Source organism: Oncorhynchus nerka, linkage group LG22, assembly GCF_034236695.1.
Source record: "Oncorhynchus nerka isolate Pitt River linkage group LG22, Oner_Uvic_2.0, whole genome shotgun sequence".
NCBI classification, from domain to species: Eukaryota; Metazoa; Chordata; class Actinopteri; order Salmoniformes; family Salmonidae; genus Oncorhynchus; species Oncorhynchus nerka.
This window is the reverse complement of record NC_088417.1, coordinates 93088242-93139672: the sequence shown is the minus strand read 5'-3', so window position 1 is coordinate 93139672 and position 51431 is coordinate 93088242. Positions and strand designations below refer to the sequence as shown.

The 51431-nt window shown below is 44.2% G+C and overlaps 1 protein-coding gene across 1 annotated transcript; it reads right to left on the bottom strand.

Moving 5' to 3' along the window:
- Positions 1-27926: 27926 nt before the first annotated feature.
- LOC115106008 (UV excision repair protein RAD23 homolog B-like) lies at positions 27927-50035 on the bottom strand. Its single transcript, XM_029628573.2, is given in 11 exon segments — positions 27927-28822; positions 29117-29193; positions 29196-29295; positions 30565-30692; positions 32688-32808; positions 34718-34845; positions 35098-35153; positions 35718-35896; positions 45843-45922; positions 49023-49104; positions 49817-50035. Coding segments are annotated over 11 exon segments (1131 nt in total). The 5' UTR covers positions 49883-50035; the 3' UTR covers positions 27927-28708.
- Between the last annotated feature and the right edge of the window lie 1396 nt (positions 50036-51431).

Sequence of the window (51431 nt, the reverse complement as noted above, 5' to 3'; positions counted from 1 at the left end):
TGATTTTGTATTTCTGTGTTTGGCCTGGTACGGCAGCTGTCGATCGTTGTCTCTGATTGAGAACCATACTTAGGCTGCCTGATTTCCCACTATGGGTTGTGGGTAGTTATTTTCTGTTAAGTGTTTTTGTTGCACCTTACAGAACTGTTTCGGTTTTGTCGTGTTTTCTCCTTTGTTATTTTTGTGTTCGGTTTAATAAATATAACATGAACACTTACCACGCTACGCATTGGTCCGATCCATCCTATTCCTCATCAGAAGAGGAAGACAATCGTTACAGAACTACACACCAAAAAAGGACCAAGTAGCATGTTAAACTGGAGCAGAGGGTTCTGGACTCCTGGACTTGGGAGGAGATACTGGAAGGCAAGGGACCCTGGGCACAAGCTGGGGAATATCGCCGCCCCAAGGAAGATCTGGAGGCAGCGAAAGCTGAGCGGCGGCGATATGAGGTAAGGCAGCGCAACAGGCACGAGAGGCAGGGGGGTGGCACACGGGGGGGGGGGGGGCACATGGGGAGATTGGCAGAGTCAGGCGATAGACCTGAGCCAACTCCCCGTGCTTCCAGAAAAAGCGTAGTACTGGGCAGGCACCGTGTTATGCGGTCAAGCGTACGGTGTCGCCAGTACGCGCTCATAGCCCAGTGCACTATAGGCCAGCCCCCCGCAAGTGCCATGGGAGAGTGGGCATCCAGCCAGGGCATATTGTGCCGGCCCAGCGTGTTTGGTCTCCGGTACGCCGTTTCAGGCCCAAGGTATCCTGCGCCGGCGCTGCGTACTGTGTCTCCGGGGCGCTGGGAGTGTGCAGTTCGCCCTATGCCTGCGCTCCGCCCGTGCCGGGCGAATGTGGGCATTGAGCCTAAGGGAGAGATGCAAGTGGTATGCACCAGATCTTCAATGCTCACCCACAGCCCGGTTCAACCTGTGCCTGCACTCTGGAGGGTCCGGGCTAAAGTGGTCATCCAGCCTGGAGGAGTGGTGCCAAGGCTGCGCACCAGAGCTCCAGTGCTCCCCCACAGCACGGTCCATCCAGTGCCTCCTCCACGCACCAGGCGTCCTGTAGGTCTCCCCAGCCTGGTGGGTCCTGTGGCAGCCGCACACACCAGGCTGTCTCTCCATCTCCTCCCTCCAGGTTCTCCCATCTGTCCGGAGCTTCCAGAGCCGCCCGTCTGTCCGGAGCTGCCAGAGCCGCCCGTCTGTCCGGAGCTGCCAGAGCCGCAGATCTGTCCAGAGCTGCCAGAGCCTCCCTTCACTCCGGCGCTGCCAGAGCCGCCCGTCAGTCAGGAGCTGCCAGAGTCGCCCTTTACTCCAGCGCTGCCAGAGTCGCCCTTCAGTCCGGCGCTGCCGGAGTCTCCCGTCTATTTGGGGCCCGCTGCAAGGGTCCCCAGACGGAGGTCGGCGGCGAGGGTTGCCGCTCCAAAGGTGCCACTTAAGTGGGCCAAGACTATGGTGGAGTGGGGTCCACGTCCCGCGCCAGGGCCACCACCGCGGACAGATGCCCACCCAGACCCTCCCCTATGGGTTTAGATTTTGCAGCCGGAGTCCGCACCTTTGGTGGGGGGTACTGTCACGTCCTGACCTTAGTTCCTTTTTTATGTCTCTGTTTTAGTTTGGTCAGGGCGTGAGTTGGGGTGGGCATTCTATGTTGTGTATTCTTGGTTTTGTATTTCTGTGTTTGGCCTGGTAAGGTTCCCAATCAGAGGCAGCTGTCGATCGTTGTCTCTGATTGAGAACCATACTTAGGCAGCCTGTTTTCCCACTATGGGTTGTGGGTAGTTATTTTCCGTTTTGTGTTTTTGTTGCACCTCACACAACTGTTTCGGTTTTGTCGTGTTTTCTCCTTTGTTATTTTTGTGTTCGGTCCGATCCATCCTATTCCTCATCTGAAGAGGAAGACAATCGTTACAGAACTACACACCAAAAAAGGACCAAGTAGCATGTTAAACTGGAGCAGAGGGTTCTGGACTCCTGGACTTGGGAGGAGATACTGGAAGGCAAGGGACCCTGGGCACAAGCTGGGGAATATCGCCGCCCCAAGGAAGATCTGGAGGCAGCGAAAGCTGAGCGACGGCGATATGAGTTAAGGCAGCGCAACAGGCACGAGAGGCAGGGGGGTGGCACACGGGGGGGGGGGGGGGACAGGGGGGACAGGGGGAGATTGGCAGAGTCAGGCGATAGACCTGAGCCAACTCCCCGTGCTTACCAGAAAAAGCGTAGTACTGGGCAGGCACCGTGTTATGCGGTCAAGCGTACGGTGTCGCCAGTACGCGCTCATAGCCCAGTGCACTATAGGCCAGCCCCCCGCAAGTGCCATGGGAGAGTGGGCATCCAGCCAGGGCATATTGTGCCGGCCCAGCGTGTTTGGTCTCCGGTACGCCGTTTCAGGCCCAAGGTATCCTGCGCCGGCGCTGCGTGCTGTGTCTCCGGGGCGCTGGGAGTGTGCAGTTCACCCTATGCCTGCGCTCCGCCCGTGCTGGGTGAATGTGGGCATTGAGCCTAAGGGAGAGGTGCAAGTGGTATGCACCAGATCTTCAATGCTCACCCACAGCCCGGTTCAACCTGTGCCTGCACTCTGGAGGGTCCGGGCAAAAGTGGTCATCCAGCCTGGAGGAGTGGTGCCCAGGCTGCGCACCAGAGCTCCAGTACTCCCCCACAGCACGGTCCATCCGGTGCCTCCTCCACACACCAGGCGTCCTGTAGGTCTCCCCAGCCTGTGGCAGCCCCACACACCAGGCTGTCTCTCCGTCTCCTCCCTCCAGGTTCTCCCATCTGTCCGGAGCTTCCAGAGCCGCCCGTCTGTCCGGAGCTGCCAAAGCCGCAGATCTGTCCGGAGCTGCCAGAGTCGCCCTTCACTCCGGCGCTGCCAGAGCCACCCGTCAGTCAGGAGCTGCCAGAGTCGCCCTTTACTCCGGCCCTGCCAGAGTCGCCCTTCAGTCCGGAGCTGCCGGACAGACGGGCGGTTTAGATTTTGCAGCCGGAGTCCGCACCTTTGGTGGGGGGTACTGTCACGTCCTGACCTTAGTTCCTTTTTTATGTCTCTGTTTTAGTTTGGTCAGGGCGTGAGTTGGGGTGGGCATTCTATGTTGTGTATTCTTGGTTTTGTATTTCTGTGTTTGGCCTGGTACGGTTCCCAATCAGAGGCAGCTGTCGATCGTTGTCTCTGATTGAGAACCATACTTAGGCAGCCTGTTTTCCCACTGTGGGTTGTGGGTAGTTATTTTCTGTTTTGTGTTTTTGTTGCACCTTACAGAACTGTTTTGTTTTTGTCGTGTTTTCTCCTTTGTTATTTTTGTGTTCGGTTTAATAAATATAACATGAACACTTACCACGATGTGCATTGGTCCGATCCATCCTATTCCTCATCAGAAGAGGAAGACAATCGTTACATTTTATTTGAATTTCCAAAACACAGGGCCCTAGCAATGACTACGGAATAAGTCATACAGAGCACTGGGGTTGTGTAAAGTATCCCGACATTGAGGAGAAAGTGTTGAAAAAGAGAGTTCATTAATATACCGTTTTTAGAGTAAAAATATCTCTGTACACCAGAGGACGACTCATAATAATGGCTGGAATGGAGTGAATGGAATGGTACCAAACATATGAAAACCATGTTTTTGATACCATTCCATTTACTCCATTCCAGCCATTATTGTGAGCCGTTCTCTCCTCAGCAGCCTCCCCTGCTGTACACATTACAGTGGTAACATAAACCTAGTCAGAAGGGGACTGTCACGCTTGGCAGCTGCGTAAAACCTGTGAATTGAGACAAATGGAAGGCGGGATGGGTCCTCACTCGAACATAACATAAACCTAGGCCTCCACAGACGTTGGCTACAGCTTACTACTTACAGTACTTACAGTCATAGCTAACTATGCGTCCTAGAAACGTTGTTAGCCTATGATAAATGAAGAGCAACAAAATGCCACACACAATTCAGTTACTTTCTTTGGCAGTAAGTACCATAAATAATTTAGTTCCACAGTTGGTAACTACTTGTTCTTAATAAAAATCACTTCATTAATGATACAACATAACATTTAACCAGAATATTTAGTTGCTTACAGTATATTCTAGTAAAGTTATAGAAAACACAGAACCTGACTTGTTCCATTGTGAAGCCAAAACAAAAAATATTAAAGGCCGTAAAGTGAAAAGGACAACAACAACAACAAAAAAGACAATCTGAACCACTGGACTTTAATGGCTAAGGAGAGATACAATGGAGTAGGCAGGGGGAGGCATGGGGAAGCAGGGGGAGGCAGGGGGAAGCAAGGGGAGGCAGGGGAGGCATGGGGAGGCAGGGGGAGGCAGGAGGAGGCAGGGGGAGGCATGGGGAAGCAGGGGGAGGCAGGGGGAGGCATGGGGAAGCAGGGGGAGGCAGGGGGAGGCATGGGGAAGCAGGGGGAGGCAGGGGAGGCATGGGGAGGCAGGAGGAGGCAGGGGGAGGCATGGGGAAGCAAGGGGAGGCAGGGGGAGGCATGGGGAGGCATGGGGAGGCATGGGGAAGCAAGGGGAGGCAGGGGGAGGCATGGGGAGGCATGGGGAGGCAGGAGGAGGCAGGGGGAGGCATGGGGAGGCAGGAGGAGGCATGGGGAGGCATGGGGAAGCAAGGGGAGGCATGGGGAGGCAGGAGGAGGCAGGGGAGGCACGGGGAGGCATGTGGAGGCAGGGGGAGGCATGGGGAGGCAGGAGGAGGCAGGAGGAGGCATGGTGAGGCAGGGGAGGCATGGTGAGGCAGGGGAGGCATGGTGAGGCAGGGGGAGGCATGGGGAGGCAGGGGGAGGCAGGGGAGGCATGGGGAGGCAGGGGGAGGCATGGGGAGGCATGGGGAGGCAGGGGAAGCAGGGGAGGCAGGGAGGCATGGGGAGGCAGGGGGAGGTCATGGGGAGGCAGGGGAGGTCAGGGGAGGCAGGGGGGAGGTCAGGGGGAGGCATGGGAGGCATGGGGAGGCAGGGGGAAGCAAGGGGAGGCATGGGGAGGCATGGGGAGGCATGGGGAGGCAGGGGGAAGCAAGGGGAGGCATGGGGAAGCAGGGGGAGGCAGGGGGGAGGCATGGGGAGGCATGGGGAGGCAGGAGGAGGCATGGTGAGGCAGGAGGAGGCATGGTGAGGCAGGAGGAGGCATGGTGAGGCAGGGGGGAGGCATGGTGAGGCAGGGGGAGGCATGGTGAGGCAGGAGGAGGCATGGTGAGGCAGGAGGAGGCATGGTGAGGCAGGGGAGGCATGGGGAGGCAGGGGGGAGGTCAGGGAGGCAGGGGAGGTCAGGGGAGGCAGGGGGAGGTCAGGGGGAGGCATGGGGAGGCATGGGGAAGCAGGGGGAAGCGGGGGAAGAAGGGGGAAGCAGGGGGAAGTGGGGGGAGGGCATAGGGAGGCAGGGGAGGGCAGGGGAGGCATGGGGAGGCAGGGGGAAGCAGGGGGAAGCGGGTGGAGGGCATAGGGAGGCAGGGGAGGGCAGGGGGAAGCAGGGGGAAGCGGGGGAAGAAGGGGGAAGCAGGGGGAAGCAGGGGGAGGCATGGGGAGGCAGGGGGAAGCAGGTGGAGGCAGGGAGAAGCAGGGAGGAAGCAGGAGATAGCAGGGAGAAGCGGGGGAGTAGGGGAAAGCAGGGGGAGCAGGGGGAAGAGGCTACGTGTGTCTGACCACGCTGAAAATAGCCACTGACATTTGAATTAGCTTGAAACAAGACGAAGTTCGGTGCTGCAGATATTTTGCTCAGTGAGAAAACAGCCAGAGGGCCGGGGAACTGGACTCAATGATTTGATTTCAACAGTGGTGAAAAAAGTACCCAATTGTCATACTTGAGTAAAAGTAAAGATACCTTAATATAAAATTACTCAAGTAAAAGTCAAAGTCAAAATATTACTTGAGAAGGGCCTCCCGGGTGGCGCAGTGGTAGCTGTGCCACCTGAGACTCTGGATTGGAGCCCAGGCTTTGCCGTAGCCGGCCGCGACCACGAGGTCCATGGGACGACACACAATTGGCCTAGCGTCGTCTGGGTTAGGGAGGGTTTGGCCGGTAGGGATATCCTTGTCTCATCGCGCACTAGCGACTCCTGTGGTGGGCCGGGCGCAGTGCACGCTGATCAGGTCGCTAGGTGCACGGTGTTTCCTCCGACACATTGGTGCGGCTGGCTTCCAGGTTGGATGCGTGCTGTGTTAAGAAGCAGTGCGGCTTGGTTGGAATGTGTTTCGGAGGACGCATGGCTCTCGACCTTTGTCTCTCCTGAGCCCGTACAGGAGTTGTAGCGATGAGACAAGATAGTAACTACTAACTATTGGATACCATGAAAAGTGGTAAAAAAATATATTACTTGAGTAAAAGTCTAAAGGTAGTGGTTTGAAATATACTTAAGTATCAACAGTAAAAGTACAAATATTTTCTAATTCCTTATATTAAGCAAACCAGACGGCACCATTTTAGTTTTTTTAAATTTATCGATAGACAGGGGGACACTCCAACACTCAGACATAATTTACAAACCAAGCATTTGTGTTTAGTGAGTCCGCCAGATCAGAGGCAGTAGGGATGACCAGATCAGAGGCAGTAGGGATGACCAGATCAGAGGCAGTAGGGATGGCCAGATCAGAGGCAGTAGGGATGACCAGATCAGAGGCAGTAGGGATGGCCAGATCAGAGGCAGTAGGGATGGCCAGATCAGAGGCAGTAGGGATGACCAGATCAGAGGCAGTAGGGATGGCCAGATCAGAGGCAGTAGGGATGGCCAGATCAGAGGCAGTAGGTATGGCCAGATCAGAGGCAGTAGGGATGGCCAGATCAGAGGCAGTAGGGATGACCAGATCAGAGGCAGTAGGAATGACCAGATCAGAGGCAGTGGGGATGGCCAGATCAGAGGCAGTAGGGATGACCAGATCAGAGGCAGTAGGAATGACCAGATCAGAGGCAGTGGGGATGGCCAGATCAGAGGCAGTGGGGATGGCCAGATCAGAGGCAGTAGGGATGACCAACGTTGTTCTCTTGATAAGTGTGTGAATTGGACCATTTTCCTGTCCTGCTAAGCATTCAAAATCGAACGAATACTTTTGGGTGTCAGGTAAAATGTATGGAGTAAAAAGTACACTATTTTCTTAAGGAATGTAGTGAAGTAAAAGTAAACGTTCTCAAAAATATAAATAGTTAAGTAAAGTACAGTTACCACAAAAAAATACTTAAGCGGTATTTTTATATAAGTACTTTACACCACTGAATTTCAACAATGATTAACACTCAAGTAATATAGGTGGTCAATCTGACCCCGTGGTCAGGTCTCAGGAGTGGACCCCTGCACCAGCATCACAAAAACTTGTAGAAACAAAGGATAGAAACAAACCTCAATCAATAAAACGGCAATTACCATTTATGAAAATATAAATATGGTCTAGACGAGCTATATTAAATTAAAGGGATATTTTACGTGTGTATAATTTTCCGTGAAAGCAAAACGATGTCTGCCAGAGAGCGACGGTTTAAAGTATCGTGTTTTCTAAAAGACGTCATAATCCTCTACAGCTAATTGCTGATGCGAGGGGAAAGAACGCTTCTGTTTGATGAAGTCTGGATCAAACTGCCATGTTGGAAAAAGCTCATGGGTTTCATTGTTGAGCTTACTTCATTTTTTATATTGTCATTGAAGTGGCTGTTAACATAAGTGAGCCATAATGTAGCTCTACAACTATATGGTGTTGAAGATCACAACCCATTCTCTCTGAGCAACGTCGTGGGGGGGTTTTCAACACAGTGACCGACTGGCATCATCACTGTCTCTTACTACAAGGCATTAACCCTTGAAGTGTTAGAAATTGGTCAAATGTCAGCATTTGCAGGATGTCAATTAATGTATTGCCTGAAATTCAATTGTTCATTTGTGAATCATTTACAACACAGAGTTACTACTACTGAGGCACCACATAGTTCTAGAAACCTGTAAGAATTCTGTGTGGGAATTAAGTTCTGTCTCTTTTATAGACTATAGCAGTATATTCTGTCTGTGTAAAGAAACCTTTAGATTGCTGAGTGAACAAAGTCGCAAAGTAAATTGGCTAGCCAGAGTTAATTAGTGGAAACTCCTATAAAGGAAGCAGCAGCCATTATTTCTGTGATAGCAGTGGAAAAGCTGTGTACCCATAGCGTGTTCTACAACACAGCATGTCATATATCACACGTTTATGGGCTCATGATAAACAGAATTAGAGCAAGCAACATTCTCAGATGTGAGTGAATGATTTATAGAGATGTTCTTTTAAGTTTCTAACTTTACTTTATGAGTGTAACGGCTCTCGTTGGTAGAAGGAAGAGTGGACCAAAGCGCAGCGTGGAAAGTGTTCATGATACTTTATTCAAAAACACTCAAACAAAAATAACAAACGCGAAAACGAAAGCGCACATTTCTGTCAGGTACAGACACTAAACAGAAAACAAGATCCCACAAAAACCAAAAGGAAAATTACAACTTATATATGATCCCCAATATATATGAAAATGACAACTTATATATGATCCCCAATCAGAGACAACTTATATATGATCCCCAATCAGAGACAACTTATATATGATCCCCAATCAGAGACAACTTATATATGATCCCCAATCAGAGACAACTTATATATGATCCCCAATCAGAGACAACTTATATATGATCCCCAATCAGAGACAACTTATATATGATCCCCAATCAGAGACAACTTATATATGATCCCCAATCAGAGACAACTTATATATGATCCCCAATCAGAGACAACTTATATATGATCCCCAATCAGAGACAATGATAGACAGCTATCGGAACCATGTGTGGTTCCCCTCTCATGGCCAAAAACAAAGAAATAGAAACAGACTTTCCCACCCGAGTCACACAAGGATCTCTAAGGTCAGGGCGTGAGCCAATCATTTGTCTGATTTAAAACATAGGCATCTTTACCACAGACTTTACATATATATTTTTGTTTTGTTTTTAACTTTCAAATAATCTTTTGCTTATTCCTTGTACTTTTGAACCTTCGTAGCATAAATACCTGCCATAATCACGTTGATTTATTTCTCTCCAGACCAGCTTTCTTTTAAAGCGCAATGAATGGTTTGTTTGATAGAGAGGAGAGTTAATATTACAAACAGGATATAGTTCAAAATAGGATTTATTTTTTATTTACCAGTGAGTGTTAATAACTCAGTGTCAGTGTCAAACTTACACAAGGTGATGGTAAGCAGTAATCTTAAGAGAGACTAGGGTCGACTTTGATAATAAGTTACATGCTTTGATGCATCTTTGTATGAGTTTATCAACAAAATGACATTATTTTAACATAATAATCAATTGACAACATGACTTAATGGTACTCATGACTGTTCAAAAGTATCTTTAAAGAATACCTAACAACTGTTAGGCCTATATATGAGGTAGTGTCCTCATGGGGCCTGTAACTACACGTGGGACAGGGCAGATATACTATAGACAACCAAGGTCCAAAATAGCTGGTTATAATTTCTACCGAACAAGCAGTTCATTATAGCACACAGAGAAGACGCTGACTGCTGATATTTCTGTTTGTTTAAACTTTTACTCGCAGTGAAATGACATTAATTATGGTTTGTGGGATGTTGGTGGTTTGGGGATTATGGAGTCTGTGTTAAAGGGCCAGTACAGTCAAATGCATGATTTTCCTGTGTTTCATACACACTGAGTATACAAAGCAAGCTCTTTTCATGACATAGATTGACCAGGTGAATCCAGGGGATTATTGATGTCCTTTGTGTTAAATCCACTTCAATCAGTGTAGATGAATGGGAGGGGACAGGTTAAAGAAGGATTTTTAAGCAATTGAATGTGAGACATTGAGTGTGTATGTGTGCCATTCAGAGGGTGAATGGACAAGACAAAAGATTTCAGTGCCTTTGAACGGGTTACGGTAGTAGGTGTTTGTGTCAAGAACTGCAACGCTGCTGGGTTTATCACGCTCAACAGTTTCCTGCATGTATCAAGAATAGTCCACCACTCAAAGGACATCCAGCCAACTTGACACAACTGTGGGAAGCATTGTAGTCAACATGGGCCAGCATCCCTGTGGAACGACAACTTGTAGAGTCAGTCAGTATTAGAAAGGTGTTCTTAATGTTTTGTACAGTCAGTGTACAATGGTTAGATGTACATATACAGTGCATTCGTAAAGTATTCACACACCTTTTGCAGTGATTACAGCCTCGAGTCTTTTTGGGTGTGACGCTACAAGCTTGGCACACCTGTATTTAAAGAGTTTCTCCCATGCTTCTCTGCAGCTCCTCTCAAGCTCTGTCAGGTTGGATGGGGAGCGTTGCTGCACAGCTATTTTCAGGTCTCTCCAGAGATCAGGTTTAAGTCCAGGCTCTGGCTGTTCCACTCAAGGACATTCAGAGACTTGTCCCGAAGCCACTCCTGCGTTGTCTTGGCTGTGTGCTTATGGTCGTTATGGTCTCCCAGTCCTTGCCGCTGAAAAACATCCCCACAGCATGATGCTACCACCACCATGCTTCAACGTAGGGATGGTGCCAGGTTTCCTCCAGATGTGACACTTGGCATTCAGGCCAAATAATTATATATTGGTTTCATCAGACCAGAGAATCTTTTTTTCTCATGTTCTGAGAGTTCTTTATTTGTCTTAGGCAAACTCCAAGTGGGCTGTCATGTGCCTTTTACTAAGTAGTGGTTTCCGCCTGCCTCTCTACCATAAAGGCCTGATTGCTGGAGTGCTGCAGAGATGGCTGTCCTTCTGGAAGGTTCTCCCATCTCTACAGAGGAACTCTGGAGCACTGTCAGAGTGACCATCAGGTTCTTGGTCACCTCCCTGACCAAGGCCCTTCTCCCCTGATTAGTCAGTTTGGCCGGGCAGTCAGCTTTAGGAAGAGTCTTGGTGGTTCCTAACTTCTTCCATTTAAAGAATGATGGAGGCCACTGTGTTTCTGGGGACCTTCAATGCTGCAGACATGTTTTGGTCCCCTTCCCCAGATCTGTGCCTCAACACAATCCTGCCTCAGAGCTCTGCCGACAATTCCTTCGACCTCAAGGCTTGGTTTTTGCTCTGACATGCACTGTCAACTGTGGGACCTTATATAGACAGGTGTGTGCCTTTACAAATCATGTCCAATCAATTGAATTTACCACAGGTGGACTCCAATAAAGTTGTAGAAACATTTCAAGAATGATCAATGGAAACAGGATGCACCTGAGCTCAATTTTCGAGTCTCATAGCAAAGGGTCTGAAAACTTATATAAATAAGGTATTTCTGTTTTTATTTTTAATACATTTGCATGCATTTCTAAAAACCTATTTTCGCTTTGTCATTATGGGGTATTGTGTGTAGATTGATGAGGTTTTATTTAATCCATTTTAGAATAAGGCTGTAACGTAACAAAATGTGGAAAAAGTCAAGGGGTCTGAATACTTTCCAAATGCACTGTATTTGATCCTTGATGAAGATGAGCAATAACAGACTGTATAAAATAAATAATACAAATACTGAGCTATATTCTCACAAAAAAAGGAAAATTATATTACTTTATACCAATACACTTGCTCAGAGAAAGAGATTTTGTTAAACAACTAATAAAAAAATTGAAAAAAAGATAAGTGTCAGAATTCCTGCCTCCCCTTAGTTCAATGTTCCGGCACCCTCCTCTTGCAACGATAATGGCCCTGAGCCCTTTCTAAAATGTTTTATGAGATTGGAGAACACATTGGGAGGGATCTTAGACCATTCCTCCATACAGAATCTGTCCAGATCCTTGATATCCTTCATCTGCGCTTATGGACTGCCCTCTTCAATTAAAACCCCAGGTTTTCGATGGAGTTCATGTCCGTAGTATCAGATATGAAGGTAAGACCCAGATATAGACAACGTCGAATTAACAATGGTTTAATAATCCAACAGGGGCAATAGACAGGTCAAGGCAGGCAGGAGTCAGTAAACCAGAGGTGGGGCATCGATACCGGATGGCAGGCAGGGTCAGGGTAGGCAGAGTGGTCAGGCAGGTGGGCTCAGAGTCAGGACAGGCAAGAGGTCAAAACCAGGAGGGCGAGAAAAAGAGAGACTGGGAAAAACAGGAGCTAAGACACAAAAACACTAGTTGACTTGACAAGCAAGATGAACTGGAACCAGACCAAGAGAGAACACAGGTATAAATACACAGGGGATAATGGGGAAGATGCGCGACACCTGGAGGGGGGTGGAGACAATCGCGAAGACAGGGGAAACAGATCAGGGTGTGACAGTACCCCCCGTCTAGAGGCCGGCGGTGGAAGTCGGAGATGAGGGCTGGGTCCAGGATGTCTCTGGCGGGGACCCAGCTCCACCTTTCCTGCCCTGTGGTTGAACACTCAGGAGGGCTGGGTCCAGGATGTCTCTAGAGGGGACCCAGCTCCACCTTTCCTGCCCTGTGGTTGAACACTCAGGAGGGCTGGGTCCAGGATGTCTCTAGCGGGGACCCAGCTCCACCTTTCCTGCCCTGTGGTTGAACACTCAGGAGGGCTGGGTCCAGGATGTCTCTAGCGGGGACCCAGCTCCACCTTTCCTGCCCTGTGGTTGAACACTCAGGAGGGCTGGGTCCAGGATGTCTCTAGTGGGGACCCAGCTCCACCTTTCCTGCCCTGTGGTTGAACACTCAGGAGGGCTGGGTCCAGGATGTCTCTAGTGGGGACCCAGCTCCACCTTTCCTGCCCTGTGGTTGAACACTCAGGAGGGCTGGGTCCAGGATGTCTCTAGTGGGGACCCAGCTCCACCTTTCCTGCCCTGTGGTTGAACACTCAGGAGGGCTGGGTCCAGGATGTCTCTAGTGGGGACCCAGCTCCACCTTTCCTGCCCTGTGGTTGAACACTCAGGAGGCATCTCACAGTGTACACCGGATGGCCATTGATGGCCACCAAAAATGTTGTTGCACGAAGGCCAGGGTCCGACGAAATCCCTGGTGACAGGCAAGCCTGGAGGAATGGGCCCACTCCGGGACAGCAGAGCGGATATCGTCAGGCACAAACATCCGGTTTTCTGGGCCCCCCAGGGTTCGGCTGGGACTGCTGCGCTTCCCGGACCTGTTTCCCTGTACCCCAGCTGAGTGCCGTAGCCAGGCACGAGGTGGGAAGGATGGTCTCTGTCTCCGGGGTGTAAATCGTGGGGTTATAGCTGTGAGACAGGGCATCTGGCTTGACGTTCTTGAACCACGGCCGGAAGAGAGGGAAAAGTTGAACCGGGTAAACAGCAGGGCCCATCTCGCTTGCCTGGAGTTGAGGCGCCTGGTGGTGCGAAGATACTCCAGGTTTTTGTGGTCGGTCCACACAATGAACCGATGTTCCGCCCCTTCTAGCCAGTGCCTCCATTCCTCCATCACCATCTTCACCACGAGAAGCTCCCGATTCCTCACATCGTAGTTCCTCTCCGTGACATTGAGGCGGTGGGAGAAGAAGGCGCAGGGATGCAGCTTAAGGTCCAGGGCAGAACGTTAGGACAGGACAGCCCCCACTCTGACATCCGAAGCATCGACCTCCACCACGGGAAGGGTCAGGATGAACCAGGATAGGAGCAGTAGTGAAGCAGTGTTTAAGGTCCCGGAACGCCCGGTCAGCGGCAGATGACCACGTGAATGGAACTTTGGTAGAGGTGAACACAGACAGGGGGAGGCCAGGGTGCTGTAACCCCGGATAAAGTGGAGATAAAAGTAGGTGAACCCCAGGAAGCATTGCATCTGCACCCTGGATGTAGGCTGAGGCCAATCCACCACCGCTCTCACCATCTCGGGATCCATCTGACACTCTCAGCAGACATGATGTAGCCCAGAAAGGGAATGGTGGAGTGATGGAACTCACACTTTTCCACCTTAACAAACAACTGGTTCTCCAGAAGGCGCTGGAGAACCTGTCAGACGTGGAGCACGTATTCTTGGGGGGAGCGGGAGAAAACGAGGATGTCATCAATGTAGCCGAAGATGAACCGGTTCAGCATGTCACAGAGAACATCGTTCACCAGAGCCTGGAATGCGGAAGGGGCATTGGTGAGGCCAAAGTGCATGACCAGATATTCGTAGTGGCCACTGGCCATGTTGAAGGCGGTCTTCCACTCATCCCCCTCTCGTATCCGCACCAGATGGTAGGCGTTACATAGATCCAGCTTGGAGAAAACAGTGGCCCCCTGGAGCAGTTCGAAGACAGAGGAAATGAGTGGTAGCGGATAACGGTTGTCGAATTAACAATTGTTTAATAATCCAACAGGGGCAGTAGACAGTAGACAGGTCAAGACAATAGACAGGTCAAGGCAGGCAGGGGTCAGTAAACCAGAGGTGGGGTAACAGTACCGGACGGCAGGCAGGCTCAAGGTCAGGGGCAGGCAGAGTGGTCAGACAGGCATCTCAGAATCAGGACAGGCAAGAGGTCAAAACCAGGAGGGCGAGAAAAAAAGAGACTGGGAAAAGCAGGAGCTGAGACACAATAACACTGGTTGACTTGACAAACAAGATGAACTGGCAACAGACCAACAGAGAACACAGGTATAAATACACAGGGGATAATTGGGAAGATGGGCAACACCTGGAGGGGGGTGGAGACAATCACAAAACAGGTGAAACAGATCAGGGTGTGACACAGAGACTGAGAAGGCCTTTGCAAAATGTTGATTTTGTGGACAATTAACCATTTCTTTGTGGATTTTCACGTGTGCTTGGGGTTATTGTCTTGCTGGAAGAGCTACAAAAGCAATTGTATCAGTACAAAATAATAAAATGTAAAAAAAAAAGTTTTTAAAAAAGTGAGTACAATATGTTTTGCATTCACTGTTTCATACAGTCTTTATTGCTCATCTTCATCAAGGGTGACAATCATTTCGCTCGTGACTGTATATAATTGTATGTTGATTTTCAACTTTCAAATGGTAAAATTATAAATTTAGCAAGACAACACAACATCATGTTCCTCGGTAGTCCTTTTAAATGGGAATCCTCAAAACATTTATACATAAGATCCAAAGACTGTTCAGGCTCCTGGTTGAAGAATAATTGAATAGCAGAGCGAATGTGAGAGTCCCATTCCCAGCTAGTATCATGACGTTTCGTTCCCACTAGTCCCAAAATAGTCCCTGAGGACTTTTCAATTATATGGACCATTCTGTACTATGGAAGGGGGCAATCATAAAACCAGTGTTTACTGACCCTGAATCTGATGTTCCTTTGATGGAGTCGAGGAGAAGAAGAAGAAAGCTTGGATCTGATGCGAGTAGGAAACACTGTACAATGACATCTGTAATTGTCAACCATCTTTGACATGAAGCATAAGAAACAAAGCTTTAGTGCACCACTACTTTAGTTCAAACTATAAACCAGAATTATAGAGTACTCCAAGTTCAGCCGTGATGAAACAGTTGAGATGTGGCTCAGTTGGTAGACCATGGACCTCTCGTCTCCATGGTTGTCGGTACGCTTCCCATGGGGGACCAGTACGAAACAGTATGAAAATGTATGCATTTCCTACAGTAAGTCGCTGTGAATAAGAACTTCTACTAAATTACAAAAATGTGAAACGTAGATATACTGAAAAACTTCAATTAATAGCCTGGCTGTTTATTTGCTTTAATCACAACACAACAGGCGCTTATTAGAGACACGCTTAATTTTGAGCCAGGTGTCTATTTCCTTAATGTACACAGCTTTTGCTAATTTGCATAGTTAATTGCTTAATTCCAGCATTCACTTTCAGTATTTTAATCAATTTCTTCATTTCCTGCACTAATGTGTTATCATGTACACACTGTGTCACATTTCTTTTCTCTCAGGATGCCTCTATAAAAAAAGAATCATCCTTGCCAGAATAATTATTCTCCTTTTTTGACTGTGCATTTGTCAGTTCTTACTTTCGTCACTAGTTTAAGTTTTACATTAGATAGGTCAAACTAAACAGAGGCCTTGCCTTAAGTTTCAAGCATTGTATCTTCAGAAATATGGTTAATTTAGCATCATGCTAGCACAAAGATGGTTAATTATGATTCCAAAATTACTTTAATGTACAACGCTGTAAAATAGTCTTTTGTGATTTGAAGACAAAGGGTGGTGTCAGAGTATTCCCTCGCCGGCATCATGGAACATGAAACAGGGCTGCTCTGACAGACACCCAGGTAACACCTGACTGTGTGTGTGTGTGTGTGTGTGTGTGTGTGTGTGTGTGTGTGTGTGTGTGTGTGTGTGTGTGTGTGTGTGTGTGTGTGTGTGTGTGTGTGTGTGTGTGTGTGTGTGTGTGTGTGCGTGTGCGTGTGTGTGCGTGTGTGCGTGTGCGTGTGTGTGCGTGTGTCTGTGTGCGTGTGTGTGTGTGTAATGAGTGTGTAATTACACCTTTGACTGTAGCGTAGCGGGGTGGGGCTTTAGAGGTGGGAGGAATTTTGCATACCGTACTAATTTTCCCATGATTCATAGTCATGTTGTGCTGCTAGATACCTGTAGGACCAGATGAGTAAAAGCTCTTTCATTGTCTTAAATCAGGCGGAATCACTCCCATGAGACGCTCGTATCTGTACTAACATAATGCTCTCAGCGGCCCACACGGTACAGTAATGGTGATGTGTTGTCTAACTCAGTGTTTCCCTGAGTGTGAGCCTCGATATTAGAAGGCAATACCATTTACTATCCAAATACTATAACCAAGAGTACGCCAAGTTAAAGTACAACTGACTCTTACGTCCACCGATATTGGCAGATGATGCCAAACTGTAGACAAGTAGTAAAGAATAAATTAAAATCTTCTAAAAGAAAAGGCTTTGATATGGCATAAATGATTCATGCGCTATTTTAAGGGTAACTTTGATTTGTTGATCTTTTATTCAGCAGGTCAGTGGCAGGATTAACAGCCCTGCAGGTCTATGTCTCATGGCTGGGTGCTATGAGGATTGTATACGTCCCAAATGGCACCCTATTCCCTGTATAGTGCACAACGTTTGACCAAGGCCTATAGGGTTATAGTGTGCTATGTAGGGAATAGGGTGCCATTTGGGATGCACCCTAGGTATTTTAACGAGCTCATGGAAGTAATCAAGATAGGTGGTAAATGAATCCTAATGAATATTTTAAAGCCAGGCATATATCAACATTATCAAAGTGGACTAATTGCTGTGTATCCACAAACGTTTAAAACAAATATTTTTAAACGTGCTTGAACTATGGATCAGAACAGAGCAAATCAGAGACTTAAAGTTGATCTGATTCATGAAAAACAAATGGTTTCTTTCAATGCATTAGGCCAGTGAACTAGAATGTTACAGTATAATGATGCTGCATCTACATTATACTTTCAGGTCATCAATGGCAGGCAGTGTTTACTTTACTTTACTTTGTCTTTGGTGTTGTGATTTTTGATGTATTGCACCTAGGGGCCAAATCAGGAAAACAAATCATATTTCTTTCACAACGACGAGCATCAAACACTTTTCACATTTTCCTCAGTCGCTATTGAAACATGAACATTGCAACCAGTGCCCTCTATAAAACAGAATGTGACATCAGGCTTTTGAATTCATTAGTCTGATTAAGCTGTTTGATATTGTGCAGAAAATGCTGATGAGCATGAGAAACACTTAGCCGTCAATACCGACTGTGCAGATGTTTCTGCCGAGGTCAGAATCTAACACTCTAGGTAAAGCAGGACAGATGTCAAATAAGGATTATTCATGTTGATCATGACATGCCGAAAGCAGCACTTTATACTGCTGGAATAAGGTATAGGTTTTCACAGTCTTTTTACTGTTGTTTTATTTCTTTACTTACCTATTGTTCACCTAATACCTTTTTTGCACTGTTGGTTAGAGCCTGTAAGTAAGCATTTCACTGTAAGGTCTACTACACCTGTTGTATTCGGCTCACGTGACAAATAAACTTTGATTTGATTTTACATGGGGTTAGTGAGAGAGTTGGGAAGCAGGTATCAAAGGAGGGAGAGGGAGAGTGAATGTCATGCCTACTCCTGCTCCCCCTGTCCGGCACTCGATGGTCTACTAACCACCGGTCCTGGCAACCCATCACCACGCACACCTGGCAACCCTTCATTAACCATTGTCACTTCCCTGATTACTCCCTCTATATTTCGCACTCAGTTGTCATTTCCTGTCAGGCACTATTGTCTCTGTTTATGTTCTCATGTCCAGACGCTTCTCTTGTTTTTGTATCATTACGTGTTCATTTATATTCAACTCTCCGACTACACCTGCTTCCTAACGCCCTGCGCCTCCATTACAGTGAGAATCAATCAAGCCAAACTTCTGTACCGATGCTGATAGAATAGAGTGTGGCATGTGTGAGCCAAGTCCCCGAGGCAGCTCGTTAAACACATTAACCTTATCAGTCCCAAGATTCCAGCAAAAAAGAAATAGACTTTTAATAGATCTGACTTTCGTTTACAGTAGCTGCATGTACAGCCTTTACATTAAAGCCTCACAATGAAGTGTTTCACCATTTGCTTTTCAGAACAACCAGGGCGACAAAAAGAACACCAAACTATTTGCCATAAACAGTTTCATTCATGAGTTTTATTAACAAATGTCAATGAAAAGTAAGGTCAGCCAAAGCAAAAACCTGATAAAAATGGATTTATATGAATGTTGTAAGTATAGAAATTGTTTACTCGCTGGAAAATGAATATAAAACTAATCAGTGACAACTGTGTGGAGTTTGGAGTTTGTGACAGCAACTATGTGAGCTTATAACAGTATTATAGACAATATGTCCTGGGATTTACTATGATCTTCTTTGTAGAAGAACCCCTTACTGCCTAACGACTCTTGTATAGCTTGTGAGTCTCAGATTTTCATAGATAGCTTTTAATAGTTTGTAGCTCAAACTATTCGGACTCTTCAGACTGTATAACAGACCCATAGGTCGTTTGTGTATAACAGACCCTTAGGTCGTTTGTGTATAACAGACCCTATAAGGTCCCTATAAAATCTGTTTTATTGTTTTGCCTGATTCTGTTTAGTTTTTAGAGCAACTAAATTGGATGCTCCAAGTCCACAACGATGCTTAAACCACATCAGGATGCTTAAACCACATCACTTTTTATTTATTTTGGGGTGTAGTTACCCTAGCAAGAGGCTGTTGTTTAGCTATGTTTTTGTAGCGCACGTAATGGTAGAGTTATCAACACTAATACCCACTGGATTGATGCTAATAATCATGATATCATGGTGCCAGGTAAGCATATGCTACTTTGTAGTTAACATTTACTTGAGACGGTTTTTGGGAAAGCTTTTCCATCTACCAGAAGATGTTTTATTTAGCATCATTGCTAACGGCTACACACGGTGGTAGCTGCACGCACCGCACACAGACGGGGGGATTCTTGTTGCCGCTTCAGAAAGTTGCTGGAAATACGAATAACTGATGCATTCTGTTCATGTCTTATGATCAACTTATTCCCCAAAGTTGAATATTGTAGAATTGCGTTTTATTGTCTGGATTCCGTGATTTTGTCTGCGTTCTCTGTATCACAGATTTGATAGGGCCTTAGACCCTGCCCAGGGCCCCTTTGGGATACACCCGCCTCACAAACACCGCTCAGCCCCCATTAATCACATAGATTGATACCAACAGAGACATAAGAAATACACTCTTGGGGGAAAAAAAAGTGATATCTAGAACCTGTCTCTTTCTCTCTCTCTGTCTCTCTCTCGCTCATAGTAATGTCTGAGATAGTTCAGTGTTACTGCATGGATCAACTCCAGCTTTATGGGACTGGCTAAAGCTAAGTGAAGATGAGTGATATGAAAATGACAAAGAAATCACTCTCATACCAGAAACATGCCAGCGAGAGAGAAGGAGAGAGAGAGAAGGAGAGAGAGAAGGAGAGAGAATAGGAGAATGAGAAGAAGAGAGAGAGAGAAGGAGAGGGAGAGAAGGAGCGAGATCAGGAGAGAGAGGGGAGAGAGAGAGGAGGGAGAGAGAGCAGGAGAGAGAGAAGAGAGAAGTAGAGAGAGAGAAGGAGAGAGAGCAGGAGAGAGAGAAGGAGAGAGAGAGAGCGCGAGAGAGAGACTCACTCATCAGAGACAGAGGACTGGCACCCAGTCAGCTATACTGTGAGACGAGCCACATTAACAGATCCTCATGACAGATTTAACACTCCAAAACATCACAGGGGAAGACTGGAGTTGCGTACCAAATGACAGCCTGTTGCCTACATAATGCAGTGCTTTTCACGAGAGCCATATGGGTCCCTGTCAAAAGTAGTTTACTATATTGGGAATAGGGTGCCATTTGGGACACATCCTAGTATCCAGAAGACAGCTTCATATTGCAGTAACCAAAGCAAAGAGAGAAACAATGTGTTGATGGGTGTAAAGACTATAATCTACTATGTAAAAAAAATCTAACTATATAATTTGGCAATGACTTTGTATGGAAAGAGAAGAGCAATAATGGTCACAAAAGAATGATGACATGCCAAGGCACACTGTGAACTGTCCTCCAGTTGGACAGGAATATAGACTGTCACTGTAAAACCATTATAGACACAGCACGTCATGAAACAACAACAAGCCGATGATAAACATCAAACCAATCAAAAGCATCATGCTTGTTACCAGGATCAAGTAGTTTGACAAAGATCAATGTCACTGACATGGTCAGCATGTAGTCTACATAGATCACACTGATGATTAAACGATTTGAGTGATCAGGAGCCTCCCGCGTGGCGCGCCTGCGTTCCTACAGTCTGCATCACTACAGATCCGGGTTCGATCCCAGGCTGGGAGTCCCATGAGGCAGCCCAGAGTAGTCCAGGTTAGGGGAGGGTTTGGCCGGCTGGGTTATCCTTGTCCCATCGAGCTCTAGCGACTCCTGTGGAGGGCCGGGCGCAATGCACGTTGACACGGTCGCCAGGTGTACGGTGTTTCCTCCGACACATTAGTTACGGGTTAAGCGAGCATTGTGTCAAGAAGCAGTGCGGCTTGGCGGGGGTCGTGTTTCGGAGAACGCACGGCTCTCGACCTTCGCCTCTCCCGAGTCCATAAGGGAGTTGCAGCGACAAGACTGTAACTACCAATTGGATATCACAAAATTAGGGAGATTTTTTTTGTTTTTTTACAAAAATAAAATACCATTTCAGTGATCTCAAACTCAAATGTTTTGATGTTAAATAATAAAAACACAGCACCGCGATCAACTGTTTGTCGACCGACCACTATGTAGGCTACATAAACCTTATTGTCATCACATACTGCCGGTTGGTCTATGATAGGTCAGTGCTATCTGAACCCTAACTCTAACCTACCCTAACCTTTACCTTAACTTCAATGGGGTAGGGATGTCCCAGGGATCCCGGATAGCAAGGACCAAAGTTCTTTGGACTATAACATCAAAAATACTAGGTCTACTTGCCTCATAGGGGACAGTGGTAGGCTACTACATTTTGATCGAACAGGATTGGCTGAGGATGATCAAAGAGTAGTTTTGACATGTCTTCAAGCAGGGACGTGAGAGGAGCAATAATTCACCTGGCCTCCATAGTTCTGTCTTCTCCTCCCCTCCGACTGGGTTTGTGAAAATGTTTCTGGGAGCCAGGGAGGATTGGAGGCGGTGAGGATGGGAGGGGAGGTTGGGTGTCTGACTGGAGCTAAGCTGGCTTTGGTCTGTCTGACAGGTAGTTCTTCTGACTACCACAGGTGATGCAGTACAAACTGCTCGTCTGTCATCGTCGATGTGATTAAAACTGTAAATTCAGGCTGAAGGCTTTAGGGCCCTTTAAGCCCTTATTGTATCTGGAGCCTGGGACGATTTTACATCTGTTGCACAAGGTACTGTCAGCTGATACAGTTGAAGTCGGAAGTTTACATACATTTTAGCCAAATACATTTAATCTCAGTTTCTCACAATTCCTAACATTTATTCCTAGTAAAAATGCACTGTTTAAGGTCTGTTAGGATCACCACTTTATTTTAAGAATGTGAAATGTCAGAAAAATAGTGGAGAGAATGATTTATTTCAGCTTTTATTTCTTTCATCACATTTCCAGTCGGTCAGAAGTTTACATACACTCAAATAGTATTTGGTAGCATTGCCTTTAAATTGTTTAACTTGGGTCAAATGTTTCGGGAAGCCTTCCACAAGCTTCACACAAAACGTTGTGTGAATTTTGGCCCATTCCTTCTGACAGAGCTGATGTAACTGAGTCAGGTTGGTAGGCCTCCTTGCTCACACACGCTTTTTCAGTTCTGTCCACAAATTTTCTATAGGATTGAGGTCAGGGCTTTGTGGTGGCCACTCCAATACCTTGACTTTGTTGTCCTTAAGCCATTTTGCCACAACTTTGGAAGTATGCTTGGAGTCATTGTCCATTTGGAAGACACATTTGTGACCAAGCTTTAACTTCCTGACTGATGTCTTGAGATGTTGTTCAATTTATCCACATCATTTTCCTGCCTCCTGCCTCTATTTTGTGAAATGCACAGCACCCTCACAACATAATGTTGCCACCCCCGTGCTTCACGGTTGGGATGGTGTTCTTCGGCTTGCAGGCGTCCCCCTTTATCCTCCAAACATAATGATGGTCATTATGGCCAAACAGTTCTATTTTGGTTTCATCAGACCTGGGGACATTTGTCCATAAGTACAATCTTTGTCCCCATGTGCAGTTGCAAACCATAGTCTGGCTTTTTTATGGCGGTTTTGGAGCAGTGGCTTCTTCCTTGCTGAGCGGCCTTTCAGGTTATGTCCATATAGGACTCGTTTTACTGTGGATATAGATACTTTTGTACCCGTTTCCTCCAGCATCTTCACAAGGTCCTTTGATGTTGTTCTGGGATTGATTTGCACTTGGAAATTGCACAAAATTGACACAAGTAATTCCACAATTACTTGTGTCATGCGCAAAGCAGATGTCCTAACCAACTTGCCAAAACTCTAGTTTGTTAACAAGAAATTTGTGGAGTGGTCGAAAAACTAGTTTTAATGACTCCAACCTAAGTGTATGTAAACTTCCGACTTCAACTGTAGATACTGGGGTTTTGACGTGTAGAAAGTCAATGTGAGAGATTTGTCAAAAATGTTGCTACTTCAGGTGATTGTGCAATACATATCATGGTTGCACAATCAGATGCATTTAGCATACAGTAATGCTGGTTTGTTACACATTCAAATGGGAAAAAACATTATCATGTATATAGAGATAGCGTTACATGACACATGGCTGCACACACACACACACACACACACACACACACACACACACACACACACACACACACACACACACAGAAAAGCTATCTGTGCTTCCACCTTAACCAACACAAGGTGCGGCATCCGGCTTGTTGGCAGGTTGGTTCTACCTCCATGGCCTTTGTACCGTGACAATTGAAGCGGCAGCGTCAGCAAGACATGGGTCTTCCCTCAGACGGCCTCCCGTCGCCAAGACAACCTCATTCCAGACTCTACAAACATCAGGGCAGACTGGAGCTTAGCATTCCAGAGGAACTCCCGGGAGGCAGGGTTCTCTCTCTGTTGTTGTTATTGTTTGTTGTTGCTAAGGAAGTGCAAAGCTGGCAGGTCTACTACCTCTACTTACTGTACGGAGGCTATCCCTCCTTTATTAAAGCTGATATTGCTGCCGTTAACAGTGTCGTACATGTACTTGCAGAGCTAACCACTATGGGAAAGATGTGTGTTCTTTCTAAGGGTAATCCTTCAGGGAGTATTGCAGAGCGAGGCGTTGTGTGACTTAACAGTTAGTCTTAACAGTGCCGTTTAATAAAATCACAACCCAGAACTCTTTGTGGAGTTAGCTGACTCGACCCAGGGCCTGCTGGGGTAGAGTAGTCTGGTGTGTGTGTGTGTGTGTGTGTGTGTTTCGTCATGATCACTCGGGAGGCGTGAGCATCACAGCCGTTTTGCACAAACACAAACCAGGACCATCTGCAGCTCTGGCTCTATTCCAAGAGCAATACTAAGACATGTACACTTTCCCTTCATCTGCTCTCAATAACACACACACACACACACTGCGTGCCTGTGATGTCATGGTTCTGGGTGTACATGTAAATGGCTGCCTGCCTCTCTGTGTTTAAACGTCCATCTAGCTACAATGTCAAAGGTTCAGGAACCAGAACCTTGTAATTATGTAGTCATTTACACTCTGGGTGAGTTTTATGACTATAGTGACTTATTCATCTGGTAGAGAGGCCATTTGTAACCATTACGATTATAGTTCTGGTATAGACAAGAAACAACATTCACACAGAGAGGTAAAGTATTAATGATACCTCTCCTCACCAGCTACAGTTCAAGCATTTACCTCCCCAATAGCTTAATTCAGCAAGGTAATGTTGTTGATAGGAGCAATGGGAGCATTAGGCACTATCCAGAGAGTTATAACAGTATTTAGTAGCAGCAGGCCTGAGTGAAGAATACCACAGTCAAAGCCAGAGTTCCCATCCGGTTCGCATGCTGCAATGTTTTTCACAGAACATTTGAAACTTATACAAACCACAGAGCCAGGGCACAGTTTCTGTCACATACCTCTGGCACTCCACGGTCTGATCTGTACAATGTAGAGCAGGAAACTTCCTGTGTGTGTGTGTGTGCCTATCACCGCACACTCAAGGGTCTCCAAAAGGGTCATTTGGTTTCAATTGTATCTGGCGTGTTGTGTCGACTTCATAGCTGTTAATGAACATAAGATAAATGACCTACACCAGGTTACCATGACACCTAATGGACTTCTGATGTTCCCACTGTGTCATGGTAAAATTTGGGAGCGGGCCTCGCGGTTGAGCGGTTGGCAGTTTAACTGGTATGCTGGGATCCAGAGAGGGCTATTGGGCTCAGATTTTAAGAAAAATTGGCAGGGTTTTTTGTTTTTTCACAATAGAACCTACACATAAAGTCAACGGAATTTTCATAAGCAAGCTGCTTAAGGGATTTGATAGAGTAAGAAAAATATTTCAGGGATACGTTGTATCTAGGCTGTATTCCCTGATCTCAACTAAAAACTGCCCTTCACAGTCCTTTGTAGACCATAGCCTTCCTTCAGACCGCCTCACCATCCAGCAGTAAGTCTGGGAAAGAGGGGTCCTCCCTGGCTCTGGTCTTAGACAATAGATGCGGTAAAGAGGTCAATGGAACTCGACCAAAACAATGGAAATGCCATGGGGAAGGTGCGGTGAGATCCCTAATCTCCTCATTGTCCCCCAGCAGAATTAGGCTACATTTAGGCTATTACTTGTGTTTATTTCACTCTATGTTGTGGTAAAAATGTGAGCATAGTGCTTGTATGGATGTCAGGCCATAAACGACTTTGACTACCACCACCAATTTCTGTATGCTAGCTATGCTAACCAGGCTATACAAACAGCAGTCACTTCTTCTAAACCTGAAAAGGAACAACTTCTAAATGTTATGCAGACAAGCAGCAGCTTCCTGTGGTCAATGAGTCAGGCAGACAAGCAGCAGCTTCCTGTGGTCAATGAGTCAGGCAGACAAGCAGCAGCTTCCTGTGGTCAACAGGTTGTTACACTCTCTTGATCTAATGAACAGTGCACTGTTGGGAGACATTTGGACAAATGGTCTGTTGATGTGGGACATGACACTGTAGTACTGTATTTACATCATCATCAGGGGGTGCACTCAATGGCCAGTTTATTAGGTACACGCATCTATTACCGGGTCAGACCCCCCCCCCACACCCTTTTGCCTCCAGAACAGCCTGAATTCTTCAGGGTATCACGCAGTTGCTGCCAACAGCATGAATGCATCTCATCCCAGAGACTCTATTGGGTTTGGTGAGCAACAATGCTCAAATAGGCTGTGGCGTTCAATCGTTGCTCCATTGGTATCAAGGGTCCTAACGTTTGCCAGGAAAACATTCCCCACACCAGTACACCAACAGCCTGTACCGTTGACACCATGCAGGATGGGGCCATGGGCTCAAGCTTCTTATGTGAAATCCTGACCCTGCCATCAGCATGACGCAACAGGAACCGGGATGCATCAGACCAGGCAATGTTTTTCCACTCCTCATTTGTCCAATGTTGGTGATGGCATGCCCACCTGAGCCGCTTGCTGTTTTTAGCTGATAGGATAGAACCCGGTGTGGTCGTCTGCTGCAATAGCCCATCTGTGACAAGGAGCACCCTGGGTATATAGGTAGGTAAAACCCATAATGCAAAAAAAACGAATACAATTATCTTGCTAAACAGACCTAAACCCTATCCACAGAATGAAAAAGGTGGGGAAACTGGGTTTCTTGAGGTTACCCTTACCACTGATTATCATATGGGGAAGATTTTCACTTTAAAAAGTACTGCCAAAATGTTTTTAGGCACGTGCAGATAGGACATTACCTGTGCAGAACACATTCCCCGTTTGCCTTTCATCTCTAGTGTCCTTTTGTTTTGGGTAAAAATACATTTTTGTATACAGATTGTCGTTGTTATTCTGAACCCTCTGCCCGCAAGTCGTTAAACTTACCGTGAATGTGTCATTTAATTAGCCATTAATATTTGGCCATCTGTTTTTTTTGTGAAAATAAATCAAGCCATAATTGCCCAACGAGTCTGTGACCGAAGGCTTCGGTTGCCTTTTTTAAGTTTGAGCACCTGTCACCAAAAGGCCTGCGCACGGGCCTGTCTAAATCCATTATATTTGGACATTATCATGAATGGGAAAGATGTCATGCTTGAGCGCTACAGACAGATGAGTCACCCAGGCAGGTTGATGTACCGGGAGAAAGTCGATGTTTAGGTAACAATCACACAGAAACCTGCTGGTACCTGCGCAGAACTGAGGGCATTATGTATTGGTACTGAAGAGGGCTAGACATGCGCAGGGTTAGGGTGACGTTATCCTTAAGACACTAATCCTGGGTCAGTTTTGCATTGCTCCGACTTTCAATGCGTGGAGGGGCAAGCTGATCCTAGATCTGTATAGGGGCAACTTCCGCAGAACACTTACGTGTCGTGTTTTTATAACTATCCTAATGCAATCTCCCTTCTCTGAGTGAAATCATATACTTGACTTGAATGTTTGCCATTTGACTGACTGATCTTGACGAAGACTTAACATTCAAATTATATTTAACCAGGCAAGTCAGTTAATGGCTTATTACAACGTTCTCTTTTCCTATGTTAGATGATCACACGCTGTTCCGTCAGAATTGGCCTTGCATAAATCAAAATGTCTCCCCAGCTTCATATCATAGTTTGAATTAAAGTAAATCAGAGCCAGCTTGCATTATAGTGGTGAATTTTGATGTCAGACAGTTACAACAAATGTTCACTTGAAAATAACTTCCATTCGGTTTCTGAGTGGAAACAGAGAAGGCTCATTTAAGGGTCATAAATCACAAAATATCAAACCATTGAAAATAATAAAACACTAGATATTTAAATGCCAAAGTTCGTTATAGAAATGTCAATAAGCAACACAGATGTACGATGCCGAACACATCTCACAGTACAATAATGTACCAAGCGTAGTTAAGTCAGTCAAAAATGTATTTCATTGAGTGTCAAGTGACATATAACATGTGGAACGCCAGTTCTCACACACACGCACACCTAGTGGTCTGGATCGAGCATTGTATTGTATGTTGGTCAATACTGCCCCCTGCTGGTCTATGTAGAACAGTCTGCTCGGGGAGGGAGGATTGTTTACATGTGATCGAGTATGGTCGCATGGCTTCCTCTCATGTAGCCATTTTTTAAATACCTTTATTTAACTAGGCAAGTCAGTTAAGAACAAATTCTGCCTGTTTGCCACTTTCACCGATTATCATGAGTTTTCAGATGACAGCATACCAATCAGATAAAGACTATCGTGTAGAAGACTATGGTGGTACAGAACCTGACCAAAATGCATTTTTAAATAAGAACAATATCCTATTCCTAGTCTTGAGTATTATTCATGGGGTTAACTGTTAATTCACTAGGAGGTTTTTACCCCCACCAACACAAATTGGGCATTATTCACATTGAAAATGTTTATTTATGTAAAAATGACAGTAAATCAAGTTGATAGTAACTGTAAACACTAGGCTACTATAAGCAAGGGAAACCATATTACATGCCTCGGATGACAAAGAACTAGGTTAAACTTCTTTTTTCAGGTTGCATGAAAATAAATCAGTACTTCCCATATTTGTACAGTTGCCATGGCAACTCATTTTTGCTGTATCACACTTCTCTAGAAGTTCATGTCGGAAGTTTAATACAAATTTAAAAGTTAACAATGCTGCTCGTTTAAAAACTTTCACTGTAATTTCAAATTGCAATCTTTTTTTTAATGTACTGGGATCCCTATACTGGTAAATTGAGACACAGAAAAAAGCAAGAACAATTATGTATAGGAATGAAAATACCATAAACTTCCCAATCACATACAATCTCCTCTTTTATAACAACATTGGGAAACAACATTCTGCGATCAACCCTTGAAACCAGTATTTATTTCCTTATGAGAAACAATCATGTTGGTCTTTGGCTGAATGAAATAAAAATGGGTAGTACACTGGTGATCTGATGAACTAAGTAGCTGGTACTCAATTCAACCATTAAGGTGATTAGGAAAAGCTTTTATTTCTCACAAAAACTATGATCCATTGTTACCAAGAAGATGTATCATGTATTTGTAGGAAAAGTCAGGAAACCGTGAAGACCCATGTTTTTATGCTTTTATGAGACATTGATCAATCAAAAAAGTAGAGGGGGAAAAAAAAGGATCAAAATTACTATCATGGCTTCCTTTCTAGTCGTCGTCAAAGTTCTGTTGTAAAAGGAAGTTAGCAGCCAAGTTCTCGTTCTTCTCACAGGCAAAGTAGGCCTGTATAACAAGTCCTTCTGGGAATCCTAGGGCTTTTAGCTGAAGAGGAAGCAGAGAAAGTCAACATGGAAATTAAATTAACAAAGATCAGAAATGACAGGATTTGCATGACTTGTTCAGATAGATAGATATCTATGTAATGGAGTCATTCGTCTTCAGTTGAAAACAACGCAGTCAGAAATCAACACTTGGCTTTTTGTTATTAGGTTTATTTGACATGGAGAATGCAGATTAACTGATATTTCTGTAATGTTCCAGATTTAGCTAACTAGCTCATTTTCAACTGTAGCCACATATCAACAGCCATCATGACCTGTGAGATTCCTTCCTTACCCGCTCAATGGCCTCCTTCTCCTGGGGTGTGACCTGGATGTAGTTCATGCCACTTCCAGCCTCCCCACCAACCCCACTCCACCACCACCACCACCTCCTCCACCACCACCACCCTGTCCCCCCTCCTGGGCTGGCTCGTTCAGCATCTGGATAAACTGCTCTTGGTGGCTGCTGATTTGCTGGGAGGGAAACAAGACATGGTCGTGTTCATTAGGGCACACTGTAGCAAAACATTTCCAACGGAAAAGAACAGCCATTTCTTAAAGGGATACTTCGGGATTTTCACAATGAGGCCCTTTATGTACTTTATTTTTGAAATGTATCCTTTGTTTAACTACGCAAGTCAGTTAAGAACAAATTCTTATTTACAATGACCGGCCTAGAGTCAGATGAACTTGTGGATATCATTTTTATGCATCTGTGTCCAGAATGAAGGAAGTTAGTGTCGCAAGGTAATGCTAACTAGCACTAGTGCAATGACTGGCAGTCTATGGGTATCTACTAGCATGCTAGTAGATGCCCTGGTCAAAAGTAGTGCACTGTAAAAGGGATTAGGGTGCAATTTGGGACACACAGTGTTTTAGACAGTCTCCCAGTGGGGGTCTGCTGCAATGCCTTCAGGCTCTGATCTCATCACTATGTAGGCCTGAAGAGATGAAGGATACAGAGAGGAATCGATTTGGCAGACAAAACTACCTGGAATTCAGCATTCAACCAGTCTATCTACTGCTCATTTTAACCAGTTCAACTACAATATTGTGGAATAGTCTGGATCAAAATTGTAATTATTCGCCTACCTCCTCATGCCTTTTGCACACAATGTATATAGACTCTTTTTTTTCTACTGTGTTATTGACTTGTTAATTGTTTACTCCATGTGTAACTCTGTGTTGTCTGTTCACACTGCTATGCTTCATCTTGGCCAGGTTGCAGTTGCAAATGAGAACTTGTTCTCAACTAGCCTACCTGGTTAAATAAAGGTGTTCTCAACTAGCCTACCTGGTTAAACAAAGGTGTTCTCAACTAGCCTACCTGGTTAAATAAAAGGTGAAAATTTTTTTCATCAATTCAGGAGTATATCGTAAATAGCAGTGCTTGTAAATAGCAGTATGTGTGTTGTGTCTTTGGTGGCGGTAAGAGTGGCGCAGCAGGCTCCCGAGTGGCGCAGCGGTCTAAGGCACTATATCTCAGTGCTAGAGGCATCACTACAGACCCTGGTTCGATCCCAGGCTGTATCACAACCGGCCGTGATTGAGAGTCCCATAGGGCGGCGCACAATTGGCCCAGCGTCGTCCGGCTTAGGGGAGGGTTTGGCCGGGGGGTAGGCCGTCAATGTAAATAAGAATTTGTTCTTAACCGACTTGCCTAGTTAAAGGTTAAATAAACACAAAAAGAATAATAATATAATAATAATAATTAAAAAAGAGTAGTGTGCGAGTCATCCATACTTGCAGAAGCTGGGGGTTCTCCCTCCCTATCTGCTGTAGTAAGGCAGGGAGCAGAGAGGGGTTCTGCTGGATGATCCGTCTCATCTGGAGGAACTGAGGCTGGTTAACCAGGAACCCCAGAGGATTGGCTGGATACACAGAGAGGAGAAGAGGTGTTCTGTTTCCACAGTTCAACATTACATGTCCACACAGGTCCTTGTACTATACTGATAAATGTAAAACGCAACATCTTCAAATATTTTACTGAGTTACAGTTCATAAGGAAATCAGTCAATTTAAATAAATTAGGTCCTAATCTATGGATTTCACATGACTGGATCAGAAAACCAGTATCTGGTGGGACCATCATTTGCCTCATGCAGCGCAACACATCTCCTTTAGAGTTGATCAGGCTGTGGAATGTTGTCCCACTCCTCTTCAATGGCTGTGTGAAGTTGTTGAACATTGGTGGAACTGAAACACACTGTGGTACACGTCAATCCAGAGCATCCCAAACATGGCGTCTGGCGAGAATGTACACCATGGAACATTTTCAGCTTCCACAGGAATTGTGTACAAATCAGATCCTTGTGACATGGGGCCTTGCATATCATAACCAGACCTCCACCACGGGGCACTGTTTGCAACGTTGATATTAGCAAACCGCTCGCCCACACGACACCGTCTGCCATGTACAGTTGAAACCGGGATTAATCCGTGAAGAGCACACTCCTCCAGCATGCCAGTTGAATCCGGGATTAATCCGTGAAGGGCACACTCCTCCAGCATGCCAGTTGAAACCGGGATTAATCCGTGAAGGGCACACTCCTCCAGCATGCCAGTTGAAACCGGGATTAATCCGTGAAGAGCACACTCCTCCAGCATGCCAGTTGAAACCGGGATTAATCCGTGAAGGGCACACTCCTCCAGCATGCCAGTTGAAACCGGGATTAATCCGTGAAGGGCACACTCCTCCAGCATGCCAGTTGAAACCGGGATTAATCCGTGAAGGGCACACTCCTCCAGCATGCCAGTTGAAACCGGGATTAATCCGTGAAGGGCACACTCCTCCAGCATGCCAGTTGAAACCAGGATTAATCCGTGAAAAGCACACTCCTCCAGCATGCCAGTTGAAACCGGGATTAATCCGTGAAGGGCACACTCCTCCAGCATGCCAGTTGAAACCGGGATTAATCCGTGAAGGGCACACTCCTCCAGCATGCCAGTTGAAACCGGGATTAATCCGTGAAAAGCATACTCCTCCAGCATGCCAGTGGCGATCAAAGTTGAGTGGTTGCCCATTGAAGTCGCTTTACGACGCCAAACTGCAGTCAGCTCAGGACCCTAGTATGGATGACTAGCACGCAGATGAGCTTCCCTGATACAGTTTCTGACAGTTTGTGCAGAAATGATTTGCTTTTGTAAACCCACAGTTTCATCAGCTGTCTGGGTGGCTGGTCTCAGACAATCCCACAGGTGAAGAAGCCAGATGTGGACATCCTGGGCTGGCGTGGTTACACGTAGTCTCTGGTTGTGAGGCTGGTTGGATGTACTGCCACATTCTCTAACATTGGAGGCGGCTTATGGTAGAGAAGTTAACATTAAATTCTCTGGCAACAGCTGTGGTGGACATACCTGCAGTCAGCACGACAAATGCATGCTGCATCAAAACTTGAAACATCTGTGGCAATTGTGCTGTATGACAAAACAATCACATTTTAGAGCGGCCTTATTGTCCCCAGTACAAGGTGCTACTGTGTAACGATCATTCTGTTTAATCAGCTTCTTGATAAAGCCACACCTGTCAGGTGGATGGATTATCTTGGCAAAAGAGAAATGTTCACTAACAGGGATGTAAACAAATTTGTACACAACATTAGAGAGAAAAACTGTGTATGGAATATTTATGGGATCTTTTATTTCAGCTTATTAACCTCCAGTATGACAAACCGCTTACGGCATGGAACAATCGATCCAGTGCAACATGGAGGTCATCTCAGAATCTAGCTGATGCTGAGAATGGTCAGTCAATATGTTACCAGTTTCTTATTATTTCAGAGAAAAAAAAGAGAATAAAAATGCATCAAATGTTTTCTTAGTGTTACCCAGTGTAGAGGCAGGCGCGCGCGCCCACCCACACTCACCGCCTGTTGCAACGCTGGCGGGGGTTGTCATACTGCCTGTGTTGAGAGCTGGAGTTCCTCCACCCACAGAGGGCACCACTGGGTCAGCACCCGCATGGCTCTCCTCCCCAGCTGGGATCCCCTGAAAAACACACACGACAACGTTCGCTACCGCATTAGCGACCCAACGTGAGAACTGTCCGACTGTGGTGGAATCTAGCTTGCTTCATTCCAGCTCTAAGTTACATGTGGATGAAAATCATCATAAAATAGAAAACCTGAAGTACTTGAAAAACAAGGGGTATTTTGTTTGTTTTACTATGGAATAACCAGTCAATATCATGTGACTCATTTCAGGAAACTCGGCGTATGGCGCACGACACTACTTCACAGGAGAGGTATTTGAACGTAAACATATGTATATATATATATTTTTGTTTTGTTTGTCAAAATGCGTTTTTTTGTCGTTACAGAAATGCCTACTGGAACATGTAAACTTTCATGTGACATAATAAACTTGTATGCCATCTGTAAATACTAATAAAATCGTTAAATTACGAACCTAGTTGATTTAGCCACGGAAAAAGCCAGGAACCTTCCCGCTAGCCATGATTGGCTGAGATAATGGATGGGCTGGACATGCCGAGAGATGAGTTCGGATTGGTCTGCCATGTAGCACGCTTCTGTCTATAGCATGAGCTGCTCAGTATGTGTAGATAATCCTTTCCACTGCAGCTTTTTTGAAAGATATCATGAATAACCACAAAAGTGTTGTTTCTGATGACAGTGATGGGGAAGAAATGGCAATCACAGAAGTTGAGTTTTGAAATCAGTCAAATGCCCGGTGGAAGAGTATGATAGCTAAGGAGATGGAGATAATTCTGGCATTTTGATTGCAAATATGTGGAGGGAGTTGAAAAGAGAACACAGAAGGCTGTTGGATAAAACACCTGTCTCCGGATAACATCTTCAAACTAAGGGCAACCACGGCATCGTGACAGAAGAAGAATCGTTCATTCATACGGGTAAGAGTCTAGATAGCTACATTTTCAGATATACATTTCTAATTTTGTCAGAAAGTCATTATCATTCATTGCAAGTTAAAGTTAGCTAGCTTGCGTTGGCTGGCTCGCTAGCGTTACATGTATGATCTCTGAAATAATATTATTTAACATTGAACCTAGTTAGTTAGCTTTAGCTACCTGCAGATTCAAGCTTGGTGGCTAGCTATGACAATCAGTTTTTATTGCTAGTAGTATGGGTTGGAACTATTGCCCCATTCAAAACAACTGGCAAGTCGGAAATCTCTGACTTCAGTGCGTTCAAGACAACTGGGAACTCTTGGGGGGGGGGATTAAATGGGAAAAATATTTTGAACGGTCATCCTAGAGCCCCGACTTTCCGACCTGAAGATCACTGCAGTCATGATTTTACCTTGTATTTTTCGAAGTTCCCAGTGGTCTTGAAAGCACCATTGGCTTCATTGTTTAGCTAGCTACCTACTTGTCTAAACAAAATACTCAAATTCTCTAGATGATTACATAACCCATCCGGTTAGCCAGGTGTGTCTGTGGGTTATTACGGCCATCTATTGTATTTAACGAAGATGTGTATACGTCTAGACAATAGTTACCCATCCATTAAGCTAGATGTGGCTGGGGGTTGGTTAGAGCATTTTTCACATGACCATTCACATATTCAGGTACTCCACAGCTGTCTGGGTTGTTAAAGTTGTGTGTGGGGGCTTACTGTTAGCAGGTACTCCAAAGCTGTCTGGGTTGTTAAAGCTGTGTGTGTGGGCTTACTGTTAGCAGCTACTCCACAGCTGTCTGGGTTGTTAAAGCTGTGTGTGTGGGCTTACTGTTAGCAGCTACTCCACAGCTGTCTGGGTTGTTAAAGCTGTGTGTGTGGGCTTACTGTTAGCAGGTACTCCACAGCTGTCTGGGTTGTTAAAGCTGTGTGTGTGGGCTTACTGTTAGCAGGTACTCCACAGCTGTCTGGGTTGTTGAAGCTGTGTGGTTGAAGCTGTGTGTGTGTGTGTGCGCGCTTACTGTAAGCAGGTACTCCACAGCTCTGTCTGGGTTATTGAAGCTGGCTCTGAGCGCTGCCACTACCTGCTCCCTCTCGTAGCCCATCAGCATCATCTCTGTCACCATGTTCTCATACGATTGGCCTGTCACTGAAGAGCAGGAAGAACAACCAGACAGCATTTTGATCTGAGAGATTCTGTAAGCTTCAGATGACATCATTCACTAGGATAAACATAGCCTAATAAAAACAGATTGTGAGGCAGAGCTATGCCTTTCACTTCTTTATCTATATAGGGAAGACTACCAAGACACATGGCCATATACCCATCTATTACAGGACAAGGTAAAGGATAGTCAATCACATATACACTCAATAATGTTATATCAGGAAGACCATTTACCCAGAGCAGAAGTTGCCTCCTCGAACATGTTCACATTTGTCAATAGACCAGAGGAACTGAAAGAGAAGGAGCGTGACACTGATGAGTACTGTTCAAGTAGTATATCACATGGTCTGCCCTGTACTAAAATACAACCACAAAGAGATGCATTCATCCTTCTATAAGCTCAGACACTAGCAACATGTCTACTGGCCTCGTCTTAGGAGAGAACACACACCGCACGTCCATCTGCCGTTCCTTCAGTGTGTTTCAGGGACCACCCACCGGTGGGCGACTGCCGACATTTTTACACATGATTCTACATGTAGAATCAGTTCGCAAATGATGGCTGGCACTCTGTTCAGAGGTGCTAAGTAGTCTCAGCTGGCAAATGCTACCGGCGTGTCTGTGCCTTTGCATGAGGCTACCGTTGAGATGGACCGGTAAAAACAGCCTCCTATTAATGGCTGCCAGCTGGGCTGTGGTCTTCAGGCCGAGGTAACATCGACAGCATCCCCAATGGCACCTTACTCCCTATGTAGTGCACTATATAGGCAACAGGGCTCTGGTCAAAAGTAGTGAACGATATAGAAAATAAGTTGTCATTTGTGACACAGCAGTGACTGCCAAACCAGACCTACCTGGTGGGGGTTGATGCTGGTGCTGAAGTGCTGCAGGGCCTCTCCTCGGCTGGTTTGGACCCCTCTGGTGGGTTATCTGAGCCTGGCGAGGCAGCCGTGGGTACAGTGGGGGCTGTAGTAATGGAGGAGGTGGTGGCGGCAGAACTGGAAGGCTGGGCAGCTGCTGGGGCTGCTTTAGGCTACAAAGAGAAAGGGGACGCCCACAGCGCTCGGTTTTTGTTTCTTTCCAAGGCATCTTTTAAAGAACACTTACGCCTATAAGTGATACAGTAACAATGATTTAACCAATATGGATCGTGTCATGTAAGAAGCCTGTGATCTGCGTTAGGCTACATACAGACAAGGACACATTGGGAATTACTGTGAAGCAGTATTCATTTTAGGTGACTTTCACTTTGTGAGGTAGCAATAGTTCCTTTTTTACTAAGCAAAAAAACAAGCTTGCTAGCCTCGTAGGCTACTCATCTTGCTAAAAGTATCGATGGAAAAATCTAATAGGATCAGATCCAAGACTCATAAATATGCAAATAAACAGCCATCTTTACCATTCAATCTTTCAAGGACACTACCTGCTGCCAACTATCAGACACTCAAACTGCGCAGAAGTGACATATTGTAGCTCAGTGTGGTAGAATATTCAATCATTGGATGAACTGTTGCTGCACCTGTATGCATGGGAAGGGGGGCTGTAACACTGATTCCAATCGACTCTGCACAGTGGGATGGAATCTGCATTCTGTCAGTGTGATATTGAGGTGTGTCAGCTCATTTTGGCACTTATTTTTTAGATTTAGTCATTGACTAAAATATCATTAAGTCTTATTCAAATGACAAAAATGATTTAGTCTACAGTGGCAAGAAAAAAAGTGTGCGAAACCTTTGGAAATGCCTGGATTTTTGCATAAATTGGTCATAAGATTGTGATCATCTAGGTCACAAGAATAGACAGTCTGCTTAAAATAGTAAACAATTATACGTTTCCATGTCTTTCCTGAACACATAGTGTAAACATTCACAGTGCAGGGTGGGAAAAGTATTTGAACCCTTGGATTTAATAACTGGTTGACCCTCCTCCTTTGGCAGCAATAACCTCAACCAAACGTTTTGTAGTTGCAGATCAGACCTGCAGAGCTGCTGGCAAAACGCACGAAAGTGCTGTTTGAATGAATGCTTACGAGCCTGCTGCTGCCTACCACCGCTCAGTCAGACTGCTCTATCAAATCATAGACTTAGTTATAACATAATAACACACGGAAATACGAGCCTTAGGTCATTAATATGGTCGAATCCGGAAACTATCATCTCGAAAACAAGACGTTTATTCTTTCAGTGAAATACGGAACCGTTCCATATTTTATCTAACGGGTGGCAGGTAGCAGCAGGCTGCATTGCACAACCTTCAATGTTATGTCATAATTACGTAAAATTCTAGCAAATTAGGTGGCCCAAACTGTTGCATATACACTGACACTGCGTGCAATTTCACCTGGTTAATATTGCCTGCTAACCTGGATTTCTTTTAGCTAAATATGCAAGTTTAAAAATATATACTTCTGTGTATTGATTTTAAGAAAGGCATTTATGTTTATGGTTAGGTAGACATTGGAGCAACGATACGCACCGCATCGATTATATGCAACGCAGGACACGCTAGATAAACTAGTAATATCATCAACCATGTGTAGTTAACTAGTGATTATGATTGATTGTTTTTTATAAGATAAGTTTAATGCTAGCTAGCAACTTACCTTGGCTTACTGCATTCGCGTAACAAGCAGGCTCCTCGTGGGAGTGCAATGTAATCAGGTGGAGTGCAATGTAATCAGGTGGTTAGAGCATTGGACTAGTTAACTGTAAGGTTGCAAGATTGAATCCCCCGAAATGACAAGGTAAAAATCTGTTGTTCTGCCCCTGAACAAGGCAGTTAACCCACCGTTCCTAGGGCCGTCATTGAAAATAAGAATGTGTTCTTAACTGACTTGCCTAGTTAAATAAAGATTAAATAAAAGTGTAAATTATTATTTATTTATTTTTTAAATCGGTGTCCAAAAATACCGATTTCTGATTATTTCAACTTGAAATCGGCCCTAATTAAATCGGCCATTTCGATTAATCGGTCGACCTCTAGTCTGTTGTGAACTGCTCTCGAGATCATGCCACAGCATCTAAAATCAGGTTGAGGTCAGGACTCAGACTGGGCCACTAGGTGTATTTTCTTCTGTTGAAGTCATTCTGTTGATTTACTTCTGCGTTTTGGGTCGTTGTCCTGTTGCATCACTCAACTTCTGTTGAGCTTCAATTGGTGGACAGAGTCTTACATTCTCCTGCAAAATGCCTTGATCGGCAGAAAATACATTTGAAAGTTTATGATAGCAAGATGTCCAGGGCCTGAGGCAGCCCCCAACCATGACGCTCCCTTCACCATACTTTACAGTTGGGATGAGGTTGATGTTGTGCTGTTCCTTTTTTCTCTCCAAACATAGTGTTGTGTTCCTTCCAAACAACTCAACTGTAGTTTCATCTGTACACAGAATATTTCACCAGTAGCACATCCAGGTGCCCTTTTGAAAACTTCAGATGTGCAGGAATGTTTTTTTTCAGACAGTAGTGGCTTCTTCCGTGATGCCCTCCCATGAACACCATTCTTGTTTAGTGTTTGACGTGTTGTAGACTCGTCAACAGAGATGTTAGCATGTCTTTAGCTGACACTCCAGGATTCTAGGACTGCTCTTGCAGTCATCTTTTCAGGACGGCCAGTCCTAGGGAGAGTAGCAACAGCGCTGAACTTTCTACAATTATAAACAATTAGAGATAATTTTGTAACCCTTTCCAGCTTTATGAAAGTCAACAATTCTTAATCTTAGGTCTTCTGAGATCTCTTTTGTTCGAGGCATGGCTCACATCAGGCAATGCTTCTTGTGTTTTTTATAGGGCAAGGCAGCTCTAACCAACATCTCCAATCTCATCTCAGTGATTGTACTCCAGGTTAGCTGACTCCTGACTCCAATTAGCTTTTGGAGAAGACATTAGCCTAGGAGTTCACATACTTTCTCCAACCTACACTGTGAATGTTTAAATTATGTGATTTTTTGTCTATATTGAATACAATAATTTGTGCGTTAGTGTGCTTAAACTGTTTGTCTATGGTTGTGACTGATGAAGATCAGATCAAATTTGATGACCAATTTATGCAGAAATCCAGGTAATTCCAAAGGGTTCACATACTTTCTTGCCACTGTAGTTGTCAAAATTACAAAAAAACTGGGCCATTTTAATCAACTAAATGACCTTTCATTTGTATTGTATCATTAACCAATAGTAAACAAATCAGTGTTTCCCCTATATTAATCTAGAAGCGGTGGGCCACCGTTGCTAAATCGTGGCCACCACTCCAAAAAAATATATTTAAAAGACTTGAAGTGTAAATTTAAACTTATAATAAGAGTCAGGAGAACGTCAAATGTCATGGCATCTCCATTGATTTTACGTTTGAGTCACTCAGCATAAGAACCCGACAAACCATGGCAAAGTGTAGAATTGCAGGAAATGTGTTTAAAAACTAAAATTCTCTCCGCACCATGCCAAAATGTGTAGGACTGCAGGAAATGAATAAAGTCAACAAAATGGCTACAGGGACTGAGTTGACCATTGTGTGTGGAGTCAGTATAATATTAAATGCAATCTTTCTTGTGCTCTTCTATTTATCATGAGTTTTTGTTCCACCTTGCTATTTTTAGTATTACATTCATAACTGCATTTAGAGCTGGCAAGAAAGGCATTTAACTGACAAGTCTCTCTCTACACTTCTTCAAAGTATTTGCAAAGTAGTATGGGTTGCATCTGTCACATTGTCATCGTTATCAACGGTCCAACAGCCCAATGTTATTTACTCAATAAATTGTTTGCTATGCATTCGTTTCTGTGCCACCAAAATGTTTGCATACAGGCTACAGGGCTACGTTCAGCTGCAAAAACAGAGCTGACGTTATTCCTTATTCAATATGTCAGACAGCCAAGTTTGTTCCACAAAGCTGAAAGTTACCAGTACATTACATCCCGCTGAACGCAACCCAGGTTGTTAGCAATAGCTAGCTAATGAGATAACATGACTGAACAAGGCGTAGCCTAAACAAATGGTTAACAATCCGGGCCGCAAATAGCCTTGTTTTAGAATGGCCCACAATATGCTTTATGAATGGAAAATGCGGCCTGCCAATGTAGCGGTGGTATTAAGGGTCTACGTTTTGAACAGTAATGGCTAGAATCAAGACGCTTTTTCTGAAGAAAAAAGAGGTAGACTTAGCTAGTACATTGGCTACAGAACCTGGCTAAGAAATGCAGTGAGGAAAGTGTGAGGGTTGTGCAAGACTAAAAATGTAAATACTTTTCTATAGTCAAGCGAGGGAAAAACAGGTAGTGCCTTGAGAATTAATTCACACCCCTCGACTTTCTCCACATTTTGTTGTGTTAAAGACAATTTAAAATGAGTTCAACGTGGACCCCCCCACTGGCCTACACACAATACCCCATAATATCAAAGTGGAATTATGTTTAGAAATGAATTACAAATTAAAAGCTGAAATGTCGAGTCTATAAGTATTCAACCCCTTTGTTATGGCAACCCTAAAGTTCAGGAGTAAAAATGTGTTTAACAAGTCACCTAATAAGTTGCATGGACTCACTGTGTACAATAAGGGTCTACCTCATCTCTGTAGCCCACACATACAGATAATTGTAAGGTCCCTCAGCCGAGCAGTGAATTACAAACACAAAGACCAAGGAGGTTTTCCAAAGCCTCGTTCCAATGGCACTTATTGGTAGATGGGGCAATATTTTTAAATTTTTTAAAGCAGACATCAAATATCCTTTTGAGCATGGGGAAGATACACCATCCAAAGTGTAGTATCTATACACCCAGTCACTACAAAGAGACAGGTGTCCTTCCTAACTATGTTGCCGGAGAGGAAGGAAACCACTCCGGATTTCAACATGACGCCAATTTGACTTCAAATCTAAATGCATTTGTCACATGCGCTGAATACGACAGGTGTAGACCGTAGTGATATACTTACAGCCCTTAACCAACAATGCAGTTAAGAAAAATATGTGTGAAGTAAAAATAGATAAGAAAAAATCTAATAAATAATTGAAGAGCAGCAGTAACATAACAGTAGTGAGGCTATATACAGGGGGTACCGGTACAGAGACAATGTGCGGGGGCACCGGTTAGTCGAGGAAAGATGTACATGTAGGTAGTTATTAAAGTGAACAAACAGAGTAGCAGCAGAGTAAAAGAGGGGGTGGGGGGGGGGACAACACAAATTGTCTGGGTAGCCATTTAATTAGCTGTTCAGGAGTCTTATGGCTTGAGGGTAGAAGCTGTTAAGAAGCCTTTTGGACTTATATTGGTACTCCGGTACAGCTTGCCGTGCAGTGGCAGAGAGAACAGTCTGACTAGGGTGGCTGGAGTCTGACAATTTTTAGGGCCTTCCTCTGACATCGCCTGGTATAGAGGTCCTGGATGGCAGGAAGCTTGGCCCCAGTGATGTACTGGGCTGTACGCACTACCCTCTGTAGTGCCTTGTGGTCAGAGGCCGAGCAGTTGCCATACCAGGCGGTGATGCAACCGGTCAGGATGCTCTCAACGGTGCAGCTGTAGAACCTTTGAGGATCTGAGGACCCATGCCAAATCTTTTCAGTCACCTGAGGGGCAATAGGATTTGTCGTGCCCTCTCCACAGCTGTCTTGGTGTGTTTGAACCATGATAGTTTGTTGGTGATGTGGACACCAAGGTACTTGAAGCTCTCAACCTGCTCCACTACAGCCCCGGGAATAAGAATGAAGGCATGCTCGGTCCCCCTTTTCCTGCAGTCTGCAATCATCTCTTTTGTCTTCATCACTTTGAGGGAGAGGTTGTGGTCCTTGCACCACGCGGCCAGGTCTCTGACCACCTCCATATTGGCCGTCTCATCATTGTCGGTGATCAGGCCTACCAGTGTTGTGTCGTCGGCAAACTTAATGGTGCCTGGCCATGCAGTCAAGACTGAACAGTGAGTACAGGAGGGGACCGAGCACACACCCGAGGAGCCCCTGTGTTGAAGATCAGCGTGGTGAATGTCTTGTTACCTACCCTTACCACCTGGGGGGCGGCCCGTCATGAAGTCCAGGATCCAGTTGCAGAGGGAGATGTTTACTCCCAGGGTCCTTAGCTTAGTGATGAGCTTTGAGGGCACTATGGCGTTGAACGCTGAGCTCTCATCAATGAATAGCATTCTCACATAGGTGTTCCTTTTGTCCAGGTGGGAAAGGGCAGGGTGGAGTGCAATAGAGATTGCATCATCTGTGGATCTGTTTGGGCAGTATGCAAATTGGAGTGGATCTAGGGATTCTGGGATAATGGTGTTGATGTGAGCCATGACCAGCGTATCAAAGCACTTCATGGCTACAGATGTGAGTGCTACGGGTCAGTAGTAATATAGACAGGTTACCTTAGTGTTCTTGGGCACAGGAATTATCAAACCTGCCAACCCTGTCCAACTTTTTAGAGTACCAGCTGCGTGCGGTAAATGGTAGATTCAACTCGCTCGCGTAGCACATGCCGAATTGGGGTTCTTTCCCCCGCATGCTTGTGCTGTTTGGGTCCGATCACTTTTAAAACACGGTTCCTAATGAACACTAAAAGCAAAATCATTTTTGAAAACATAATAAAAACAAATGATCACGTTGACTAGACAAAGCTTAAGTAGGCTACCGCAAAGGGAATCTGAACACTGTTCGCTAGAAGAGTCAGGTGTTTCAGCCTATGTAAAAGGTGCCTATTGGATTTGTATTTATTTGCATACATAATTTCAGATTTTCAAAATTGATAACATCTCAAATCTAGTGCAAAGGCCTTTTAGAAGCATTGCCTCTATAGCTAATACCGGACACTCATTCATTAAAATCGCTCAGTCTTCTAAACTCCCGACATTTAATGCCAAGATGTTTCCATTTATTTTTGATTAAACTTCTGTAATGTTTTTCGTGACGTGGATCATAATTAGTTAGTCTATCAGGTTGCGTGATCCTCGTAATGTTACGTGGAAAATACAACTAATGGAATGCAGAATGAAATGTATATCACACTCGCACAAATATATATTTTTTCTTCGTATTTGCATTTAATTTATTTCACTAGCGAGTGAACTGCTGGCACGGAGTCGGAAAGGGATTTGTCCATGTGTTTACGTACAGCTGACAGTTGGCAAAAATCTGCATCACAACAGGAGGGGCAAACACGGGGCAGCTACGTCAAATAATAATGTATTAATCTCCATGTCCGTTGACACAAACTCCATACATGTCGGTGTGTTGCAGCTCGAGAGTCGGGATGTTAGATTTACCCAGTGAATTTATTTTTTATTAAAATGTAAAATAAATAAAATAACTTTTCTGCTTACTATTAAAATCGGATCTCGTAACTGCGTTCATGGACAGAAGAGCGTCGTTGGTATGCAAAATGCGTTCGTGTTGGCAGGTCTGGACTATAGTGGTCTGCTTGAAACATGTTGGTATTACAGACTCAATCAGGGGCAGGTTGAAAATGTCAGTGAAGACACTTGCCGATTGTCATCGCATGCTCGGTGTACACATCCTGGTAATCCAGCCTGGCCCTGCAGCCTTGTGAATGTTGACCTGTTTAAAGGCCATACTCACATTGGTTACTGAGAGCGTGATCACAGTCGTCCAGAACAGCAGATGTTCTCATGCATGCTTCAGTGCTGCTTGCCTCGAAGTGAGCATAAAAGGCAGCTCATCTGGTAGGCTTGTGACACTGGACAGCTTGCGGCTGTGCTTCCCTTTGTAGTCTATTAGTTTGCAAGCCCTGCCACATCTGACGCGCGCCGGTGTAGTACAATTCAATCTTAGTCCTGTATTGATGCTTTGCCTGTTTGATGGTTCGTCAGATAGCATAGTGGGATTTCTTAAGCGTCCAGATTAGAGTCCCGCTCCTTGAAAGCGGCAGCGCTACCCTTTTGCTCAGTGCGGATGTTGCCAGGAATCCATGGCTTCTGGTTGGGGTATGTACATACAGTCACTGTGGGGACGACGTCATCAATGTATTTATTGACGAAGCCAGCGACTGATGTGGTGTACTCCTCAATGCCATCGGAAGAATCCCGAAACATATTCCAGTCTGTGCTAACAAAACAGTCCTGAAGCTGAGCAAGACCGAGATCAAGCTGAGCAAGACAGAGTCATTGGTGCTTCCTGCTTTATTTTTTGCTTGTAAGCGGGAATCAGGAGGATAGAATTATGGTCAAATGAAGAGTGAGGGAGAGCTTTGTATGTGTCTGTGGAGTAAAGGTGAACTAGAGGGTTTTTCCCCCCTCTGATTGAACATTTAACATGCTAGAAGAAATTAGGAAAAACAGATTCAAGTTTCCCTGCATTAAAGTCCAAGGCCAAATCACATCTTCAAATCAAATGTTATTCGTCACATGCGCCAAATACAACAGCTGTAGACCTTACAGTGAAGTGCGTACTTACAAGCCCTTAACCAACAACGCAGTTCAAGAAATATTTAACAGAATATTCACTAAATAAACCAAAGTAATTTAAAAAAAATCAAAAGTAACAAAGTAAAATAACAACGAGGCTATATACAGGGGGTACCAGTAACGAGTTAATGTGCAGGGGTACAGGTGAGTCAAGGTAATTTCTCCATGTGGGTAGGGTAAAATGACTATGCATAGATAATAATAAATAGTGACTAACAGCAGTGTAAAAACAAAGAGGGGGGGGGGGGGGGGGGGCAACGTAAATAGTCCAGGTGGCCATTTGATTAATTGTTCATCAATCTTATGGCTTGGGGGTAGAAGCTGTTAAGGAGCCTTTTGGACCTAGACAAGGCGCTCCGGTACCGCTTGCCGTGCGGTAGCAGAGAGAACAGTCTAAGACTGGAGTCTGACAATTTTTTGGGCCTTCCTCTGACGCTGCCTAGTATACAGGTCCTGGATGGCAGGAAGCTTGGCACCAGTGATGTACTGGTACGCACTACACTCTAACTTTAAAACAGTTACAGAGTTTAATGGCTGTGATAGGCAAAAACAACATTGTAGTTACTCCACAATATTAACCTAATTGACAGAGGGAAAAGGAGGGAGCATGTACAGTATTAAAACAATTCAAATCATGCATCCTGCTTGCAACAAAGCACTAAAGTAATACTGCAATGTGGCAAGGCAATTAACCTTTTGTCGTGAATACAAAGTTATGTTTGGGGCAAATGCAATACAAAATATTACAGAGGATCACTCCATATTTTTAAGCACAGTGGTGGCTGCATCATGTTATGGGTATGCTTGCAATCATTAAGGAATAGGATGTTTATCAATATAAAACATGTACTTAATGGCGCTAAGGACAGGAAAAATGCTAGAGGAAAACCTGGCTCAGTCTGCTTTCTACTAAACACTAGGAGATTAATTCCCCTTTCAGCAGGACAATAACCTAAAACACAAGGCCAAATCTACACTGGAGTTCCTTACCAGGAAGGAAATAAAAGTTGCTGGGTAGCCGAGTTACAGTTTTGACTTAAATCTGCTTGAAAATCTATGACAAGAACTGATGTAGGCTAGGCGTGTGCGCCCAATGCTGAACAGAACTGAGCATCTGTGCTGCTAATATTAATTGTGCTCGTCACTGAAAAGCGCTCAATCTCTCCAAAAACTATTGTTCAGTCCACTGAGATTTTAGTCACAGGGATAATAGTCTCGTTTCAGTCAACTGAAATTAAAAATAATTTGTTTAGTCATTTTTTTCCTGGGTCTATTTAGTCAGTTATAATCTCGTCAATTGCCACTGAAAAGAAATTGATGTTCGATTAATATTTGTCACAATTTTTGTTGACTAAATTAACACCGGTGTGACAGGCCTAGGAAATCTACATCACACACACGTACGTCCAATGACATGGAAAGTTAATTAAGTCCATCTGCCAATATCAGTGGGTGCGACAGTATGTGTGTTATGGTCTGGTGGGTGTGTGAAAATGGTTTTACGATGCAAAAACAGTTCTGTGCCATCTACTCTTAAATTCTCCACCACAATAAAGGCCAGATCTCAACCCCTCTAATACCTTACCTTTGCCACCATGACAACCACAAAGTTCTTCTCATCAATCTTATAGTCCTTGATAGCAGTGTCATCATTTAGGATTTTCCCTGCAAGGAACAAACATGAAGATTAGAGGTCGACCGATTAATTGGAATGGCCGATTTCAAGTTCATAACAATCGGAAGTCAGTATTTTTGTACAGTATTTTTGTACAGTATTATTATTATTTTTTTACACCTTTATTTAACTAGGCAAGTCAGGTAAGAACACATTCATATTTTCAATGACGGCCTAGGAACGGTGGGTTAACTGCCTCGTTCAGGGGCAGAACAACAGATTTATACCTTGTCAGCTCGGGGATTCAATCTTGCAATCTTACAGTTAACTAGTCCAACACTAACCACCTGCCTCTCATTGCACTCCACGAGGAGCCTGCCTGTTACGCGAATGCAGTAAGCCAAGGTAAGTTGCTAGCTAGCATTAAACCTATCATAATCACTAGTTAAACTAGTAATATCATCGACCATGTGTAGTTATCTAGCGAGTCCTGCGTTGCATATAATCGATGCGGTGCGTATCGTTGCTCCAATGTGTACCTAACCATAAACATCAATGACTTTCTTAAAATCAATACACAGAAGTATATATTTTTAAACCTATATATTTAGCTAAAAGAAATCCAGGTTAGCAGGCAATATTAACCAGGTGAAATTGTGTCACTTCTCTTGCGTTCATTGCACGCAGAGTGTGTATATGCAACAGTTTGGGTCGCCTAATTTGCCAGAATTTTACGTAATTATGACATAACATTGAAGGTTGTGCAATGTAACAGGAATATTTAGACTTATGCATGAACACCGTTAGATAAAATACGGAACCGTTCCGTATTTCACTGAAATAATAAACGTCTTGTTTTCGAGATGATAGTTTCCGGATTAGTCCATATTAATGACCTAATGCCTTTCTGTGTGTTATTATGTTATAACTAAGTCTATGATTTGATAGAGCAGTCTGACTGAGCTGTGGTAGGCAGCAGCAGGCTCGCAAGCATTCATTCAAACAGCACTTTCGTGCATTTTGCCAGCAGCTCTGCTGTTTATGACTTCAAGCCTATCAACTCCCGAGATTAGGCTGGTGTAACCGATGTGAAATGGCTAGCTACTTAGCGGGGTGCGCGCTAATAGCGTTTCAAACGTAGTTATTCCCCTTGCTCTGCATGGGTAACACTGCTTCGAGGGAGGCTGTTGTCGTTGTGTTCCTGGTTTGAGCCGAGGTAGGAGTGAGGAGAGGGACGGAAGCAATACTGTTACACATAAGAACATCCAATAGTCAAAGGTTAATGGAATACAAATGGTATAGAGAGAAATAGTCCTATAATTCCAATAATAACTACAACCTAAAACTCCTTACCTGGGAATATTGAAGACTCATGTTAAAAGGAACCACCAGCTTTCATATGTTCTCATGTTCTGAGCAAGGAACTGAAACGTTAGCTTTCTTACATAGCACATATTGCACTTTTACTTTCTTCTCCAACACTTTGTTTTTGCATTATTTTAACCAAATTGAACATGTTTCATTATTTATTTGAGGCTAAATTGATTTTATTGATGTATTATATTAAGTTAAAATAAGTGTTCATTCAGTATTGTTGTAATTGTCATTATTACAAATAAAAATAAATGTAAAAATATATATATATATATAATATCGGCCGGCGTTGAAAAAATCATAATCGGTCGACCTCTAATGAAGATAGTTATATCAGCCAACAATGCTTCAAGAACCCTGACATTCTATGCCAATGAAATTCACAGAAGCCTATCCCTGGGGAGAACCCTGCTATCCTGTCACCTATAAGTGGTGAAGAAACATTAAAAGATGCACTATGCTGAAATCGCTCTACCATTTCCTAGTTACTAAGAATCAAACAGTTCGCCTAAATTCAGTTTATTTACAAAACAAGCAACTATAGTGTAGATAATCATTATACCATCTAAACCGCTGTGAAATATTTTTAATAACCAAAAATAGTATTTGAAGCTGGTATAGAAAACCAAAAATGAAACACAAAAACTAAACTTAAGACCGGGAAACATATAAATAGTGTACATAGAGACAGCTCTACCACAGACTTTCTTTAATAACAGATCTATAACTTACATCTATGTGAATTTGTTCAAGTCTCCCAAAAAGTCACATTTTGCAGCTTTAAAATGTCACATACACGGACTGAATACTATTTCTGCATTCCCATAACATAATTATACTGATCAAAAATATCAAAAACGCAACAACTTAAATGATTTTACTGAGTTACAGTTCATAAGGAAATCAGTCAATTGAAATCAATTCATTAAGCCCTAAACTATGGAATTCACATGACTTGGCAGGGGCACAGCCATGGGTGGTCCTGGTAGGGCATAGGCTAACCTACTAAATCAAAATACATTTTTCCCCACAAAGGGTTTTATTACAGGCAGAAATCCTCAGTTTCATCAACTGCTGGGTGGCTGGTCTCAAGACGATCCCGCAGGTGAAGAAGCTGGGTGTGGTGGAGGCCCTGGGCTGTTGTGGTTACACGTGGTCTGCAGTTGAGGCTGATTTGAAGTACTGCCTAATTCTCTAAAATGACGTTGGAGGCGGCTTTCGGTAGAGAAATTAACATCTCTGGCAACATTCCTGCAGTCAGCATGCCAATTGCACACACCCTCAAAACTTGAGACATCTATGGCATTGTGTTGTGTGACAACTGCACATTTTAGAGTGGCCTTTTTATTGTCCCCAGCACAAGGTGCACCTGTGTAATGATCGTGCTGTTTAATCAGCTTCTTGATATTCCAGTGTCTGCTGGATAGATTATCTTGGCAAAGTAGAAATGCTCACTAACAGGGATGTGCACAACATTTTTTATAAATAAGCTTTTTGTGCATATGGAACATTTCTGGGATCTTTTGTCTCAGCTCATGAAACATGGGACTAACATTTTACATGTGTTTATATTTTTTGTTCAGTATACGTGACAACCTGTGTACTGACATACTTATGCAGCTGTCTTATCAGTGTGGCACAAGGCAAACCAACAGGAGACATGTAATTATATTATGACAGCACAACGATTTATTACTCTTAAAAAAAAATTTAAAAATCAAAGTCCTTATACTGCCAGACGAAATGTAGAGTAGGGTAATAAAATACAAACTGTACCTGCATATATCAATTTCTGCCCTGCAACCGGAAAACCATCGTTTCCCTTCTCATTCTCAATTCTTTCCTTTAAGGTTTTTACCTGTAAAGAAAAAGAGTAGACAAAGTATAAAGGGATCGAAGTCCATTGTGAGAAATATATGTTGTCAAACCTAGAGCTGTCGTTAGATAGCTAGCTATATGGATCAATGATCTGAACCATTACATTTTCCAAATAGGTAACAAACTATTCAACTGCTTCATAATTAGCTAGCTACCGAGCTACGTGTGACTAACGTTAACAAATTAACGTTAGCTAGCTATAATAGATGACTAATATTACTTAACAGTAGTTAGCTACCTAACTAGCTATAAAACAAACCCACAAGTTGCCGTTTTGAATAAATATCTATTGTAAACATAAATTGCAACTATGCATGACAAAAGTGATTTAACTAGACAGCTAATGAGCTCGCTAGTTGAGATTGATAAAGTTCAGCTAATTAGGTAGCTAACGTTATTAGCTAAAGCTAGCATAAATCAGCCAACGTTAGTTACTATTTCCTCAAGTTTCAGATCTGTTTTTGCATCATAAAATCGCAATACGTGTATATGAAGCAATTTACTACTTTACGTTAAAGACTATTACTAATTCACTACTTGAATGGGGACTTGAACATGTTTAAATGGCTTCGCTACCTACAGTAGTTATCCATGTCAAACTAGCTAGAATGTGTGCTAGCTAACGTTAGCCAACGGTAACTTAGCCGAAGCCACCCACCCCCTTCAACAAATGCATGGTGGTTTCAACTCACCGTCTCCTCTTCGTCTATGTCGATTTTAAATGTCTGCTGCTGGAGGGTTTTCAAAGTGATCTGCATTTTTGCGATGAGCAATTTAGCTTAGGTTTCTTTACTTATTTCACCACGTACTCTTTCCGAGGGTGTAGGTCGATTCGTTACTATTCCCGCTAGCTCATCACAACCTGTCCGGCGCCATTACGCTTTTGGCTTTTCAGTGCATAAACAAACCTGACTTTGCACAAAAAGACCAGTAGGCATGTGCAACTGGTGACGCGAGGGCTACATTGCAAGAAACATGGGAAATTGAGTATTCATTTGAATTAACCCGTCCATTCATTAATTCATACATGCATTCATTGTTAGCAGCGCATCACAGATACAAATTTAAATTAAATAAAAACTTGTTCTGAGTGCATCATCATCAACACCAGCATCATCGGCGCATCCATGATCTTTCCCGATCGAGGGAATACTTTTTTTGTTTCTTCGCGACTAAAGATTTGAAGCTAAATTAACGCACTCGGGTTTAATTTGATCTCAAGTTAAATAGTTACCTACTCACTAGCTTTTAGGCAGGTGTGTGTCTTTAACAACATTAGCGTCAGCAACAATAGTGGAATCGGCGGTTCGCCTTCAAAATAAATCACCCATTGAAACATGCAAAAGGATAAACATTGTGAAAACATGCTACAATTGGACTAGATAATGATAAACAAGGTTGGAATGTTATATAAATTCAACAAAAAAACAATTATGAATCAAATTGACCCCCAAAAAGTACAAATATGTTGAAAATGCAATGGGGATGCATTTAAATTTAGAATTGCATTGGGCGCATGCGTATACGCACTGTACAGCCTAACCTATGGATTGAGCATCCATGAAATGGGGTATAAACCTACACAGTGACACCCACAGAACACAACAATACGGAATATGCATTTAGATCTTCTTGTAATTGAATGACTGTTTCATTTGCAAATTTGAGCAGATGGTGCTAACAGTGTATATCCTTCCTGTATTTCCTGCACCTTCTGCTTAGTAGTTTACATTCGAGCACTGTTGCGTTTTGGCCTCATGCGATTTTTTAGTTGTTGGACTATTTAGCTAACCATCCTAGACATTTTTTTAAAACTTAACCTTTATTTAACTATGCAAGTCAGTTAAGAACACATTCTTATTTACAATTTACAAAAATCTCATAATAAATTAGGTGTTGTTTTTGGTGTAACAGTAACGTGATAGTATGCTATTATATATGTTTCTCTTATGCAGAATACTAATGAATCATTATGTGATCTTCCAAGACATTGATTCAGCTTTGATTTTAACTTTACTAAACGAGCACCACTGTGAGAAGTGGCGAAGTGACGCTCCGGTGCGCTCTGGCAGCACTACAGTATACCTACGCCCTGCAGTTCGCTACACAGAACGAGCTCATTTAAGCGCACCAGCCACACATAGTCTATTATTTTTCCTCGTGCAAACTTTGGTGATGCAAAAACGAGAGACCACAAGTGTGGCTGTTTTATGACAATCTGGGAATATGTGGCCCAGGAAACATTCTGGTTGGTCTCAGGGAATGTAAAATAGTTAGGGAGACTTCTTAAACGGTATTGAGTGAAGA